Below are 67,378 nucleotides of genomic sequence, written 5' to 3' on the forward strand. Positions count from 1 at the left end.
AATCCTGAAAGATGATGCTGTGAAAGTGCTGCACTCAATATGTCAGCAAATTTGGAAAACTCAGCAGTGGCCACAGGACTGGAAAAGGTCAGTTTTCATTCCAATTCCAAAGAAAGGCAATGCCAAAGTATGCTTTAGACATATCTGAGATTAAATAGGAACAAAATAAAAATGAAAGAGGAAATTACAAAGGAAATAACTGACACTTACTAAATGTACAACTATGTTTAAGATCTAGCCATGCTGTTTCATGTGTATCTATTATGTATTTAATGGCTGTACAGGACCTGGTATCTCAACCAATGACTATTCCCCATATTACTTCCAAGTCCTGTCACCAGAAACAGAACAGTTAACAAGCATCCTCCTGTATGTTCCCTTTAATAATCAATATATGTTGTGTGTGTGTATATATATACATAGGACTCTATCCTCAGTTCCTGACAGTATTCCTAAAATCCTTCAACTCCAAAGTGATAAGAGCACTAAGAACATCTTCTGTTCTGTCAAGATAATTTTGAGTGGGCTCTTGGATTGTACTCATAACCAGAAAGACCAAGCCATGCTTAGAAGTGTAGAATTTTCAGTCCCACCTCCCCATCCTCCAGAGAAGAAAGAGGGCTAGAAACAGAGTTAACTATTGATCATGCCTATGTAAGGAACAGTAATCCCAAAAGTATGGTGTTTGGAGATCTTCCAGGTTGGCAAATACATCCACTCTGAGAGGGTGATGCACTCCAATTCCACAGCAACAGAAGCTTCTGTACCAGGACTTTTCCAGACCTCACTCTTCATCTAGCTGCTCATGTGTGCTCTTCATCATATCCTTTAGAAACTGATAAATGTTAAGTGTTTCCCTGAGTTCTGTTAGCTACTTCAGCAAAATTACTGAACCTGAGGAGACACACTTAATGTGACCACTTACTACCAGTTTCCTCTCTAAAATGGCTATTCCACAAAGAAAACCACCAACAAAAGATACAGCCTACTAAATGGGAGAAAATATTTGCAAATAATGTGACTGATAAGGGGTTAATATTCAACATAAATTAATAACCTATGCAACTCACCATCAAAAAAAAATCTAATTTAAAACTGCACAGAACTGAATAGACAATTTTTCGAGAGGAAAAGCAGATGGCCAAAAGGCACGTGAAAAAATGTAATATTATGTATCACTACCATAAAAGAGGCAAGGAAAAAAATGCACAAACAGCTCAAAGAAATCTGTAGTTTACTTAATAGTATTGTATCAACATTAATTTCTTAGTTTTGCTAAGTGTATCATGGTTATGCAAGATATTAACATTAGAGGAAACGAGGTGAAGGATGTACAGGACTTGAAATTCTTCTTAAAATATAAAATTATTTCCAAAAAAAAGTTAGAAAAGAAAAAAAAAACACTATCACCATTTACTACTACATATGCAAATCAGACATTTAAAAATGACATGAATATAAAAAATAAACTAGATATGAGGGCTTATAAGACTGTCGCACATAATCTGAATCCCAATTCTAAGTTCATCAACAACTTCACTGTTCATCAAACCAACCCCATTTTTCTTGAGTGCTAGAAACCTAAACTCATTAAATGACACATTTATACCATTAACATATCCATTGTTATTTTGGGGTTGTCATTTCCTTCTCCGGGGGTATTCCCCACTCCTGCACTGCGGGTAGATTCTTTACCAACTGAGCCACCAGGGAAACCCTATTTTATATACTAGGCATCCATACAAAGATTTCAATAGGAAAAAAAATTCTGAAACTAATAAGGTTTGACCAACAAAATCATTTATGCCACCTAGTGGTGACTGAAATAAATGACTATTAGCTTAAAATAAGATTTAAAATAATATTTGAGAAGATATATACTTACAATAAGAGAAAATGTTGACAGTATGATAATACCTATTATTACATATCATTTACATAGTCAGACACGACTGAAATGACTTAGCAAAGGTATTAAAAAAAGGATATTTCAGTAAAATCAGTGGAGTGCTTAGTTGCTCAGTCATATCTGACTCTTTGCGACCCCATGGACTGCAGCCCACCAGGCTCCTCTGTCCATGGGGATTCTCCAGGCAAGAATACTGGAGTGGGTTGGCATGCCCTCCTCCAGGGGATCCTTCCAACCCAGGGATAAAATCCAGGTCACCCACATTGCAAGCAGATTCTTTACCGTCTGAGCCACTAGGGAAGTCCAACATCAGCTGAAGATTAATTTAAATTAAAGAGTAACCTGGTGGCATACATGAGCAAGCAGGCTATTCAGTCATTATTTTCATTATGGAGATTTCCTTAAAACACAAAAACTGGGTTACAATTGGAAAAGGCAGAAAGATAAAGGGGCACTGAAGGTAGGGAGTATTCTTGAATGATGAGGATAAAAAAAAAAAAACCTAGAAACTAACTTTCCTTAAACGCAGTCAGCCACTCCTGGTATGTGCAGGGATGAAAAAAACAGGGACAAGGGCAATGAAGCAGTAACAAAGAGAATGTAAATGGAGTTCTCAAAGGACCTGGCTTCTACTCCTTGGCTCTGCGAGTGTTCTTGCACACTTACTCTTTCTGAACTCCCAAACCCAGATCTATAAACTATACAAACAAAGGGACTTCTTTAAACTTTAATATTAACTTCATTTTAATGTTAATTAAATTTAATTCAATTGAAATTTTAATATTCTATCCCCTGGAGAAGGAAATGACAACCCACTCCAGTATTCCTGCCTGGGAAATCCCATGGACAGAGGAACCTGGTGGGCTATAGTCCATGGAGTCACAAACAGTTGGATGGACACAACTAAGCGTGTATGTGAGCACACGCACACACAGGCAATCACAGTAAGAAAAATATTCTTGAATCCAGAATTACTCTGGAAGTATTAACTTAACAAAATAAGCAACACCACTCAATTTCCTGGTGCACAGTAAGTACTTCATCAATGTTAACTATTTGCTGATAGGAGACTTAGGGAGATAGAGGGAAAACAAAAGAACAAAGAGCAAGAGAAAAGAAGGGAGAGGGAGTCTATGCAGTATTTTCTAGTCCCAGCTCTCACACACATATACACATTTAAATACCTTCCTCATAAATGTGAACCAAAAATACTCTTATCATTCTGTATATTTCTATACTTAAAAAGAATTATTATTAAGAAAAATGCTATTACCACCTTTTTGATAAGAAGCAAGAAAAACAATCTCTTTACACTCACTTTTATTAAACAAATAAGGCTGGTAGTGGAACTTTTTTTATTTAATGCATAAACATAAGTCTCTTTATTAGAGAAATTATACATACTGGTGAATATGGTCAATGGTCACATCTATGGGTTAATTCCTTAAAAATCAGAACCAATAATTAGGATAGATTCTATGCTCTCTTTGTTACATCGTGAAGTGTCTTGTGTAGTCATATTCTATTGTTGGAATGACAGCTTGTACAAATTTCAAGAAAATTAGAAGATACCTAAAGGTTTTTAGCTAAGGAAAATAGATTGGTAAATAGTTCTCATTTAAGCTAACATTGTAATTACCCATTTTATTAAGAAAGTAACTCCTCAGAAAATATATAGAAGACAGAATCTTAAATCAAGTATATTAAAAAAACATTCATTCACGCAAGCTGGTGTCTATTCAACACAAGGCTCTCTACAATTTTAAGAATGCTTGACTTATCCCGATTTAATATTTGCATGTTAAGACTTCTTAAAGAGTACAAGTTCTTATTAGCCCAAATATTTTAATATATAAATAAGGACATTGCTGCACATATTTAAATGAGTGGGAAATGGCTTTTTTATTGCCTATAAGTTTTTGAGAGTATGTTAGAAAATGAGACTGTGAAGAATATAAAAATACTGAAGCAAAAGAACAAAAAATAGGTAAAAATCCTCCATAAGGACTGATTCTTGGTTAGTATATGTACCTGCCATAGAATCTGCTATACTGGACTGTCTTTTAACAAATTCCTGAATTTTTTTCCTATGTTCCACTGCACTTAGAAACATTAAGAGCTTAATTTTTATTGATGACTCAATTAGAATTACATAGAGTCTTCCAAGTTGCTATATAGCTTCAAAAATAGAGATGAATGCTCATATTATGCGTAACAGGCTTTCAACAGTAAATCTGGTTTGGACCAAAAACTCCTGGTTGTTTCAATATCACACCAGCTCAATGTTTCTCTAAGGCACACACATCCTATTGGCAATGCTCATGTTATCTATAGTTCCAAGACAGTGGCAACCCCTCAGTCTACATCTAACAGTGAGTGGCACGAACCACTCATTCAAGCTGTTTGGTATTATTGGCTGCTTTTCACAAATCCAGGCTATGGGCATGTGTATTTCAGGATCCAGTAGTTCACTTAATTCCTCTTGTCAACCCCAGAAAAATAAATGGGTGCTCTTATCTGGAGAAAAATGAGAATACTGTATTTGAAGACTACCTGAAATAGAATTCATGTGCTTTTTACTTGTCTTCACTTCAGAGATCTCAGACTGACAAAACCCAGCTTTACTTTTTACCTGATAGGAAACTACACTTTTGATAACATGCTAAATTAGGAATATATCTGAGGAAAAGATATTCATGTGTTATCCTCTAAATTCATAGATTACGCATCTTTCATCAACAGATTAAGCATTTTGAGTTTCTTTTCCATCAAGAGTTAACAGTTGAGAATTGTATACTCTCAGCCATTGCCTTCTGAACAAAGGCACTTGGCAAGCTGCCACCTGGAAGCACATATTGCTCTGAAGCACTGTAACAAAGTAGAGTGAACTGGTTCACAAAGGGATATGTGCTCAACAACTGAACAAGGCCAGAACTATCACAATGCAACATTTTCCAAATAAAGACTCCCACTAAGATTTCCACATCTGAGGGGCTAAATCTCTCAAAAAGGGGGGAAAAAAATCACAGAAGCACTTTGCCTCTAGTCACATACACAGACAGGTAAGGATACATATGAACACCAAGTTCTCCCCCTCCTTCTGCAACAGTTTCAATGATTTTCTTCATCACCTCTGCATGCCTAAATGCAAAAGAATAAATATTAGTATAGATCAACTGGATCAAAATAGGAAAAGCAAGTTTTTGTTTGTGAAAATTTGTAAAAATGTTTACTGTCAGTGATTTTACTATATAACAGTAATTACGTAAAATATTCTCCTCCATACTCTCCAACAAGCCAGACTGTTGAGTCATGCAGAATTTTACTGGGGGAGGGGTTAATTTTCAAAAGCTATGGTAGTCACAAAGGAACACAATGGAACTAGTTAGCTTTCCTATGATGGGGGTGGAAGTGGGATAGGGCAGAAAATCAGAGAAAGGGAATCATGCCAGGGCACAATTGCAGAGCAAGGGCTTTCTGCTCTGAGAAAAAAACAAGAATCCAACCAGACAAATTCAAAAAAGTTACATGAAAATGGTTGGTAAAAAACAACAACAACAAAGAGGTATTTATAATGCTGTGATTTTGACTGCTGAAATATTTAACTGAGAATAAGCCAAAACTGAGTTAAAGAAAAGCCAGTTGGTCAAACTTCATACATATATTTTTTTCAGATAAAAATTATCTGATTCTACTTAGAAAAAAATTTTTTGCCTTTATATAAAGGATATTTACCTAAAGTTTTCCACAAATCTTTTCAGGGCCAACTGGTCAATCTCCTATGCTACATAAAATGGTGATATCAGAGTAATTACCTGAGTAAATTAACTGAGTAAAGGGCATCATACAGAAGAAATGAACTTTTATATGTATCCTGGCTTAAATAAAGCTACTTCAACCTCTGAATACAACCTTCATAACAGAGGCAGTCAACTTAGAAGATGAGAGTAAATGTACTGGCCCTGAGAATATGAAGACATAATCTCAAGCAGCCAATGGCAAGCCTAAAATGCCTTGATTATGTATATAGACTCAGTTTCACTTTTTTAGCCCTGTGAAAACACACTGATACAAAAAAATACCAAATTAGAAAATGTACTTGATTTGGCAGGGTTGAGAAGTTAACTGAAAAGTAGAGGAAAATAGAAATTTTGCATACATCTCCCTTCACTAACCAATAAAAGGAGATTTATAGGTCATCTAGAAAAAGCACAAAGTTAACTTTATATTCCACATTCACAAAAAGATATCACAACAGAACAAACCATTAGTATTTTTTAATCTAAAAAGAATCTTCCAAAATATTCTTGGAGCTAATAACAGGAGTAAAAATCACAAAAATCTATACTGTAACACAATATACAAAAAAAACATTCTTAATGAATTGAAACTTAGAAGAAATTGATAAATTTTGGGGGGGTCTTATATATTACTTAAACACAAACATTTCTAAGGAAGACAACAGAATTTTATTTATGGAGTAAATTTTTTTCTGTTCAGACACTTTATACAGACTCTCAAGTGGTAAATCCATGAAATGTACACACACACACACACACACACACACCTGCATGGGTGAACTGAACACATAGGAGGTGGTGGGAGATGAGGGTGATTTTCAATGGTCACTGTTTTCTTCACATGATCTTGACTGATGTCTTCGTACATGTGCTCAACTGTTAAAGGCTGCCGTTGCTGAAACCATAAAAAATGCTTTGAAATTACTGTTTAAAAACTTTTAGGCCTAAACTTTAGTCTTTATAAATATACTTAGCCCCACCTTCCACATCACTTACAATTTCAAATTCTATACTATTTAGAATCACCAGATTATTTGGGGCAAAGTACCAAATAGGCATGGAGGAGAGTTTGTCCATCAAGGCTATGTGACATCAGCTATCATCTAATACAGAAAAAAGTCCACAAAAAGGCAAGTTCAGAGCTATCAAAACATTTTATAACTTTATAACATCTTTTAGGCCTATTTGTTTTCCTTTTATAGTCATTGGAATGACAGGTTAAACAAGTTAATTTTATTTTAGTTTTTCTTTAATTCAATTAAGTGAAAGTCTACAGGGCAAAAAACCTCACATGCAATATGATCATTCTGCACATGTCTATCTATAATCCCAAACAAAATTTAATATAACAAACCAACTTCAATTTTCTTCACATTTCGAAGGGGTAAGCTCTAGGGACCAAGGAATAAACGTTAACAGATTATTTCTGTTTAATCCTTAGCAATGTTGTTTCACATTAAATAATTCCTAGTTTCTTCAAAATAAGAATTGAATTCAACATGAATCACAAAATTGCAAAACAAATGATTCCTAAAACTTTAAAGGCCAAAATATATACCCATAGACTTAATGACAAAAGAATTCAACTCTCAAATTTTAAATATTTACACTAAAACAAATTTTTCTTTAGTTTTACCTCATCATAGCCAAACAACCATAGTCGTGGTGTCTGGTAATATTTATCATAAGTGATGTAAAGATCATATGTTCTGGTTTGCAAAATAGCATCTTCACCTCCAGCATCAGTTTTAGCTTTACAAGCTTCTACTATTTTCCTTGTATCTAGAGTAGCCTGGTAACAGTGGAGAAAAATTTACAACCATTAAAATCACTATGTGGCATTTTGGCAAATCCTCCCATCCTATGTATTTTTTATTCAACAGCAGATATAACAAAATTCAAGCTAAAATGTTATAATGCTATAAACAATGTACACATAAAAAACTCATTTGATAGATCAAGATATTAAGAACACTAATCCCCAAGTTTACTCGTTAAAAATTAACTAAAGAAAACTCGATTTACAAACCTCATCTGTTTCCAACAATCCACTCTCTTCATATTCTGTTATAAAAAGCAACAAAAGATTAATCAAGTTCAAAATAATTTCCTAAACCAAATTACATATTACTTCAGAGAATGCAAAACCTGGGTTTTTGCTTTAGTTTTGACTGAAGATATTGAATAAATGAGAGAGCTAATTCTATATTTCTAAAGAAGCAAATACTTTACCTAACAGTGCCAGAGAAAGTCGGCATACTTGAGGCTTGATCTATTACTAATACTAACTGGCACGATAATACTACAGAGTCCTTGGTGACTCCATAGGGTAGGCAAGGATATTCATATAACTGGATAAGACATGCTCATTAAGGTAATCAGTGATTTCTACTTGCTGAATCCAGTGGTAAATTCCCAGTTTTCATCTTCAGTTCAGTTCAGTTGCTCAGTCATGTCCGACCCTTTGCGAACCCATGAATTGCAGCACGCCAGGCCTCCCTGTCCGTCACCAACTCCCAGAGTTTACTCAAACTCATGTCCATCGAGTCAGTGATGCCATCCAGCCATCTCATCCTCTGTCGTCCCCTTCTCCTCCTGCCCCTAATCCCTCCCAGCATGAGCGTCTTTTCCAGTGAGTCAACTCTTCGCCTCTTAAGAACATCTGGCATGATTTATTTCTTCTTCCTTGCAACGTTTTCCTTCCTCAGCCTTTAAGATACTACATTTCCCTGGCTTTCCTCCCACCTCACTAACTTTTCCTTCACTATCTCCTATGCAGGTCCTGTTCAACATCTACAGTAACCAAAAGCTCAGTTTTGGGAACTTGCCTCTTCTTCATCCACACCGACTCCCTTGAAGATTTCATCTAGTCCCAATGACTTTAAATGCTGATGACTCTTGAATTTATTCCCTTACTGCAAACATGGATACCCAACTGTTTATTTATGACTCGCATGAATGACTAGGGGACAGCACAAGTATCACATGTCAAAAACTGAGCCCCTGACTTCCCCTCCAAAGCCATTAACTCCTCATCTGAATAACACCTTTCTACACACTCAGGTCAAAAACCCTGGAGTCACACGAGACCACTCATGTCACATTCAATTCAGCAACAAATAATCTTTTAGCCCTACCCTCAAAATATCTAGAATCTTCAGTTTCTCATCACCTCCAGTTACCACCTGAGCCCATGTCACAGCTGTTTCTTGCCTAGATTATCAAAATAGATGCCTGTTGTCCCAAACCCCTTCAGTCTTTATTCCCAACACTGCAGTCATAGCCATTCTTTTGAGATCTTAAAATCTCATTCTGTTGTTCCTTAAAAAAACCCCAACAGCCTCTCATCTCAGAGTTAAAGCCAGGGCCCTACACCATCTGGTTCCTAGGTTACCGCTCTAACTCCACGCCTTATTACCCTCTCCTCATGCCTCTCTAAACATAGGAGCCTCCTTGCAGTATTTATGTAAGTCGTACGTGTTCCCACTTCAGGGCCTTTGCACTCTTCCTCAGATAATCAAACAGCTTGTCCACTTACTTCTTGTCAGGCTATACTCAAAAGGCATATCCTCAGTGAGGTTTCTCTTAACCAACCTATTTAAAAATTACAACACTCATCCTATTACAAGCCTCCCTGTCTCTGCCTGCCTTTACTTTTCAGCCTACCACTTACAACCATCTGAGACAGTTTATGTTTTGCCTTATCTATTGTTTTTGTCTGTGTCCCCTAAATCAAATATTAGCCCTGTGAGATCATGTCTATTGGTTTATCTCCAGCACCAAATGTAGTCTCTGATATATAGATACTGTCTTGCTCAATAAATATTTGCTGAAAAATGGATGAAAATTAACTACTGTATTAGGTACCAATGACACGTTTTAAGCTAAATTCCATACACAGCAATTCTTTCTTTAATTCTATCCAAGGGAAATGTAACAAACATACTAGAAGGTGGTCAGATATTTAAGGCAATTCTATAGCTTAAAACTCTAAAAACTGTTCAGTTCAGTTCAATTGCTCAGTCGTGTCCGACTCTTTGCGACTGCACGGACTGCAGCACACCAGGCTTCCCTGTCCATCACCAACTCCCGAAGCCTGCTCAAGCTCATGTCCATCAAGTTAGTGACGCCATCCAACCATCTCATCCTCTGTCATCCCCTTCTCCTCCTGTCTTCAATCTTGCCTAGCATCAGGGTCTTTTCTTACAAGTCAATTCTTCACATCAGGTGGCCGAAGTACTGAAGAACTAAAACAGTACTTTATTCATAACGTTTCCTGCTCCAACTTAACAACTGCATACCATTCAGAGACAGAATCCAGAAATGAGCATTTGTGCAAGAAGGTGGTCTGACAACTATGAGACTTCCATGTGGAAATAAATCTAAACAAGTAGATCTGGGTTGGGGTTTAAATGCAGATGTCTTGAGCATAGACACGGTATATGAGGTTCCTGTAATCAATTTTGGTTACAAGTAAACTCATCTGGATTTCTTCAACGAATAGGAGTATACATGGAAATAAGGATAAAATTCTTAGTAGAATCCAGGAACAGATATACAGCTAGGTTTCATGGAAGCTTAAAAATAATTTAGGAAACAAAACTGAAAGGTACTTATTCTTTTTGAAAGGTACTTTTAAGTCAAAGGCTTCCCTGGTGGCTCAGATGGTAAAAGAATCTTCCTGCAATGTGGGAGACCTGAGTTTGATCCTTGGGTTGGGAAGATGCCCTGGAGGAGGGCATGGTAACCCACTCCAGTATTCTTGCCTGGAGAATCCCCATGGACAGAGGAGCCTGGCAGGCTACGGTCCAACCCATGAGGTCACAAAGAGTCAGACACAACTCAGCAACTAACACTTTCACTTTTTAAGTCAAGGCTACTCTGGTTGACTAGGCTAAGCTGCCACCGCCTCTTCAGCAAACACCACTTGCCATCTCTACAGATACCACCTTCTACTTCTGCATTCTATCTCACTAAATTCTAAGTACTGGGGGGATTTGGCCACCTTACAGCCTCCAAAATGCCTGCCCTGTTATTTTTCATAGTCTCTTCTTTTTTCCAACTGCTAACCCTCTCTATATATATACATATATTCATATTTAAACTCTCATAGAAAATCTAATGCAGTTTACACACCATTCTTCCTGCCAGACTACAGTCTCCAATTACAGAAATTACAAGAGTAGATAAAAATCTACCTGGGAGTGTAGGGAGTGAGCAGAAAAAGAGAGTGAAACACCATAAAACAGTAACATTTAACAGCTAAGCAGAAGTAAAAGAATCTGGGAAGCAGACTTAGAAGAAACAGTCGAGGAAGGAGGAAAATCCCACATCATAAAAACCAAGGGAGGAAAAGGTTAACAGAATCAAACAAATATAGAGAAGGTTAAGTATTATAAAGACAGATTGGGCTTAATAGAGAGGTTGTCCTGGTGACAGCAATTTCTTCCATCTACTTTTAAATATCTGAAATTTCATATTAAAGATTATCATGCTAATGAAATATGAAGTTTTGAATAGCCATATACTTTTAGACCTGTATTACTGTGTTCTGTTAGTACAATGGGTTTCAAATCTCTTGTAACAATGATTTACTAACACATGAAGTCTAAACTCTCAACTGGCAATCCTAGGAAGGCACTTCAGATTCTCAGGAAGCAGTGGGAGGATTCCATATAGTTTAAAAGGCTCCATTAAGAATAACTATCATAAGGTTTAAGTAGTAAGATGCTATCAAAAAGGAAAAAGAAAATACTAAATCCCTAAACAAATTTTCTTCTGTTCTGAAAGAATTTAGGAATTAGCTTAAGAATCTGTATCTTATGGCTGTCTCTGGCATTAAATATTTATGATCAATACTGATCCAGCAGAAATAATGCTATCAAGGCCATGCTCTGGGTAAAATCCAAGAGCAAGGTAAGTTCTGCACTGATTAAATTTAAACTAAACAAATCCTCTCTAGGCTGTTAAAATTCAGAACTCAATAAAGTAGAATTCTTAATCCACACCAATTAAATATATTCTATAATCAATACTCTATTGTGATTAAAACAAATCCATGACACAAATACCTTCCATATCTGCAGCTTCTCCTTCCTCTTCCTCTTCCTCCTCCTCACATAAAGCTGAGCAATCTTGGAGTTTTATACTGTCCTTTGAAATTAATTAAATTTAAAGTCATTTAAATATGTTCATGAGTTCAAATACTGAGCATCCACATGCCAGCACAGTGCTAACCACTGCAAAAGTAAGCATGATGAGATATTTCTTATACTCAAAAAACTCCTACTTCATATGAAAAACCCATAAACCAATCATTAAAAACCATGTGCTAACCTGGTTAGCACTGAAAAATATAGAAAGTATCATAGAAGCACCAGGAGTCATTTAAAAATTGTTGCCAGTTGCACTTCTGACAAAACAATATTTCTAGCTAACCAATTCACTAGTATTAGAAAGTCAGTTCAAAGTTAACTCATACACTTAGAGAAAAATAAGTGTATATATATATATTTATAAATCACAATACATTTACATGTTAATATTATAAATCAAATACTATCATATTCTCTAATTTAACATTCCTGGTTGAATTAAGCAATTACAATTATTATAACACATAAGATTTCAGTTCAATTTAACTATATCTGCATTAAAATGACATAATGCTAACCAAAGACAAGCCTAATATAATATACAATTACCACTTTCACAAAATTAATATTCTAAAAATCTGAAGTCAATGTAGTAGGTCAAAAAACTGGACATTCAGTTTCACCTAATTTATAATTTTATTTTAATAGTATGTATTCTAAGCCCTAAATTAAAAAATCATTTAAATTCTGTATTAAATAGGAAATAACAGGGAAGATAAATTCTAGTTGTAAATCATTCCAAGTACTCAACCATTAGTAAGACATGAGAATGCTAAGTGGGATACTAAGTACCATATTAACCATTATTAAATTTATTAAAAATTCCTGAGAGGGTTTATCATAAACCTATCAAAACAATGGATCCACACTCTGCCATTTGTTATTCCCAAAGTCTGATCCATACACATTAATCGCTGGAATAAACAAGAGCTTCTGAAGCAGCAATGCCATTTATGCAATTTCTCCTTAGTCAAATTCTCCAAAAAGCAGAACTTCAAAAGGATGAATTCTCAGACTAATGAACTGAACTGTAATCCCTAACAAGCATAAAATTGTACACTGGAAAAAAAAAAGAAAAAACCTTGTTTGGGTTTTTAACACCTTCTGTTAAGCCCCAGTAACAAATCCCAAAATATCCAGGTGACAAAAACACGTAAAGACAAGGATCTTAATCTAGGAACTGCTGCAGCTAACTGTTTCAGAAAGACAAAAAGAACAGTTACTCTGTCAAATATTCTATCCTCTAAGAGAATGGAGTATTTAACAAAATAGTTAAGAAAATATAAAGGTGAAAGTGTTTTGCATTATTTTATATTATTTCAAACTACTATACAAAAATATGAAGACAACTATAATCATTCTTTAGAAATGAAAAGCTAGTATAGATAGTCTAAATTATTGAAAAGTTTCAAGCAGAAAATTTCTACCCAATTGTATATTTTTACCCTTCCTTCAAATAAACTGTACAATATGACCCAACTGATTTAGCTTCCACTCATTCAAAACGTCATGATTTTGGACGCTATAAAGCTTCCTTTAAATTTTCAAAACAAAAAACAGAACAAAAAACAAGAACCCCTCAAATCAGCAGTAAATTAAGAAACTTCAGAAGAAATGAATAAACTGCTTAAGACAATGTTTAAACTACAAATTAAACACGATATTATCAGCAATCTATTACAGTAATCAGCAAGTAAGTAAACCCCCTCAAAAACCTCCACTTACAGAATGTGTGGGAGCTCTGTTTAAAAACAAAAAGCCATTTCTTGTAAACTGGCCTAGAAATCTTCCCAAATAGTAAAAATTTATAGATTTTAACCAGTTAGTCTCAAAAAATGTTTTTCTTAACCATTTGACAGAGTAAAGAAAAGAAAAGCTCTGGGAAACAGTGGTGTTTTGGTATGCTGATGCAGAAAAATGAGAGGAAATAAAATAACTGGAATTTAAAAGAGTTGATAATAAATACTGATAGTAAGAGTTTGTATATGAATGATATGAATAACCTCAAAACAAATATACAAGCAAATAACTAGGTCACTGAATTTAAATACATAACTAATAACCATTACCTTGCTTTCCAGTGTAATCTCCTTAACTGCTTCGGTTATTCCTGCAATACCTGTTTAAAATTCAGCAGAAAATAACTAAAATTAAGTTGTAAAGACCTTCAATTTACCTGATTTGAGCAATATAAAAACTTTGAACATTATCTAAATTCTCAAAGTTCTCTGAAATGAGAAAGCAATGTTAGCAGCACTTTTACAAATGAACTCTAATGGGAATAAATAATCACAAAGGTACTTCTCAAAATTAAATAACTTTTAAAATATCAGTTTAATATTTTTACCATAAATTATCCTAGCCTATCTTTCCTCATTTAGTATCCTTCATTTATTTTATTTACTTGCCTTGCATGAGCCTATCAGAATAAATATTCTCACAAAGTAAAGAGACTATAGGAGTCATATAACCTGCAATGAAATTTTCTCAATAAGATAATGGTTATGTTAAATATGCTATTTGCTTCAGAGATCTAGGACCTCCAAAGGAAGTAATATCACATCAGATTTATATGAGACTTTCTATTTTACTGCTTCTGTATTTTATATAGTCCTCACAAACACTGTTTTGTAAGGAGGTCACAGTAATGGTTTCTCCCTATAAAGAAATGAAGTCTCCAGAGAAAGAAACTTATATAAATCTCACAGTTACATGAAGAACCTGGGATTCAAATCCACATCTGCTCTTCGGTTCAATGCTCTATCCACTGTACCTCATTAAGCAGCTACCTTGGAAACCACTTATCTCAATGAAGGTGACATTAAGAAGATGGCAGGATCGTAAGTCAGCTAAATAATATTTCTAATTCAAAATATCCATCGGTGTTTTCAAATGATTCAACAAGGATGGGAAACAGTAAAGAAAAATAAAAACAAAAAACCTAAACACAAAATATGCTCTGCTCTTTTGTTTATCTTCTGAAGCTTTATCTGTTCAACATATCCAATCCAAAGAGTCATTTTCAAATAGACAATGTCAGTCACAATCCATAGCTTGAGCATAAACTTTTATATCAGAGTAGTTTTTCTAGAAATTATTTTATAATAGTATGATTATTAACATAATGGATATCTATTACAACTTACTGAGACTACTTCACAGAAACAAAGAAAATAAACCTCTTCAATCCATCTAAATATAATGCAGTAGCATCTCATTAAATCAGACTCTCCTAAAAGGAGGACATACTGGAAAAGAAAAAGAAAGCTGAAAGGATTCTAATGAAGGTAACACTGTACCAGTTGTGATGGTTAATCTCCTATGTCAACTTGGACATTGTATCCCATAGTCTGATCAAACAGCAGTCTAAATGTTACTTCTGAAGGTTATTTTTAAAATGTGCTTAACATTTAAATCAGTATACTTAAGAGTAAAGCAGATCACTCTCCATAATGTAGGTGAGCCTCATTCAATGAGCAGATGATTAAGAAAAAGAGACTTAGTCTCTTAATAGACTTTTTTTTTCTTAAGAAAAAAACAGTTTGTAGAGGAATTAATTCTGCTTCCAGACTGGCCTCAGACTCTAGCTGTATGAACTGACCATTACAAGTCTTCAGACTGCTGGCCAGCCTGCCCTTTACATTTCAGAACTGCTAGCTTCCACAATCATGTAAGGACTTCCCTAATGGCTTAGTGGGTGAAGAATCTGTCTGCAAAGCAGGACACCCCAGTTTGATTCCTGGGTCAGGAAGATCCCCTGGAGAAGGGATAGGCTACCCACTCTAGTATTCTTAGGCTACCCTGGTGGCTCAGACCATAAAGAATCCGCCTGCAATGTGGAGACCTGGTTCAGTCCCTGGGTTGCGAAGATCCTCTGGAGGAAGGGATATCTAGCAACCCACTCCACTATTCTGGCCTGGAGAATCCTCATGGACAGAGGAGAATGGCAGGCTACAGTCCATGAGGTCTTAAAGAACTGGACACAACTGAGTGACTAAGGATAGCACAGCACAATCATTCCAACACCTGCTTACCTCTGTGACGAATGCCTTTGTAAATATGCACCTGGATTCTGGGACAGGGATTAAGGAACACAACTAAACAACTGAGAGTCTCACTAACTTGACATCAGAAACAGAGTGCTATAACCAGTGGCTCTACTCTGTCAACAGGCAATTTCTTACAGACCTGCCATCCACATCTTCCATTAATGAAGACAAAAACAGAAAACTGGAAAGATTTTGGGAAGATGCAGGGGAAAAAACATACAAAAAGTCTAACAGCACTATTCAGCTGAGGACAGAGGATGATTCTGAAATTATTTTAAGAAGTTGTTAAAACTGCTATTTTTTCTAGGCCTTGACATAACAATATTCAACTCATTAAGGAACAAGAAAGCTTCAAGGAACTCGGGTCCTGAATCTGTTTCTGAATCATTTAAGGAAACAGATGGCAGTGTCCTTTAGTCAGAGCAGAGGAAAAACAAACTTAAAGAGGTACTTTTCCCTGTGCAGATTATTTAGCCCTCTGACTACTGCAGTGAATCTCAACTGAGAGCAATAATTTTGCCTTCATGGTGTATTTGGCAGTGTGTAGTGGCAAGCAGCACAGTACTATAAAATGTGGTACACTCCAAGGGCATTTTTTCCTAATTTGTTCTCCAGCTTCTTTTCAGGTAAAAATCTTCTGGTACAAAACTATGCCTGTGTTGCTTTATTTTTTAAATCAAGGCTGTTATAAAAGATTGCAAAAGAGTTAGAACAGATTAAACACATGCCATTCTATTCTCCTCTTACCTGTATTATGATAAGTATCTACCCATCCCCCATCACCATCATCTTCTTCAATGATAGCTTCCAATTCATCTGAATATTCCATCTGTTTACACCGCTTGTAGCACGGAACTATAAAGAAATGGCAAGGGCAGTTACTAGGATATATTTTGCTTCCTGTAAATCCATTTTAAAAAGAGTTTATTCCATAAAATATATTCCTACCACCAAAATATTAAGTGAATATTATTTTTATTTCTAGTAAGAGTATTTAAGAGTTACACTCAACCCACAGACATATAACTATTTGATGACACTTATTTTTCCCTAAATAGCTTTGTGAGAAGACAAGTAGAAAGGCTCTACTGAGAGTGTTCAAAGTACCCTCTACCTTTATGATCTGTGATCAGCAAACCTAAAGTCAGAGATGACATTGTTCAACCTCAGGCTAATGAATAACATATCAGTTTAGTGACTTTACTCTCAGAACATGGAGGCACTACTTGTCATACTCGGAGGTGGTAGAGGTGACCTCTGGTTTACAATGTTAAAGTAACTTTCAATATGAGCTTCATAATTTGTATTTAAGCTCCAGCGATTAATAACAGATAAACCAGTGTAAAGTTCACTAATCTGCTAAACTTTACTCTCTTACAAAAACTGGTGCCAAGTTCTTCATATAGCATATGCTTCGATCAACAAGTATTATTCATATAAGCCTAAAACTGAAAAATCATAAGGTAAAAACATTACAATGTGGGGTCAACAAAGTGCTATTAATCTCTTGATTTTTTTTTTTTTAAAAACAAGCAAGATAGACATGACCAATCCCATAAAAAACTATACTGTAGGAAATAAAAAACTGATGTTTTGTACGTATTTTCCCTTTCCTATAATGAGCAGAACACAAATCAATGCATTGTTATATGTCATTACACTGTGACTGTAACAACCTTTTGATGTTGTTTTCAAATTAGCTTTATAACAACCTCATTAATTTCATAAATATTTGTTTCAGAAACACATCTGTGCCTACAGGTAATCTTTCAATGACACAATGGATAATAAAACCTCTAGCTTTGAGATTTTAAATATCCAAGGTAGTATCAATTATATCTTCCATGAAAAACTTAGGTTTAAAAAAGACTGATATTAAGTAGCTGAAAAGATTATAATTACGAAGTCCACTTAAAAGGTCCAACAAGGGTATCTTTTCACCTTGCTTATAGTTTCCTTTGTTGTGCAGAAGCTTTTAATTTTAATTAGGTCCCATTTGTTTATTTTTGCTTTTATTTCCAATATTCTGGGAGGTGGGTCATAGAGGATCCTGCTGTGATTTATGTCAGAGAGTGTTTTGCCTATGTTCTCCTCTAGGAGTTTTATAGTTTCTGGTCTTACGTTTAGATCTTTAATCCATTTTTAGTTTATTTTTGTGTATGGTGAAAAGACAGCCTTCAGAATGGGAGAAAATAATAGCAAATGAAGCAACTGACAAACAAGTAATCTCAAAAAATACAAACAACTCCTGCAGCTCAATTCCAGAAAAATAAACGACCCAATCAAAAAATGGGCCAAAGAACCAAACAGACATTTCTCCAAAGAAGACATACAGATGGCTAACAAACACATGAAAAGATGCTCAACATCACTCATTATCAGAGAAATGCAAATCAAAACCACAATGAGGTACCATTTCATGCCAGTCAGAATGGCTGCAATCCAAAAGTCTACAAGCAATAAATGCTGGAAAGGGTGTGGAGAAAAGGGAACCCTCTTACACTGTTGGTGGGAATGCAGACTAGGACAGCCACTATGGAGAACAGTGTGGAGATTCCTTAAAAAACTGGAAATAGAACTGCCATACGACCCAGCAATCCCACTGCTGGGCACACACACAGACGAAACCAGAACTGAAAGAGACACGTGTACCCCAATGTTCATCGCAGCACTGTTTATAATAGCCAGGACATGGAAGCAACCTAGATATCCAGCAGTAGACAAATGGATGAGAAAGCTGTGGTACATATACACAATGCAATACTACTCAGCCATTAAAAAGAATACATTTGAATCAGTTCTAATGAGGTGGATGAAACTGGAGCCGATTATACAGAGTGAAGTAAGCCAGAAAGAAAAACACCAATACAGTATACTAACACATATATATGGAATTTAGAAAGATGGTAACGATAACCCTGTATGTGAGACAGCAAAAGAGACACAGATGTACAAAACAGTCTTTTGGACTCTGTGGGAGAGGGAGAGGGTGGGATGATTTGGGAGAACGGCATTGAAACATGTATAATATCATATGTGAAACGAATCGCCAGTCCAGGTTTGACGCATGATACAGGTTGCTTGGGGCTGGTGCACTGGGATGACCCAGAAGGATGGTATGGGAAGGGAGGTAGGAGGGGGGTTCAGGATGGGGAACACATGTACACCCGTGGCAGATTCGTGTCAATGTATGGCAAAACAAATACAATATTGTAAGGTAATTAACCGTCAATTAAAACAAATACATTTATTTTAAGGGAAAAAAAAGGTCCAACAAGGGGACTTCCTTGGCAGTTCTGCTGATACGACTCTGCACTTCCACTGGAGGCAGCACGGATTCAATCTCTGGCCAGGGAACTAAGATCCTGTATGCCACTGCAGTCAGTGCAGCAAAAACAACAACAACAAATAGCCCAGTAAGAAGTCCAATTTTGCTTAGAGCCATTCTCATCATAAATCTACACTTTTTGGCAAAAAAAGAAATAACAAAATGGAGATAAAATCAAGTATGGAAAAAATAGTCTAACATAGGAAAAAAAAAACTTTACCATAGGGAAAGGCTACCCACTCCAGTATTCTGGCCTGGAGAATTCCATGGACTGTCCATGAGGTCACAAAGAGATGGACATGACTGAATGACTTTCACTTTCATATAACATTCAGAATTTCATTAAATTCCCAATTTTCTGTCAGAGAGAAGCTAGAAGTACAGCTTTAAGTACAAATTACAATCAGTAAGGACGAGGAACAAGATGGCAGAGTGGTAGGTGGACATGGAATACATCTCTTTCCAAGGATACATCAGGAATATACCTTCAGACACAGAAATGCTTTTCTTCCAAGGAGCAAAGGCCTTTTAATTTCATGGCTGCAGGCATCATCTGCAGTGATTTTGGAGCCATTTAGGCTGTCACAAATCAGCTGTTTCCCTCTCGGCCTTAAATGTTTCTCCTGTGACTCGGATGCCCCAATGTGGGGATCAGACCCTTGCTTCAGTTCCCTCACTCACTGAGGGCAGAGGATGAGATGGTGGGATGGCATCACTGAGTCAATGGACATGAGTAAACTCCAGGAGTTGGTGATGGACAGGGAGGCCTGGCATGTTGCAGTCCTTTGGGTTGCAAAGAGTCGGACACGACCGAGCAACTGAACTGACTGACTGAAATGGAGTGAGAATCAGACAGTCCTTGCCGCAGCCATACATACCTTACACGGTGCAGTGGCTGGGAGCTGGAGTTTAGGGATTGTGGAGCAATCCCAGGATGAGGGCTGCTGTTGACTATGGAGAGACGGATTGAGGGGATGTGAAGGAGGAGACTGGTGGGAAATGCTGAGGGAGGAAAGCTGGGCAGCCAAGGAAGCAAGGCAATACGGCTGAGTCATGTGTAGGGGGTAGAGCCATAACCATAATCTCTCTCCCCTGACACGCCAGCATCAGCAGCTGAACAATAGAGAGACTGGCCCATCAAATGCCTGATGCACTGAATTACAGAGTAGGACCCCACCCAGAGTGCCCCTTTAAGTGTCTAACGTGCTGACCTACAGAATAGGATCCCAGGCAGGGGGCCCCTCTATGTGCCTGATGCGCCGAACAACAGAGAAGGACCCCACACAAGGGAGCCCTGTAAGTGCCTGTACGGGCAGAGCTACTACGGAGTGAGACTGGCCAAATAGGCCTTCTGATTGCCAGCTACAAGAGGCTCAAAAACACTGATAGGGCCATAACTCCTGTGGCAGAGGTAGTCCATGTCCTTGCACACTTAGCGCCGCGAGGGTACCTGCAAGCCAAGCAGCTGCGCTACCTTCATGCTCAACTCGCACTGGGGTAGAGCTGCCACAGGCAAAAAAACGTCTGTGTCTATGCACACAGGGTCTCTCAGGTTGTGTCGAACTCTCTGCGACCCCATGGACTGTGGCCTGCCAGCCTTCTCTGTCAGGCACGGGAGTTCTCCAGGCAAGAATACTGGAACATATTGGCCTATGCTGCTGCTGCTAAGTCGCTTCAGTCGTGTCCAACTCTGTGCAACCCCACAGATGACAGCCCACCAGGCTCCTCTGCCCCTGCGATTCTCCAGGCAAGAATACTGGAGTGGGATGCCATTTCCTTCTCCAATGTTGGCCAATACTAGTTGCCAAACCCTTCTAGAGCACCATATTTCCTGCTGCCTGAGCCCCCAACTCCTCTGAGTACCTGGTGCTGCCAGAACCCCTGCAACTCAAGCAGCTGCACCACCTCCACACCTGACCCTCACAGAGGCAAACCCAGGTCCTCCAGGGCAGCCTCAGGAGCAAACCCCAGTGGACAACCGATATCCAGAGGTGGAAATAAAACCATAATGGAAACCCAGGGGCAGTGTCACTAAGGGAAAAGACCCAAAACCCTCCTACCAGCTGTACAAGCTGCAGATTAAATTCACACAATCAACTAGGCAGATTTTGAGTGTGCAGAATATATAAAAGGTCATTGAGAGATCTCACAAAAGGAAACGCACTAGTTCTGAAAGCTGTGGACACTGGAGGCAAGAACACGTAGAAGGACCATATTAGCATCTGAGCTGCCCTCACAGCAGGTCCAGAGATCAGCACAGTGTTAGAGGGCATCCTAGGGCGGTGAGGTGGAAGTACTCTGACAGCAGTGACTCAAGAAAAACATTTAGCATTCTTATGTTTTGACTTGTTCTCTAGATTCTTCTGGATTTTTTTTTTTCCCTCCCTCTGTTGTAGTCACCAATTTTATTGGCACTATGAAATCTAACTAAGCTTTTGAGCTTTTTTTTCCCCTCAGTCACATTTTTTATTGCTGTTATAAACCTCTGCCTCTATATGGGACTTTTGCAGTTAGGGGAGTTCTTTTTTAATTTTGATTTTTTAAACCTATTATTATATTTCTACATTTATTCCTCCATTTGCTTTTCCCCTTGCAGTTAACCTTCAATATATATAAATCTTCTTTATCTCTATTTAGCTTTGCATATCTATTCTTTCTTTTCCTTCTTTACTTTAGTCTCAACATATTTGTTAGTTTTATTTTCATTGCTTTCTTCCCTAATTGGCACCTTGCTTTAGTTTTGTTTCCCAGTTTGTGTTTTATAAAGTTTTGTTCTGATAGATATAATTTTTGGTTCCCTTTGTTCACCAGGTCCATTTATTGTACTTTATTTTTGTTGGACTGTTTTGAATCTGCTTATGGGTGTATATGCATATGTGTACATCCAGTCAAGCTTTTAATAGTCATTATAAACCTCTGCCTCTACATTGGGCCTTTGAAGTTTTGTGAAGTTTTCCTTTTCCTCCTTTTCTCTTTCTTCTTCTGTGTTTTTTCTTTTCTCTATTTCATAAGTATAACTTTCTTAAACCTATTATACTTTTCTACTTTTCTTCCTTAGTTTGCCTTCCCTACTGTTCTTTTCTCCTTGCAGTTAATCTTCAATGTATATAAATCGTCTTCATCTACCTCTATTTAACACTGCATAGCTACTCTTTCTTTCCTCTCAACATACTTGTTACTATTATTTTCATTGCTTTATTCCCCAACTGGCACCTTGCTTCAGTTTTGTTTTCCAGTTTGTACTTTAGTTAGCGTTGTTCTTAACTGGTAACTATAACCTTTGATTCCCCATGTTCGCTGGGTCAATCTATTGTACTTTATTTTGTTGGACTGTTTGGACTTTGCTCGTGGGTATATATATGTGTGTATATACCATTATTTTAAGTAGTATTTGCCTGATTTTATAACTGCCATTTGTCTGAGGTTCATCTTTGGTTTCTCATTTTGGATATTTGTTCTAATCTCACTTAATGCCTTAACAAACCACTTGTGGAATCTTCGTTCCTGACCAGAGATCAAGTCCTGAGCCTTTGGAGTGGGAGCACTGACTCCAAGACCCTAGACTTCCAGAGAACTGACCCTAGGCAGTATCAAATAGTGAAAACGCCCACAAAGGAAATCACCTGAATACAAGACCCAGCATCACCCAACCACCAGGAACACCCTGTGCAAGACGCCTCATCTAAACAAACAAAACAAAAATACAGCCATCGGCAGACAGGATTATCACCTCACTCAGCCTTACACATCAGAGGAATAACAGACACTCAGCACAAATCTCACCCTATAAGAAGCTTACACAAACCACTAGACCAACCTTAGAGGGTAGAAACCAAAAGGAAAAAGGAATTCAACCTTGAGGAATGGGAAAGAGAGACCTCAAACACAGTAAGTTAAAAAAAAAAAAAAAAAACAGCAGAGAAATGCTACACAAATGAAGGAACAAACCAGAAACACAGAAGTCCAAATAAATGAAGAGATAAGAAGCAAACTACTTGGAAAAGAATTCAGAATAATGACAGTAAGATGATCAAAAACCTTGGAAACAAAATGGAAAAAACCAAGAATCAACTAAGACCTAGAATTAAAGAAGAAACATACAGAGACAAACAACACAATTACTGAAATTGAAAATACTCTAGACGGAATCAACGGCAGAATATCTGAAGCAGAAGAATGAATCAGTGAGCTGGAAGATAAAATGGTAGAAATAACTTTTGAAGGGCAAAATAAAATAGAAAGAATGAAAAGAACTGAGGACAGTCTCAGAGACCTCTGGGACCATAACACACGTACGAACATTCGAATTACAGGGGTGCCAGGAGAAGAGAAAAAGAAAGGGTATGAGAAAATTTTTGAAGAAATTATAGTTGAAAATTTTCCCAACATGGAAAAGGAAATAGTCAATCAAGTCCAGGAGGCATAAAGAATCCCATACAGGATAAACCCAAGGAGAAACATGCCAAGACACATACTAATCAAACTAACAAAGACTAAACACAAAGAAAGAATATTAAAAGCAGCAAGGGGGAAGCAACAAGTAATATACAAGGGAAACCCCATATGTTTAACAGCTCATCTTTCAGCAGAAACTGCAGGCCAGAAGGAATGGCAGGATATATTTAAAGTAATGAGAGGGGAAAATCTACAACCAAGATTACTGTACCTGGCAAGGATCTCATTTAAAATTGATGGAGAAATAAAAAGCTTTTCAGACAAGCAAAAGTTAAGAGAATTCAGTACCAACAACCAGCTTTACAAAAATGTTAAACGGATTTATATAGTCAAGGAACACAAGAGAAGAAAAAAGATCTACAAGATCAACCCCAAACAATTAAGAAAATGGCAATAGGAACATACATATCAGTAATTACTTTAAATGTAAATGGATTAAATGTTCCAAGCAAAAGACACAGACTGGGGAACGGATTCAAAAACAAGACTCATATGCAGGCTGTCTACAAGAAACCCATTTCAGACCGAGGGACATATATAGACTGAAAGTGAGAAAATGGAACAATAAATTCCATGCAAATGGGAAGTTAAAAAAAGCTGGAGTAGCAATCCTCATATCAGATAAAACAGACCTTAAAACAGAGATAAGGAAGGACACTACATAATGATCAAGGGATCAGTTAAGGGGAAGACATAGCAATTGTAAAAATCTATGCACCCAACACAGGAGAACCTCAATACGTAAGACAAATACTAACAAACATAAAAGGAGAAATTGACAGTAACACAGTAATAGTAGTAAACTTTATCACCCCACTCACATCAATGAAAAGATCATTAAACAGAAAATTAATAAGGAAACACAAGTCTTAAATGATACATTAGATGAGATGGACCTCATTGATATCTTCAGGACATTCCATTCAAATACAGAAGAATACACCTTCTTCTCAAGTGCACGTGGAACATTCTCCAGGATAGACCACATCTTGGGTCACAAATCACACCTCACTAAATTCAAGAAAACTGAAATCGTATCAAGCACCTTCTCCGACCAGAATGCTATGAAACTAGATATCAATTACTAGAAAAAAAGTGTAAGAAACACAAACACATGGAGACTAAACAACACATTTCTAAATAACCAACAGGTTCTTGAAGAAATCAAAATACTTCTAGCAACAAATGACAATGAAAACACAACTCAAAACCTAGGGGATGCAGCAAAAGCAGTTCTAAGAGGGAAGTTTATAGCAATACAATCCTACCTCAAGAAACAAGAAAAACCAGACAGACAACCTAACTTTACACCTAAAACAACTGAAAACAGAAGAACAAAAAACCCCCAAAATTAGTAGAAGGAAAGAAATCATAAAGATCCCAGCAGAAACAAATGACAAAGAAATGAAAGAAATAACAGTAAAGATTAATAAAACTAAAAGCTGGTTCTTTGAAAAGATAAACAAAACTGACAAACCTTTAGCCAGGCTCATCAAGAACAAAAGAGAGAAGAATCAAATCAGCAAAGTTAGAAATGAAAAAGAAGCGGTTACAGTAGACAATGCAGAAATACAAGGGATTATAAGAGGCTATTATGAACAACTCTATGGCAATAAAATGGATAACCTGGAAGAAATGGACAGGTTCTTAGAAAAGTTCAATCTTCCAAGACTGAACCAGCAGGAAATAGAAATTATGAACCCAATTGCAAGCACTGAAATTGAAGCTATAATCAAAAATCTCACAAAAAAACAAAAGCCCAGGACCAGATGGCTTCACAGGAGAATTCTATCAAACATTCAGAGACGAGCTAATGCCTATTCTTCTAAAACTCTTTCAAAAAATTGCAGAGGAAAACACTTCCAAACTCACTCTACAGGGCCACCATCATCCTGATCCCAAAACCAGGCAAAGACAACACGAAAAAAGAAAACTACAGGCTGATATCACTGATGAACAGAGATGCAAAAATCCTCAACAAAATTTTAGCAAACAATTCAGCAACAAACCAAAAAGCTAATACACCATGATCAAGTTGGGTTTATTCCAGGAATGCAAGGATTCTTCAATACATGCGAATCAGTCAACGTGATACACCATATTAACAAACTGAAAGATAAAAACTATATGATCATCTCAATAGATGCAGAAAAAGCCTTTGACAAAATTCAGCAGCCATCTATGATTAAAACTCTTCAAAAAATGGGCACAGAAGGAACCTACCTCAACACAGTAAAGGCCATATATGATAAGCCTACAACAAACATGCTCAATGGTGAGAAACTGAAAGCATTCCCCCTAAGATCAGGAACGAGATAAGTGTCTACTTTCATTACTACTATTCAACATGGTTCTGGAATTCCTAGCTAAAGCAGTCAGAGAAGGAAAAGAAATAAAAGGAATCCTGATCAGAAAAGAAGTACAGCTCTCACTGTTTGCAGATGACATTATACTATACATAGAAAACCCTAAAGATAGTATCAGAAAATTACTAGAGTTTATCAGTGAATTTAACAAAGTTGCAGGATATGAAATCAATACACAGAAATCACTTGCATTTCTATATATTAACGTGAAAAATTAGAAAGAGAAATTAAGGAGTCAATCCCATTCACCATCGCAACAAAAAGAATTAAATATTTAGGAATAAATTTACCTAAGGAGACAAAAGAAATGTACACAGAAAATTATAAGATGCTGATGAAAACAAAGAACCAATCAAAAAGTGGAAAAAGACCTAAACAGACATTTCTCCAAAGAAGACATACAGATGGCCAACAAGCACATGAAAAGATGCTCAACATCACTCATTATTAGAGAAATGCAAATCAAGACCACAATGACGTATCTCCTCACACCAGTCAGAACGGCCATCATCAAAAAGTCTACAAACAAATGCTGGAGAGGGTGTGGAGAAAAGGGAATGCTCTTGCACTGTTGGTGAGAATGTAAACTGATATAGCCACTATGGAAGACAGTATGGAGATTCCTTAAAAAACTAGGAATAAAACCACCATGACCCAGCAATCCCACTCCTGGGCATATACCGAGGAAACCAGGGTTGAAAAAGACACATGTATCCCGTTGTTCGCTGCAGCACTATTTACAATAGCTAGAACATGGAAGCAACCTAGATGCCCATTGACAGATGAATGGATAAAGTTGTGGTACGTATACACAATGGAATATTACTCAGCCATGAAAAGGAATGCATTTGAGTCAGTTCTGATGAGGTGGATGACCCTAGAAACTATTATACAGAGTGTAGTGAGTCAGAAAGGCAAAGATAAATATCATATTCTAAAACACATATACGGAATCTAGAAAAATTGTTCTGAAGAATTTATTTACAGGGCAACAATGCAGAAACAGACATAGAGAATAGACTTATGGACATGGGGAGAGGGGAGGAGAGGGTGAGATGTATGGAAAGAGTAACATGGAAACTTACATTACCATATGTAAAACAGACAGCCAATGGGAATTTGCTGTATGGCTCAGGAACTCAAACAGGGGCTCTGTATCAACCTAGAGGGGTGGGATGGGGAGGGAGATTCAAAAGGGAAGAGATATATGTATACCTATGGCTGATTCATGTTGTGGTTTAACAGAAAACAACAAAATTCTGTAAAGCAATTATCCTTCAATAAAAAAGTAAAAAAAAAAAGTTTAGTAAGTAGTAGGGTTTTTTTTTAATATATACGCAACAATTCTTACCATTTTTGGTGACCAAAAATTGTTTGCCTGATGGTAGGTAAGCCTTCACTTTCAATTCTTCCCCTGTGGCCCTTTAAAAAGAGTGAAAAGCACCAAAATACAAAAAACATTTTAAAAGGCAAAAACAGAATATATCACATGTTAATCCCAACACCACACAACCCACACCCCTGAGAAAACTATTTTAGGATTGCTTTGGGAAGGATCCAAAAAGTGATGTATGTTGGGGCAATGAAGAGCATAGCAATAATATAAGTGAAATGTATTTAAGTGAAATGTACTAAGAGACTGCAGACAGACTAAGAGAATTTAGATTAAATTAAAAAAAAAGAATAATATGGAACTATATTAAGCAACTATTATGTCTTCCTTGAAACAAAAATAATCTGAACCAGATTTTTAAAGTAGGGCTGATTAAAAGACCAAAAGGAGGCAGAAAAATAGCTGCATGATATTGCATAACAAAGTAGGCAGTTGACAAGATTCACATTCATACTGCTGCATTAAAACTGGAACTCAGAGATAAGATGCTTTGAATCACCAGGTAATGCTGAGAATAATAATGACAGAAATAAACTATAAAACCTTTTATTGAGTGCTTCCTGGTAGCTCAGTTGATAAAGAATTTGTCTTTTGCAGTGCAAAAGACCCAGGTTTGATCCCTGGGTAGGAAGATCCCCTGAAGAAGGAAATGGCAACCTACTCCACCATCCTTGCCTGGAAAACCCCATGGACAGAGGAGCCTGGTGGGCTGCAGTTCATGGGGTTGCAAATAGTCCGGCAGGACTGAGCGACTAACACTTTCACTTTATTTCTATTAAGTACAGGATCTAGAACTCCAACATGTATTATTTTCATATAATCCCCAGAAATCTAATTAGTAAATAATATTAATAGCCCCAGTTTATACGTTAAACAAAAGTTTAAAGAAGTCACATTGCCCACAATCACAAAACCAGAAGGTATAAACAAACAAGGATCAAGTCAAGTTACTCTGGGGCTCCTGCTCTTGAATACTGTGCCCTCTGTGGGTCAGAGCCAGGTATAACATCTCTGATTTGGGGGGCTACTCTGGAATATCTCACTAAGAAATTTCTTCAAAGATTATTCTGAGTTGACTCTTACTAGAACTGGTCAGAGCTGGGGTGGCATGTGGTATCTGTCACAAATATAAATGATTTGGAGTTCTGTTGCCTTAAGCTTCCATCTAAACTTCAAATCATAGATTTGAGCCTATGATAAAGAGGAAATGCCCCCAAACCATCTGTCAGGCTTCTAGGATTTTTTAGACCATTCCGAAGTGTCAAACTCAACAATGAAACGGTACTGCCTGAAGTTCTGAGGGAAGATGACATAATACAGTCATGACGGCACATGTAAACATGAACATACAGCACAGAAATGGTCTGCTTCTAGCACAGATTTAAAATTGTTCCTCTAGCCCCAACAGTTCAGCCAGAAGCATAAACACTGGAGTGTGATACAACTGAGTTCCAAGTTACAATAAAATTATTCCAACCATCATAATTCGTGAAGTGGGAACTATAAATACTATCTGCTAAACGATGATTCTGTCCACGGATATCAACCCTTAAAACAATACTATAAATCATATAATTAGACAACTAAGGACTACAACAATCAAATCTGAATAAAGAAAATGTCTATCTATCACATATGTATTGAAGAAAATCCTTTAGTTCTTTTCCTACAAAATGACTTATTTTAAATGTTATACACCTATTTGACTTGAAATATATATTGATATACTATAGATCAGAATGTAGCTAAATACAGTTTTAACAACTTAGAAGATGGGAAAAAGTCTAAATCTGAGAGCTTCTATGATATGAACTCAATTTAAAATATGGAACAGAAATACACACAAGACAGACAAGACATAAAAGTAAATGAACCTGACATTTCAGCCTTTCTTTGGTACACAGGAAACAATGTTCGAGAAGAACTATTTTGGATGTGTTAAAATATAAAAATTAAAGGTAACAGAATAGGCCACAGATGAAAGAGAGTTCCAACTGTGATTTTAAATTGTTTACTTAAGCTCTTTAGAAAACATTATCAATTAGAACCTTGTTAATCCTAAAATCCCTGCTCCCCAATCAAAACTCTACCTTTCAACTACAACTGAAAAAGTGTCACTGGGAAAAAAAAGGATGTAACAAGTTGAACCACTCATATCCAAACAAGATAATAATTCTAAATAATTCTAGCCTAAATAAAATAGTGTGCCAGTATTGGATCACTTTTTCAGCTACTGCCAGGTAGCTTTATCATAAGTACTCAAAGTAATGAAACTAAATTTATTATTATTCAGATATTTTAATGATATATTATGAGAACTGCTAAGTTGCTTAAATTACTTTATAATTAAAAGAAAAGTTAATGAGAAAAATAAAAATTAGAAAAGTCTGTTACAGATAGATTTCTAATCAAGCCTTTATTTGGCATCATGAATCTCTCAACTTTTGAGCTAAAATTCCTAAAATTGGGGAGAAACTTTTGAACCTCAAAGAAGTTCTTATGGTAAAGAAACAAGAGATTCTGAAAAATTCTGTATCTATTAATGCCATAAAAAATTCAATACTTTTTAATTTGAAAAATAAGCTAATCAAAATTATTAAATTTTTGAAAATATTTTTTAAAGACCTACCACAAGAACTGACAAATACTGTAAAGAAAGGGAATACTGGCAAAGGAAGGCACTGATCTCAAAAATATCCATCTTTTGTGTTAGCACAGCAAAACAAAACAGGTGTAACATTCAATTTTTCTTTATTTCACTGAGCAATACTGGGAAACATTTAAACAAGCAATCTATAAGAGGAAAATTAAACTGGTTATTCTAGTTTTCATGCACCAATCTATTTGTCTATTTGTAAACTGCCATAATCATGAAGTCATACCTTATATGAACTTTGTGTTCCTCAATCAAGAGTACTTACCATTGCCATGTTGGACAGTGGTGGACTAAGTGATCCCCAGCTGCCACAAACTATTCAAGATTTAGAAGAAATATGAAAAAAAGAGAAAAAGAAAAATTGAACATCACTGAATGTAAGGTGGCAGAATACCAAAGGGATCATCTTGTGTAATCTTGATACAAAATAGTCAATTAAAATGCAAACAGCACCAACTTGCTCTACAGCCTGAAGATTTATTTTTGAATATGTATTAAAACTACAAATTTTAACACTCAAAAAAGTCCAAATTGATTTTAGTAGAGTACTAATTTTTTATTCAATTTTGATCACTAGATGAGATAATGCCAAAAGCATCAGTATCATGAAATGAATAAAAGTAATATAACAGTATTTTAAAACACCAAAACCACTTTATGGGTGAATAAAATGAAGAGAGATTCTTGCTAACAGCTGAAAACTCAATGAAAATTTTTGAAAAAATTACTAAATAAACACAGTTCTATGATGTAAGAATAGTTTATTACTTCATAGTGTACAGTTTTTCTTCCTCATTTGTTAAAAAAATTTAAGTAACATAATTTTGAAAGCTTTTTCACACTGTTAAAGCAATCATTAATAAAAGAGAGAAATGTACTGCCAACCAATGGGGAAAAGTGAATTGGAAAAAAAAACTGAATTGGAAAACAATAAGAATTAAGAAATTGAATCCTCCTAACAAATCTTGGTACTTTCTGGTCAGGCTGAATATTGTACAAGTTTTTGTTTTTCTTCAAAAATTCAGAAGACACTTAGGAAGAAGTAGTTTAACCTTCTGAGAATTTCCATTATAAGTGAGCATGGACTGATCTTAATTGCAAGACAGAAATTCTGCTTATTCTTAAAAGCAGAAAATGAGTCTGTTAAGCATAACTGCAGTGTCCTGACTCAAGCAATACGCACACTTTCCCAATTCTATTTCACAACAACAGCTCTAACTTAAAATTATGTAGTGTTCATATGTTTATTACATAGCAAAAAAATTACATTATCTTTAATCTTCTAATGCCTTTCTGAGAAAAGTATTTATATATGTGATATCCTATTTTAATTTGAGAGTAAAACTCTTAAGAATTCTACAACTTCTAAGAAGATAGATTAACAAGATTTAACAGCATACTCCCAACAGCAACTTTACAAAATGTTTCTATTCTTGTATTTAAAGAATGTCTTGACTATTTAAAGTGATTAGGTAAAGACAAAAACCCAAATGAAAGCAATACTTTCTTCCCCAAGTTTTATGCATTTTGGGTCACTGCAATGCTACATAACAACTCTGTGGTTATCAGGAATTAATTCATCACTAACACAAAAGTATTAACAAAATGCAAGCAAAACAAAGAATTTAAAATTTTAAAATTCTTTAATGGTATTGCTTTGAGGTCACAAGACTCTAGTATTTATTCCCTAGCACCTCTGGTGACATCTACTGAAAAAATAAAAACACTGTAAGATACAGAAAACTATAAAACATAGCATCGCAATGATATTTAGTATATGTTATCTCTTGCTCTCATTAGCAGTGGCCATTATTTTTATTACATGCTTCCTATGTTCAAATGAAAGATTCAAATTTCTGAATTCTCAGTACTGCTTACTTTTAGTGATTAAACACTGGGTAACTCTAACAAGATGGAATTAATGTTAACATTCTGATAAGCAGCTTTATTCTTCAAGCCATTCTTTATTACTAGTACTCTACTTACTCAAGCCATATATATGTTGTACATTGAAGTATTTTTAGTCCAAAAATTTCCATATTAATGCTTGTCCCTTGTTTTAAACACAATACTTCCACATCTCTCAATGAAAACAAAAACACAGCTAAATGCTGTCAGCCAGAAGCCAAGAAACAGTAAGAGAAAAAAACTGAACAGACCAAATCAGTATAGTATTCCATCAAACCAGTCAATCCTAAATGAAATCAATCCTGAATATTCTTTGGAAGGACTGATGCTGAAACTCCAATATTCTGGCCACCTAAGCAAAGAGCTGACTCACTGAAAAAGACCCCAATGTTGGGAAAGATTGAAGGGAGGAAGAGAAGGGGGCAGCAGAGAATGAGATGGTTAGGTAACATCATTGACTCAATGGACATGAGTTTGAGCAAACTCTAGGAGACAGTAAAGGACAGGGAAGCCTGGAATGCTGCAGTTTATGGAGTCACAAAGAGTCGGACATGACTTAGTAACTGAACAACAACAAAGCATTTTATGTCTTCTGATCTTCTTCGTCTAGGCTCATTCTAAACTAAATCCTGTAATTGTGCTCTATTCTCAATCCAGGATTATGTGGTTGGTACCCAACTGAGCTCGTTTTTGCTGCGCATTTGTTTAAAAAGGGGGAAATTTATAACTCACTTCATGATACAACTAACTACATTGTAGGATTAGTAGCTGTTTTAAAACAGCTTAATTCTATTCAGTGACCACAGGCTTGCATCTCTAACTCCAGCTATCCATTCATCAATGTCACTTCCACACAGAGGAGATAAAGCCAAAAAATATAAGAAAAACAGCATACATTCATCTCTGCTCTTTATTTTAGATGGTGAGTTTTAAGCCAAACTCCTCATCTTAAAATAAGGAAACATGAGGCTTGTGCCTAGATAGCTTGATTTGTCCAGGTCAGAATAGGAGAAATAAGAGAAATGGGTCTAGAAGGCAAGTCTTCCAGGTTTTGTCAGCACCACTATGTGTCTTCCCTAAAAATAAAGACAATTTTAGATAAAACTGTCGGTTCAGCACACCATTCTTTGAACTTAAAAGGATTTGGAACTGAAGAGATTACATCACAATTGAAAACTGAAAAATCAGTTAATTCTTTGACTTCAGGTCTTAGAATTTACAACATGATCATGTAACACGGCTCATTTCAAAATGTTTCTTTCAAAACAGTGAGTTAAGTTCCATTGCCAATGACTGGTACTTTTAATGAGAGCTGAAAGTGAAGATTAAATTATTTGTCATTCATCAACAATAAAAAATAAATGTGATGTAACTGTAACTACTCATAAAACTGGAGTCCAAAAGGATTTTTAGACCAGAATTTATTTCTCTGAAGACAACAAAATAAATTATCTAAAGAAAAAGGCAACTTTTATTATATAGGCTTGATGAACAAGCAAAATGATTCCTCAAAAGTTCAATAAAACACAACTGGTCTATAAGAGAGCCATGAGTTTTAGCATTAAGCAGATATTGTTTGGCTAGTAGAAAAAGTGAAAAGAATGGTGAAAAAATCAGTGTTAAGTATGTAGCAATAAAATATGTAAGCTGAATACTGATAGAAAACTTAATATCCAAGCATCAAGCCAAAGTTTCCAAATGGAATGCCATGAATACTTATGTTTGGGGTAGAAAGAATCAAGACATAACAAATATCAGAGTCCAATGCACAGCTCAATATAATACAAATATGATTGAAGGATAAATGACTACAGGAATCTTTTCCATTTCTTCTCCCACCCTCATTTTTAAACAAAGAGGAACTACAGAAAAATATGAGAAATGACAAACTGGGAGGGAAGTTAGTTACATTTTCTTTTATGGGAAGTAGAAATCCTTACAAGATTGCTAATACAGTCAACAGCATCTAATTTTACTCAAGATTACATTTCAAGATGTTTTCTTATAAAGCAAAAAAGTCACCCAGTTTTCTGTAACTATAGAATATAACAGCTTTATAATATTTTCAATACTCACCTCTTCTGGGGTGATAACTCCTGTTTCCTTAAACTTTGATTCCTAAAGAGAGTAAAAAGAATAACAGTATTACACTATCTCTCACTTTCGACTGAACAAACATTTGTGGGCAACTATTTGCCTGCCACCAATCTAGGTAATGGAATGACAAAAAAAGAATCTGTCTCTGGTACCTGACCTCAGGATTATGTAGTAGGGGAAATGGACATGAAAATAATTAAAATACAATGTGATCAACGCTACATTAGAGCAAAGCTCTTTGGAAAAACATTCAAAGGTTTATACAAACACTAAATCTCAAAATAATTTTGTAAAATGACCAAATATCATTATTTTACAAGACAGTAAAAATATCTTAAGATGTTTAGACATCTTACAATTCAATGTCTCACTGAAATCAAGTAATATTAGAAACCCAATCTAGAAGTCCTAAACCATTTAATATTTTCCCATTATTCTCATCCCATCAAGATAGTATACACTATACTCTCCCTAAAGCAAGGATGTTACTTAACAAATTTTTCTAAAGTTTAAGTTTTACATAAGATTTTATGGTAGAAATCTACAAAAATGAAGATCCATTTATGAACATTACTGATTCAACAAATACCAAATAATTTATACTAAGCGCTATTTGAGTAATAGGGACATAGAGTGAATAAAATAGACCAAATGCATCCTTGTCTTCATAAGAAGTTTAAACTCTAGTGCAGGGAGAAAAGCCAAATGGTAATCAATACCAGGAAGAAAAATAAGGCAGAGAGCATACTAGTGGGGGTGGAAAGAGAGAGACGGTTATTTCAAATGGGATGGTGAGGGAACAAAGACTTCACGGCTGGGTGACTGTACAGTAGAGACCTTAAGAAAAGGAAACAGCCAAGTGTTGGAAGAGCATTTCAGAGCAAATGCAAAACCCAAGGCAAGAGAGATTTTTTTTTTTTTTTTGAGAATTCTTGATAGATAATATAGAGGTTAGACTGGCTTTTAAGCAAAAGTGACCAAGAGGTTTTGCTTAAAAACCAGTAGTAGGTGAGATAGGACCCTTTATCAAACCAGTATGGGCTTCCCTGGCAGCTCAGTGTTAAAAGAATCTGCCTGCCAATGCAGGAGACTCCAGTTCAAACCCTAGGTCAGCAAGATTGCCTGTAGTAGAAAATGGCAACCCATTCCAGTATTCCTGCCTGGGAAATCCCACAGACAGAAGAGCCTGGTGGGCTACATACAGGCCATGGGGTCCCAAACCGTCAGAAGCCACTTTGCGACTAAACAAAAACCACAAAACAAGTATAGGCTTGAAGATCCCTGTAAGGACTTTGGCTTCCACTACACATATGCCTTTCAAACCACGATTTTTCTTAACTTTTACTTCCTAAGAGAAATCATTCTTTCTTTCCCAGGAATTTAGTTTTTTCCCTCCTTGCCTTCCCATGTCTAGTAGGAAACTATCAATACAAGAATTAGTTTTGTAAACAGGGAAGTTTGCACAGGGAAAAACAAGAAGAGGGTCATTAATTCTTTTTTCCTTATTACTAAAACTACATACTGAGAAGCTAAGACATTTTTTCAGTTTGGTGAACAAGCAGAACACTTCCTAAAAACATAATCTTTTGTTAAATACAACTAGTCAATAAAAAAGCAGTTTCATATTTAAGAGTCTTTTTCTCTTGCTCCTCTCTCCCTGAAACTACAAAATTTTAATAAGCATGTATTATTTAAATGCTGTATGCCTAGTTAGACATGTTTCTGAAGAGATGGCATAATATGCATAAGAATCACTTGATTTAAATGTCAAAATCATTTTCAATTTCAATAGACTGAATAATCTTAATTAGGATGGTCTTCACACTAAACAAATATAGGCATAGCAAGTGTTGGAGTTCTCACTTATAAATTTTTTTTAAACTTGGCCCAACAAGGTATAATTTTAAGCAATTCTTAAAAATAAGTATTTAAAAAACACAGGATTAACATTTCCCATTGTCCTGAAAAGGGAGTAAAGTAAAATTTTAAAATACCAGAGTAACTACTTGAATAAAGAGGAATCATTTCCAAGGGTATTTCATCCCCACACTAAGAAATGTAAAATTTTAATTGAAAACTTACAGAAAAAAATACTTAAGCAAGAAATCCTATTCATTTATTTTTCATCATTGCTCACTTTTCAGAAAGGAAAAATAGTTACAATAACAACAAAAAAATTACCCTGAGTTATAAAAGAAAAACTCGAATGCACTTCGAGAAATTTATTTTTGAAAATAAGAAATCAGTCACCGGTTTAATAGGTAATATGTCACAATTTTTACTTTTAAAATGCTGTTATTGCCAATGTAAAATAAAATTATGTATTTAGAACGGTCAGGTTGCTCACGTCCAAGATGAACTAGTTTCAGCTACTTTAAAACCTGAAAAAGGGGGGCTTTGCCTGTAAACTGGGTTCAGTGGTACTGAAAAAAATGTTGCAAATTTCACCTTGTTCTTTTGAAATCTAACAAAGCTGCGACCTCATTCACAACTATTTCAAACCCCTAATTATAAGAGACTTACTATGAAATTTGAAAGAAAAAAGTGACATGTCATCTCAGTATCAAACACTGATTTTTTTTTAATATTTCTAAAACATAGAAAGTTTTATTACTTAGTTATTTTGTCGTAATAGGAAAAATAAAACTTTCTATGTTTTAGAATTATTCAAACACTGATTTATTTAAGATAAGCAAGAATCCTTCTTTTAAAAGTTCAAAAGATCTCCGATGTTAAAATTTAACGTTCTCAAACCCAGCTGGCTGCGGACCACCTTCCAACCCAAGGTACCTAGAGGAGCTGAGTTCCGACGGGAGTAGACAAGACTACAGACGCACACAGCGTCGCTCCGAGAACAGAATAACCGCGGTAGGGGGCTGCACCTTTTCCCGCGTACCACCCTCACCAGCTGGCTACACCGCTCCCCGCCCGACACCACAGTGACACCCCGGCGCCAGGTCCTCGGTCCCTGCAGAGCCAAGCGTGTGCCTGCCAGCCCCTCGCACGGCCGGCTTACCTTGAGGACCGGGGTCAGGTACTCAGCCACTTCCAGTGCCTTTCCCTTCACCGTGTTGATCACATTCTGCATCCTGGGGCCGGACGGGCGGCCGGCCCCGCGAAGGAGTGGAAAGGGCAGCAGGGGCAGGAACGAGAGTCAGAAAATGTCCCCGCTGCCGCCGACTCGCCTCAGCACCCGGCCGGCGGCACCCGAGGGGACGGGTCGCGACGGGACGGACGGGACGAGGGGGAGGGGCGGCCGGCGCGGCGCGCGAGGGCAGGGCGCGCGCTCCTCTCGCCCCAGGCAGCGCGCCACAGGCCCGGCCCGGCTATCACCTGGCCGCGAGGGAGGGCGACCGGGCCGAGTTGGCGGGGAGAAGCGGGCGCACGCACACCCCTCGCCCTCTGGGTAGATGTCTTCACCAAGCTTCACTCGCGCCCCTTCCGGCTTCCCCTTCTTCCTCTCACTCTCTCGCCGTAGCTCGGCCGCCACCTGGGCCTCACGTGACACAGGACTCTTCCCGACACGTGACGCGAGAAAGGCCGCGCTGGGGCGGGATCGGGTCGCTTCTCCCCTCCCTCCGGAAGCGTAACACTGAGCGCGCCTGCGCAATGGGCGGCAGGTCCGCTCATTCCCCGTCGGGTCGTTATTGTGCTTTTTGTTCCGGAGTAGGAGGGTCTTGTCCAGAGGCCTATTCGCCTTTCTTTTCCTCCCATAGCTCCCTCGCTTATGGACCCTAAAAGCTGCCGCTACTGCTGCTGTTGCCGAGCGAGACAGTTATTGTCTCAGCTCTAGGATGTGCGTTCTTCCACTAGAAGCTCTTCGAAGGGACCGAGGTAACCGCGCCCCCCGCGCCCAGGGCAAAGAAGTGCGCGTGCGTTTGAGCGGAGGGCGCAGACGACCAGATCCCCCTTGCGCATGTGTGACAAGAAGGCGTTCCTAGATGATGGAGAGAAACCTGTCCTCACCGAGGAGGGGAGATGTCTCTTTGGCCTCTGTAGGCTTAGGCCCGCTTGGGCTGTGGGTGTTGGCATTTTCAACCTGTCTCCCATCAGTTTCCCAGGTCCTGTGTGCTGTCTTTATACTAGGTTGATTTGGGCAAGTTAACTATCCGGCCTAGAGTTTAGTAGCCTTAATATATCGAAAGAAGGCCTTTTAGAGTCATTGATATTTAAGTTTTCTTCTACTTTCAACAGTAATTCAGTATAAATTAACAGTAGTGTTTCGGATATTTTCATTTGGTCTTTATGGCAACGAAATCTTATCCACCAAGGGCTTTTTCATCCTATGGAAAGACGCTACTGCGGAGAAAAATACAAATCTGAAATTATTTTCTAGAGCAAAGTTGCTCGTAAGAATGAAATTTAAAGCATTGTTTTTCTGCAGAATTCTGCAGTCCTAAAGTGTCGTTCTAAAGTGTCCAGGTTAGAGGACAGCACTTCTAACCTGGCTCTTGTCTTTACTGTCTAAGGAGTTCCCCTCTCCTATCAGAGATTTGATAAAATTGACTCTTTCATTTCTTTTCCCCTGGTTCTCTTGTACTCCTCAATTTTTGGTTTAGGTGTAGCCATAGCTAGACATTTAAAAAAAATTCCTTTTCTGTTCTTCACAAATAAGTGGTACTTGTATTATGCTTAATCTGCCAGCATGGTTGCTCACGAACTTATTATTCTCTTTAAGGGAATTAAAAAAGAGTGGAATGGAAAGCAGTTGTGGTCATCCCATGTTAAGCACCTCGTCAGCAATGTATACATTCCTGCTGGGGGCCATATTCATTACTTTAAGCTCAAGTCGCATCCTACTGGTAAAATATTCAGCTAATGAAGGTGAGTTAAGATTTGGAATATGTATGGAGCAGTTCCATCTAACCACATTTTCTTGTTTTTATTTTCTTTATATATAAAATGGGAATAATACCCTTAAAAGTTGGCCACCATCTGGTGGCTCAGATGGTAAAGAATCTGCCTGCAAAGTGGGATACCCCAGTTCAGTCCTTAGGTGGCAAAGATACCCTGGAGAGGAGAATGGCAACCCACTCCAGTGTTCTTGCCTGGAGAATTCCATAGACAAAGGAACCCGGTGGGCTACAATCCAGGGCTACAGTCCATGGGGGTCACAAAGAGTCTGACAGGACTGAGCAACTTTCATCTTTAAAAGCCCTCTGCTTCATGTAAATGATAAAACATGTTTAGATATGATTCTTTACTCTTACATTCCTACCAAGAAAAATTTTTGATGCTGAGTAAAATTTGGGTCAGTTAAGTACAGATCAAAACGTTTATAGAACAGATTATAACATCTGACTGTTGCTTCAGTCAGCAGGTGTTTCTGAGCATATAGCAATATATAACTCATTCTGAAACAGACAGGAGATATATTTGATCACCTGGCATTTGTAAGGTACTATTTTAATTATATTATCAGTGGAACAGTACAGGTTATTAGTTTTGGTAAATACATATTCAAGAAATCTTTTATTATTCCTGATGTAAAAATTTATATTTTAACAGCTTAATTCACACTGTGCTAAATGTTAGTATTAAGGTTCGAAATGCATAAGATGTAGACCTTATTCTCAAGAATCCACAGTTTATTAGTAGAGAAAATACATGTAAATGCGTCAAGAAAATACAGTATAATAAGTGCAGTTCTATACCAAAGATGCAGAGGTAGTTTAGAGTAGAAGGTGATATATTCTCTCTGCGAGAGCGTGATGTGGACTGCAGAGAAATCAGGGAACACTTCCCTGGTAAGGTGACAATTGACCTACAAGAAGACAAGATGGGCAAAGGTATTCAAAACAGAAGCAGCAGCCTGTGAAAATGGGCAGATGTATCAAGAAGTGGGATGGATTGTGAGAACATGTCATTCAGAATTACTGAGAAAAAATTTTCAGGACTTGGAGGAGGGGAGGAAGGAGTGCTTGGCTAGAGAGGGCAGTAATGATCACGTAGTTGAGGACTCCACGGGCCATGCTAAGGATCTGACACTTTATTCCCTAGGCTGTAGATTCTGGGGGACAGGGAGTACTTGAAGAACTGTAAACAGCTGGGTAAAATGAGAAAGACTGTTACAATAGCTGGGTGAAGACAAGACTAAAGGAAAAGAGAAGTAGCCAGTTGGGGAGTTATTACAAATTCGAGCCACAGATGATGAAAACTAATGAAAGATTTTAAAGTAGGAATAGAGAAAAGAGAATAGATTCAAGAAATATTCTAAACATAGAAAACATAGGACTTGAAAATTCCCTGGTGGTCTGGTGGTTAGGACTCTACCCTCTCACTGCAGAGGGCCCTAGTTCAATCCCTGGTCGAGGGAACTAAGATCCTACAAGCTGTGTGGTGTGCCCAAAAAAAAGACAGGACTTGGAGAGTGTATTGAATGTGGAGATTGAAGGAGATGAAGTATTGGATAGCTCACTCAGAGGTTTCTGGTTTAGATGCCCAGTAGCCTAGTGATGCTCCCAACTGAGATGGAGACCAAGGAGGAAGAGGAGACTGGACAGAACTCATAGAGATGAAAATTTTAGCTATTGTACCTCACATGAGGCCAGGAGCTGTGTCCTGCAATGTGTAGTACTTCACACATGTCAAGGAACTGCCAGTTTAGTGAATAAATAGAAGATAGTTATTCATGTGGATATATTTAGTGAGCATTAAATGTTCCAGAATACAGATTTGGAAACATTAATATTAAATTGACATTTAAAACTTGATGAGCAGAGGGCTCATTCAGGGTAAGCACACAGAATAAGAAAATAAGAGCCAAGGATAGAAATCTGAGGAATGCCAATGGTTTAACAGGTATGCAAACACTCAGAAGGACCTTAAGAAGGAATTAGAAAGATGAGAGAACTAAATGCACGTGACTTGTAGAAGGGAGTTTGAAGACTGGGAGAGAACTGCAATATCAGGATGAGATAAGGATTAAAACCTGCCCTTTGGAATTACTAATTAGAAGGTGTAATCTCAAGGACTAGATAGTTGGAGTAGTGAGGTGGGATCAGAAACCAGACTGTTTGGAGACAAGATCTGAGTGGAAAGTGGGTGTAATGGAGTTGTTGTTTTTTAGGTTGGTAATTTTGAGCATATATGTAGGAGAGAAGAAGACAGTTAATAGAAAGACAAAGAAGATACACTGAAGCCGGAGGAAATACTTACTGTTACAGAGCTCCTGAAGAGAAGGGAAGGTTTTAATGGGGAGAATGGATGAATAGTGAGGCCATGGCTGTCCTCTCTGGGACTGAAGAGAACCCAGTAAGAATGGATGTGGTGTAGATAAGACTGTGAGTATGGGCAGAAGGTGAGTGGAATGATACCGTGGCATGATTTGGAATCAGCCATGAGAAAAATGCAAGGAAAAAAACGAATAACGAGAATGAGTTAAAGAGCAGGGACAAGAATTTGAAAGTTGTGGTCTGAGGCCCTCCATTTTTGTGTGTGCACGTATGCTCATGTATATCATGCCAGAGAATAAAGCAAGTATTGATGGAGGATAATAGAATGTGATTTCAGTCTAGCTTTGAGCTCAGAAAAGGGAGGAAAAGATGTTCTTAGCTAAGCTTTTAATGATGGACGAAGTTTAAGAGGCAGTTAAGTACCTGTAGTACAGAACACTTAACTGCCAGGTATAGGAAGATGACTAGCATGGTCGCTGTCTTATTAGAAGCTTACATTTTAAGGGTAAGACATACAACATAAAAAATAAACATAATACAATGTTAGAAGCACTGTTAAAAGATTTATAGGTAGTTACCTGAAAACTGTGTTCATCTCTTGGTGGGTGTTGAACCAAAAGATACAACCAGGCCGAAGATCAGGAGAAGAAAGGATTTATTACTTGTAGCAAGTAAGGAGAGCACCTGAGAGCTTTCCCAAAGCAGTGTCTCCCCAAACAGCAAAATTGGGGAAGTTTTAAGTTAAGCTGCATTTTATGAAGGGGCTTGGGTTATTGACAGAATCCAGACTGTAGCTGACTGAAGTTGCGAGGGGCAGAAAAGATCAACATTGCCATCCCGTAGGTTCTGGTCGATCTGGCGGTTGAACACTGCAGTCTCATCTTTACCATTGAAACTGAACTGGGAGTCTTTATAACTGATATGGTCGAATATCTTACGAACTGATATCTTTACTTTTATTGACTATCTTATGAACTGGTATCTTTACTGATATCTTATGAACTGGTATCTTTACAACAGTAAAATTGTAACAGTAAAACTGACTGTTAGCAGTTACTTTTCTTGACTGATAACAGTTTATTCCTACATTCTTTTGTTTCCATAAGATTCTTAATTACTGAGACCTGTTCAGAGATAAGCATTGTGGCCAAGTTTAGGTCACAAGATGACTTAAGCTAAAAATGGCATCTCTTATGTCAAGAGAGCCATGCCTGTTCTCTTTCTCCAGGGACCCCCCACTTCATCTGCTTACAGTAGTGCTACAGGATTGGAGAAGAATAAAGGATTGATTATGCATGGGTTGAGAAGATCAGGGAAAACCACAGAATAGAGGAAAAAAGGATGTTCTGGGGAGAAAGAATGTTCAGTTGGCTTTTTTTCCTTTCTGCTTGGCCAGTTTGGTTTTTTCATATGACAACCAAGGGAAACAAAGCACATATTTTTTTAAAAATGCATTCCTCAAAATAGTACTGGATAAAATCTACTTTGTCCTCGGCAAAATTATAGAACAAGTTGTTTGTAAGCATTTGGAAAAAAGAAGTAACAGCTAAGTCAATATATACTAACCAAATCTCATTTCCTAATTAGATTGACTTGTAAGTTGGGACATCTCTTCCTAATGTGTCAGTGGGCTTGGATGTGTCTGAGAGCGTGTTTGTCCACCCCAGAGCCCTGGGCCAGTTGCCTCTTGCCTCAGGCTGCTTCCTTCTTGTTACCTCAACATCTGTTTGTCCCAAAGTGCCTATAAAATAATGTTTTCTATGTGGACCATGATATGAAACTGATAAGAAACCTCTGAGTTAGGGACTATCACAGAATGTATGTTGGTTTAAGCAAGGCACATAAGACACATAAGAGGAACCATGAGCTGGGTAATAATTCAGCTACATAAGTTGATAGCTGGTTGATGAGTCAGGCCCTGATTGTTAATTAATAGTCCATTTAAACGGTGGTCTCTAACGCCGTACCACAAAGCTTTCTTTGCTGGTAGCCCTAGCCCCCTCAGCACATTTTTTCAACAACTTGAATGAAAACATGAGAGATGTAGCTCTCAGTTTCAAGGATAATAAAATACTGACTGAGGTAGGGCTAACTAACACATTAGGTGCATTGATTCAAACATCGGAAAGAACAAAGCCAACTGGATGAAATTTAATGTAAACCAGTATTAAAATCTATTAAGTTTAGAAACAACTCTAAATTATTAACTGTTAGTATATATAAGCATTATATGTGTTTCCCTGGTGGATCAGTGGTAGAGAATCTGCCTGCCAGTACAGGAGATGCAGGTTCAATCCCTGGAAGATTCCCCTGGAGAAGAAAATGGCAACCCACTCCAGTATTCTTGCCTGGGAAATCCCATGGATAGAGGAACCTGGCAGGCTACAGTCCATGGAGTCACAAAAGGATCAGACACAACTGAGCAACTAAACAACAACAAACATTATGTAGACCAAAATTTATAATTAAAAAACATTTCTGTTTCATTTCAGAGAACAAATATGATTATCTTCCAACTACTGTGAATGTGTGCTCAGAACTGGTAAAGCTGGTTTTCTGTGCACTTGTGTCATTCTGGGTTTTAAAGAAAGGTGAGTCTTGACATGGTACTATATAACTGGTTAAAAATCAGAGGATCAAAAAATTTTAAAACTGAAAGGAACATTTTATGTCAGTTAGCCTAGCCCATTAATTGTATATATGAGGATGCGGAGATACAAATAGAAGTACGATTACCCATGTTTGGCAGGTAAGGAACAGGCTCAAACAGAAAGTGTGAGGTGGTGCTGGGTAGGAGGGGTCAGAGCTCCAGCTGTCCTAGCATCCTGTCCACTCTGTCTCTTGACTTGTTCCTGTGGTGTGTCCCATAGGGAGTAAGTTTGTATTCAAGTTCAGGATCATCTAAATCGCTGCTGTCTAACTTGATATGTAGCGTACTGGGCAGCAGTCTTCATTTCCTTTAGGGCAGGCGGCATACCACTTTGAAGTCAGAGAAACTATATTCTGGGGCAGATTATTTTACTTTTCTGAGTTCCAGTTTCATTAGCTATCAAATAAGGGTACTAATCCTTCCTCACATCTAAAGTAAGTAGCCTTTTGTGGCTATTAATTCTCCAGTTACTGAACCTTACCTCTCTTCTACTTTGGTCTGCCTTCCCACATCAGGTAAACAGAGAACTTTAGACTGCTAAAGGCTTGCCCCAAAAGATGTCTTTTCATTTTCTAAAGTTTCAGTCTGCGACGTTTCTAGTTGGTAAAATACATTTCTTATCTCATAAAATTTATGTGTTATTTACTAGGGCTTAAATTTAAATGGACTTCTGTCTTTTCATTTTATTTTACATTCTCTGTTATAGTACCTTGCTAAGTTTTTGGAAACCTAGAGATAGGATAATAACTCATACTAGGATGAGTAAAAGTTAATTTTATCTACTCCCCTCTATTTAAGTTTTAGTTCGTATCTCCCTTTTGTGATTCCCTCCCCCTCCTCCCCTCACATAGCCCCGCAGGGTAAAAAAAATTCCAGCACGAGTGATTGATTTTTCTTTCCACTTAAAAATTTTAACTTGTTGATCTCTTTTGGCTTTATGCTCAGAGTAGTAAGAGAAACTAAAGGTATCCTGAGTTGCATTCTTCAATGATACATCTATCTCAGGTTAGCAGAAATTAAGAAAATCATAATTCCTAAGGTGTTGCTGATACCAATGATGGGCACAGTGGTGGGGTGAAGAAAGACAGTAATGAAATCCTGTGTTGTCCTTGATTTCTCAAGACTAATAGTCACTTATGAAAGCAATTTGTTAAGCCTCTTTTAAAGAATTGTGTCAGGAGTCAATATAAGTTACTTCCTCTAAAAGTATGTGCATTCTTATCAAGGTCATATATTTATTGCTGTATTTCTTTCTCCAGAAGATCATCACAATAGAAAGTTGAGATGTGGTTCCTGGAAGGAATTCTTTAATTTCATGAAGTGGTCCATTCCTGCCTTTCTTTATTTCCTGGATAATTTGATTGTCTTCTATGTCCTTTCCTATCTTCAGCCTGTAAGTAAATAATGACAAAGAAAACAGCACTGAAAAGACAAGAGAAATGAATCCCAGAACTAACCTTTTTCTCTTTTTCAGTTGTTTTCCTTACCTTTGTTAGTTTCTCATTGCCTCACTGGCCTTCCTAAGGTTTTACCAGAATCATCTGAGCACAGCCAATCCACTTGCCAGACTCTCCCACTGTGAAAGATAACTGTATTACACTGTGCTGACTGATCTGAGGGAGCTGCTTCCTGATCCCTGAATCTAGAGCCATCTCTGTCTGTGTAATCTTAACCTATCTGCCTATTTTCTGAGCCATCCTGTGGTCACACACCTCTAATGCTAATCTCAATACCCAGGACCTCCAAGCTGACTCCAGTGTTCAACTCAGAAAATTATATTCTCAGTGTACCGCTCTTATACTTGTTTTAATGTGGCTGATGTGTGTTCTATTGGTATGATTGTCTTTCTGTGCTAGTCCTGTCATTTAACCAACAAGTTGTTTAAGGGTAGAGATTCTATCCTCCCAATCTAAATGCTGTCCATGACTGATAATACTAGAAATGCTTTTTATCTCTCCTGGCATTCCCTGTGCCAATTTAGAGAGCCACTAGTAATCAGAATTAAACTTTGGTCTTCTGCTTTTGGAGCAGGAAGTGGGAACCCACTCCAGTATTCTTTGCCTGGAGGATTTCATAGATAGAGGAACCTGACGGGCTACAGTCCATGGGGTCTCAAACAGTTAGACATGACTGAGCGATTAACATACACTTCTGCTTTTACTTATTATTCGTTTGGGATCACATGTATTTTTTCCTCTCTATAACTTTATCTTATAAAATGAAGGTTTCTGTTGCTGTACTTAACAAAATGTGTTTTATTTTCAAGAGCAAATTCATTCATTTTGATTATAAGTAGGATTTCTGTTGACACTAATCCTGTGTTTGAAGCCTCTTTGCTGCTGCTGCTGCTAAGTCGCTTCAGTCGTGTCTGACTCTGTGTGACCCCATAGACGGCAGTCCGCCAGGCTCCCCCGTCCCTGGGATTCTCCAGGCAAGAACACTGGAGTGGGGTGCCATTTCCTTCTCCGTTGAAGCCTCTTTAGGTATAGCCAAATCAGTTTGAGAGTGGGGTGAAAAGGGGCGTTCAAGAAGGCACTGAGGTAGAGAACAGGAGTTTGATTCTTTTGCACAGTTTAGAAGATTAGAACCAGGCAAAACCAAACTGCTTGATAAAAATAGAATATGTTACCATACTAGCCAAAAGGCAAGGACCTGGACCAGAGGAGCACCTGAAGTTCCTTCACCTGTGGTCCACTTTCTTAGTAAGGGTTCCTTGCATCTAAACTGTGTCCTTCTAAATTCTTTCACTTTTGTTTTTCAGATCTAAGAATTCCTGTACCCAACGACATAATTTTTCACATTCAACAAGTATATGTTTGTTGTGTTTCGTTGTTATCTAACAGACTAGATCTAAATTTATACCACTTTGCTAAACCCCCAGTACTGAAGCAAGATTGCAGCTTCCTGTTCTTACAACTTATTGCTTTGCTCTTCCTTCCTGATCGTTTACAACCACAGATACTACAAAATAAATCCCTTGGCACTCATAGTCTGTGTATTGCTGTGCCCAAGCCTAGTGGGAAAGAATTAGAGATGCATGGCAGTTTGGGGGCAAAGAGCTCTGATATTTTGTTTATTCTGTACTACTGCCTGGACAGAATGGATACATTGCCCCAGGCCAGCGGGCTGTTTCACTGTGGACCTTTGCACTGCTGTTACTGTGACTTATCAGAGCCACCACTTTCCAACTTACCAGCCACATACTTTTCTCATCTCCTCTTAACCAGGGGTTCGCAAGCATTCATCTACAGAGAAAACCTTAAAATAATGGTTCCCATAAAAATGGAGTGGAAAAAGAGCAATGTTGTATTCTTGGAGTTTTTGCTAGTTTTTATTGGATTTACTCATTTCTCTCATTCAGCTGTATGTTAGTCATGTTTACTGGTTGTATAGATTGTGGAAATTCTTTAGGGTTTAATCAATGTAAAGTGACAGGAGGAAGGCAGTAGGACTTGTTTTTAAAAATAATTAACATTGTCAGATCCAGTTATGAGGATAGTGATAAATTTCATACTTTCTGGGCCAAAATGTACATATATTCAGATTAATATTCTCATGTGCAATTTGACTAAATTCAGAGAAACAAACCTTTATAAAAATCTGGCTAGCACTTTTCTAATTTCTTCCCATTGTTCAGAACAATGGGAATAAATCCAAAGGACTGTCAAGTATGAGTTTGGTAATGAATCACTGATATTGAATCACTGTATTTCAACCAAGTAAATTGATTTCATTCTAGAACATTAAAAATGCTTAAAAACCTATACCTCTATCTTCCTAATGTATAAATGAGCCTAACAGTACTTGCCTTTTCTTTCTACCCACAGAATCAGCATTAAAAGACTATGTAAATCTCTTTGAGAGCTTGAAAAAATATGCTTTATAGTCATGATAACCATTATTTCTGGACTTAAACCTTTAGAGTTTATAAGTATTTCCAGATCTGCTCATACAGATTGTTACTCAGGCATTTGCTGAACTTCACATTTCAACAGCCTGTACGATGATTTGATCATATCTGCATAAATTCAACCAGCAATAAAAATAGAATTTAATCCTCTAGTGAAGTAGTTGCCCTAATAACCCCCCTGGGTTTTGACCAAAAAGCTCTTTTTGTCAGGTGAACTTGCACCCAGCTGGGAGATTTCTGAGGTCAGTGCTTTGTTTGGATTGTAACTCTATCTTCTCTTTCTTTCTAGGCCATGGCTGTTATCTTCTCAAATTTTAGCATTATAACAACAGCTCTCCTATTCAGGATAGTGCTGAAGTAAGTAACATGTTGTGAAAGCATATATCATAAAGTAGCACCGCCTTGTTTCAGATGATATACCCTCTGAATCCCAAGGCTGGGATTTTATTGCTAATTGGCATTGTGTATTGGGCAGGTTGTCTAACCCATCTGGAAAGCAGCTACAGTGGTAGCCTGCGATTCAGTGTTTGAAATGTTTTTCCTTAGCATCTTAAAAAAAGAGACGAATGACTAGATTTTAATTATTTTAATTTTTAGTGCCAAATTTTCAACAAAGAATTCACTAGCTTTTTTCTTTTTTTAAACAGAATCTATGTACGTTAATAGGGAACCAAGAAGTTCCTAAAATTAATATATTTGTTATTTGGAGTTTGGAGATGATAAAAAGTGACAAATTGTTTTTATTAAAGTCCTTGAGATAAGTATATTATTTAAGCTTTAACTGGCAGAGGATTTGCATCAAGTTTAAATTGGCTGTGCTGCAAAGCAAAGGGCAGAATGTCCTAAGGTGATAAAGGATCTGGGTACTTAACTCCGGTTTAATTTGTTATTTAATGATGGTGGTGATGATGGAAAATAAAGTAACTTTTTGTTATATTTGTTGTGATGGTTTTAATTTTACATTCACTTTCTGTTTTTAATTTCTTTCTTAGTGTACTGTGACAGAGTGTTTTCATAATTGATGTGCACAGAAGGGTGAAAGGCTTGGTACATAGGCACTCAGCAGTCATTTGTGGAATTCCTTGATGCATTCGGTTTAGAAATTATATGATATTCTTGAAAGATTTTCTTTTACCTTGAGGAAGCATTCAGTTTAATGCTTGATGTAAGATATGGGAGAAAAAATGAACATAGCATGTCAACCAGTTTAAATGTAGAGTAACTGAAATGTGCTTTTTGATCACTCTCTTCATTTATGAATTGTGAGAATAATTCAGTCCAACTAGTAAGTAAAGAATGCTAATCCAAAAACATTTTATAGTCTTTAAAGTCAGCATGAATGTCACTTAGTAGGATAAAAGTTGGCTTCTGAGGAGACATATGTAAGCAATTATATTTTTATATTGAGTACTGTGATAATATCGAGATTCATTTCCATAAAGGAAAAAATACTGGCTCTGACACACAAAAAGGCTCACTATTAGGGGAGCAGTGGTTTCAAAAACATGCACTTTTTGTTTTGTTTTGTTTTACTTTTAAGTTTAAAAAATGTTTTTTCCTATGATATGACAGTTTATGAGTATGCATGGTGTTACTATGTAATGCTTAAGTATTATACCAAAATTATATTAATTTAAAACTGATTTTATCAAAAAGAAGGGTAAAAGTATGTTATTGCCTGGCTTGAGATTGGCCAGTAGCTCTAGCTGTGCCCCAAGTTGGTTGGTTGCTTTTTTTTAGTGACTCCAGAACATGAACAGGGCCATAGGCTGAGATGAGGGCCACTTGGAAAAGCCCTGCCCAGGGTGCCCTGACTGCCATGTGGGCAGCCATGCGGGGAGGCTTTCCATCAGGCAGTGACCAGAAAACCCTAAGGCCTCCACAGGGCCTCTCCACCCGATTTTAACTTAATCCCATAAGGACCACTAATGGTAGGTGCAGTTAGACTGGGTCTGCCTGGAGCCTGGAGCCACTAAGCATTTTGCAGCCTTTGGGCAGCTCCCCTTGGCTGCAGAGGAGGGAGTCTAGGTGAATAGGCTGGGGGCGGTGGGGCAAACGACATTATGAACTATAGTTCAAACTTTTTTTTTTTTCATGTATTTTACCTTTTAATATTCAAAGCAGTAATGATTCTTAGGCATTTGTTTACTTTGTTGTTAGTATCTTTTTTTTTTTTAAGCTTTATATTTTGTATTGGGGTATAGCTGATTAACAGTGTTATGATAGTTTCGGGTGAACAGCGAAGGGACTCAGCCATGCATAGTATGTGTATCCATTCTTCCCCAAACATCTCTCCCATCCAGGCTATACAGTAGGTCCTTGTTGGTTATCCATTTTAAATATGGCAGTGTGTACATGTCCATCCCAAACTCCCTAGGATCCGTTCACTCCATTCTTTCCCTCTGCAACTGTAAGTTCATTCTCTAAGTTTGTGAATATCTCTTTGTTTTGAATACTTAGAAGTTACTTGGTAAAGAAACAATAAATCACTCCATTTTTATTATTTCCAGGAGCTTTAATTTAGTTCCCAGAGTAAGTCTTAGTTTGAGTAATTAACAAATCAGCCCTGAACTTACTTAAAATAATAGAGCTAAAATATAATAAATCTAATAATATATTTTACGGAAATACCTTTTAAGTATTACCTGTTAATTTTAAAGTCAACTTTGTTCTGTTTTGATCTTTTTATTGGTGGTAATGTATGTTGCTTGTTTTCCCCTATGTAACTTAATTTTTGTGACTTTTTGATGGTCTTTCGCAATAAAATTTTGACCTAAAAATAGTTTGAGTTTTATCACAAGTTCTTAATTTGTTTGCCATAAATAACTCATTTAGAATATTGAAGATCTTGTCTTATAGTTGACTCTGGCAAAGCCATCAAATACCTTTCCCATACAGGTAAAGAGTATAAGGCTATACAGGTAGAAAAAAAAAAAAAACAAGTCCGATGACTAATGCAGGAATATACTTGTAAGAATTTGAAAGTGAGAAAAAGAAAACTACCACTATCCAAATGTCTTATTCTAAACCCCATGTGAATGCATAGATTCCCTCTTTGAAGTATAATTAATGATTCAAAGTGGAAATATAATGAGCATGCCTCAAAGCCCCATTGGTTTGCTCTTAAGGCTTGGTAGAGTTGTATAATCTTGTTTGCTAGGCTTTAGGGAATAATATTTCAACCTGAACATTGAGATTTGGGAACAGAACCAGGAACAGCACTTACTTTTACCTAAAAAATGTATATGAATTTCTCTGATTTCTTCAAAGGGCAGGGGAAGAAATTATTTAAAAACACATTTTGAAACTTTGATGGGTATCTTGGAAGTTGTGGTAAACTTTACTTTCAGAAGTAGCAGGAAAAACAGAAGTGCCACTCAGTAATATAAGCATTTCCCCAAAACCATTCACTCACATGATAACTATTTTTTATAATTTCTCATGATAAGTATGTCACTGGTCATCCTCTGTGCTAATTAGAAAGGTATGATGTGTGGTTTCTTGAAAAAAAGTATTTTTCCACTTAAATGTTTTCTTGCTCTGCCTTGGTTTACCACCAAATATGGTATATATATGTATTGTGTATATGTGTGTGTGCATATATATACACACTTTAGAAAATATAACTTAAGATATGTGAGTTTCCATTCATCATTCCTTTGATGAAGAGCTAAGGCCTTTCCTTTGTGTATATCTGGGATTTGCTGATAGGAGTTCTTTGGCTTTCTTGCTTGAACCTACCTTCATTACACATCATCCATGGTTTCCAGTTCCAGTTTCTTTAAAGTCGAACAAGCCTTAAAAATATTTTTATAGTAGATTCTTTATTATTCATTCCTCAATCTTACAACTCACCTGCACCTAATTCAAAGGCAGTTTTTTTTTTAATCTTGTGATTTGCCTTTAATCTTCCTAAAGCTTTCAACTTAGTTTTCATAAAAGTAGCAATCCTTTTCTTTCACACATAATATATGGTTTCTATAATCATTAAAATATATGATTAGAATAATGAGCTCACCTGGCAAAAACAAGTTTTGAAATGGATACTTTTTGAGCAAAAAGTTCACTTGGGAGGAAAGGCCCTCGGGTTCAGCAGGCAGCCTTCCAGTCAGCAGCCTTCAGCTCCACACACCAATCTGAATGTTTCACAGAGCAGTGGAGAGGTCAGTTGAGTGTCTGCTGTTGTTCTGTTTCAAACTTGTGTCCGACTCTGCAACCGCATGGACTGCATCTCGCCAGTCTTCCCTGTCCTTCACTATCTCCCTGAGTTTGCTCAAACTCATGTCCATTGACTTGGTGATGCCATCCAACCGTCTTATCCTCTGTTGCCCTTTTCTCCTCTTGCCCTCAATCTTTCCCAGCATCAGGGTCTTTTCCAGTGAGTCGGCGTTTTGCTCAAGTGAGGTGACCAAAAGTATTAGAGCTTCAGCTTCTGCATGAGTCCATTCCCTAAACTGAGGAGGACTCTTCTGGGCATAATCAGTCATCATTTCTAAGAGCACAGATTGTTAGCTCACTTTACAGAATAACTTACTGTTATATTTTCTTTGCTGAAAATCTATTTTCAGCCTAGTCCTTAGTAATTTTTAACCTTCCCCAGAACATTTTTAATGAGTAATTACTTGTATTAGGTACCATTTAGCTTGTATAAGGCTTTACTTTCTTTGGTTCTTTTTCCTCATTGTCAATATTAGTGAAAATTCTGTAGCTTCTAAAGGACCTGTAGAGTATTATCATTGTCTCTTTTTATCTTGATGCATAGTAATTGCTTATATGATGATTCTTATAAATTAAGTGCTTATCTGTGTCTTTTCAGTTTCCATCACATTAGCTTTCTACCAGTGAAGGTGTGCCACTTGCACCTTCAGAAATGTGACTAGTTAACCGTTTTTGACCTCATGAAGTAAGACTATGCTAGTCCAATCACTAAGTGCTAGATCTGGTTATTTGAAAGTGTCTGCACAAGAATATATGATAATATGATCAGATAGTGCTGCCTTTAAGACTGTGTAGTTAGTTAGCAGTTTCACAGCATGAAACTCCATGGAAGCATTGGTGAGATCAAACATGTATTCTCATATAGGCATACTGGGTACTCAGAATTGTATTGATATCCGGGAGGAGGACTTAACAAAACCATGACTCGGACTGCTTCCTTGCTCTCATGAATATATGACCTTAGTGAAGTCAGTTAACCTCTGAGAACACCATTTCCTGCCCTAGAACAAACCGCCTGACCCATGGTAGATGCTCAACAAATGCTCCAGAATTCTTCTAGTTCTCACCTGTTGCTTTACACGTCTGCCTTTGTTTATGTTGCTCTATATTCTTGGTATCCCTCTTCTTCATCTGACTGACTGATCTTCAAACTTGAAGATGTTGTCACCTCCAGAAGCCTCCTTGGCTGTTCCCACCTGACTGCCATCCTCTTCTTTCCTTAGTCAATGTACATTCTTTTAGCCTTTACATAGACTCTTGCCTCTGCCCGGATATATCATCAAGTCTCTTTTCACATGACAAACTTCCATTTATTTTTCATCTTTCAGCTTAAGTGTCATCTCTTCAAAGCAATACCTGATTCTATTTACAGACTCAAGTGTTCCTTCCTAGTTGTACCCTAGTTGTTCTGTGTATCACATGTCAAACATTACATTGTCATCATTTAGGTATGACTCCCTATTAAAGTATAAACTGTTAGAGAATGGAGACCAAGTCTTTTTTCTCTTTGCAGAATGCCTGGCACATAGTTGCTACTCATTAAATGTCTGTTAAACTGAATTCAGAAGATGGAATAATAATCATTACATCCTCTTTTTCTCAAAATGTGTTGTTGGACAAAGTAAATGAATACTTTGTCAACTGAAACACTAAAATATATATATATATATATGTATGTTTTAACTTGTCTTATCCAACAGTAGTTTGGGGTATAATACCTTATGATGAGGCTGTGGATCAGGGAGCTAGCTTCCTCAAATCATTTCTGGATCATGGATACTTTCGAAAATTTGACAGAGCTTTTAAGGGTCTCCTGGAGAGGGTGGGGAAGGCCAGAAATTCACCTATGTATTATGGAACCTTTGGCACACACTGTAAGAATTCACAGAAAAGTTCATCACATTTTCTTCCAATTCATGGAAACTAGACTAAGAATTCCTGCTTTAATGTACTTTATTCCCAGGTAAAAAGTGATTGTACCAAACAACTAAGATCAGCTCTCAAGGTAGAAAGGAGACTTGGTTAAACATAAAAGTTAGAAGGAAATTTACAATGTGAAGATCCCCTGAAGGAGGAAATGGCAGTTCACTCCAGTAATCTTCCCTGGATGATTCCATGGACAGAGGAGCCTAGGGGAGGTTGCAAAGGAGTCAGATATGACTGAGCGACTAAGCAACACCTAGGAGAAATGACTGGATGGCCTTAAGGGACAATTACTCTAAAAAGTGAATAAAAATAAGTTCAGGAAGCAGACTCACCCAACAGGTTTCCTTTGAACTTGAATTGTATAGAATGCTAGCAAAAATGGTGTGGTTCAGGCAACCAAATACTCAAGTAATTGAGTTTTCAATAGAAACAGTTGATGTGGGAGGGGAGAAAATGAGTAATTAAAAATCTCCTTTTTCATCTTTGAACAGGAGACATCTAAATGGGATACAGTGGGCTTCCCTCCTGATTCTGTTTTTGTCTATTGTGGCCCTCACTTCTGGGACTGAGACCTCACAGCATAGCCTGGCAGGACATGGATTTCATCATGACGCCCTCTTCAGCCCATCCAATTCCTGTCTTCTCTTCAGAAGTGAGTGTCCCAGCAAAGACAATTGCACAGCAAAGGAGTGGACATTTTCTGAAGCTCGGTGGAACACGACGGCCAGAGTTTTCAGTCACATCCGTCTTGGCTTGGGCCATGTTCTTATTATAGTCCAGTGTTTTATTTCTTCGATGGCCAATATCTATAATGAAAAGATACTGAAGGAAGGGAACCAAATCACCGAAAGCATTTTCATACAGAACAGCAAACTCTATTTCTTTGGTGTTCTTTTTAATGGACTGACCCTGGGCCTTCAGAGCGGTAACCGTGATCAGATTAAGAATTGTGGGATTTTTTATGGCCACAATGCATTCTCAGTAGCCCTTATTTTTGTAACTGCATTCCAGGGCCTCTCAGTGGCCTTTATTCTGAAGTTCCTGGATAACATGTTCCATGTCTTGATGGCACAGGTCACCACTGTTGTCATCACAGCGGTGTCTGTCTTGGTCTTTAACTTCAGGCCCTCCCTGGAGTTTTTCTTAGAAGCCCCATCAGTTCTTCTTGCAATACTTATTTACAATGCCAGCAATCCTCAAGGTGTGGAATACGTACCTAGGAAAGAGAGGATTCGAGATCTAAGTGGCACTCTTTGGGAGCGCTCCAGTGGGGTAAGTTTGTGAAGATGCTGCTGCTTCCCAAATTCAAAGCATGGTTATGCAAGAAAAGAAATAGATCAGGGCTGTTTTATCACAGGACATATCTGATCTCTGTGAGTTTAAAAAATCATTCAACATTTGTTGGACTCCTTGTGTGTAAGGGCTCATGATAGTACTGTCAGGGGTTGAAAAAAATTATAAATCGGAGTGTCAAGGGCCTTACACATTAGCTGTATCATAGAATATTATAGAGTCATAGAGCCAGAGATGCTTCATAGGTTATCTTGTCTAGTCTCCATAGTTTTACAATGAAGAACCAGACTCTAAGAGGCTCACTGGGTGACAGATGGTAAACTTGTAACAACCCCATGAGGTCTGACTCCTTATCCAGTCATTACTCTTCTCACTTCACCATAGTTGAGGAAAAAAGCTTCTTTGATAAGAAAAGTTGATCTTCAACATTAGTAAGTCTTGTTAAATGTATCACCAAATTGAAAGCCTGGCTGCTTCCATTTCTTGATAGTTACTCATAAACCAGAGTGTTCCTGAAGGACTTGCCTTGTTTATCTCACTAAGAAGGTGGTCCCCAAAAGGATCTCTGCAGGTTGACCAAAACTGTTTTCTAGAAAAGTACATATGCAGTTATTCTGAATATTCTTCTAAGTGCTTATAATTGTTTTAGGAAGGTCTGCCAGTCATACTATTAGCAAATGAATAGTGATCTTTTGAAGGTTCAAGTTAGGAGTTAGATACATGTTTAAATAAAACATGAGATAGAGTCCTCTATCTAGGTTTAAATTTACAGTTCTCATGAACCCATGAGATAGTTCGCATAATAAACATACTTTGTGTGATAGTTCATACAATGAACATTTTACTCTGAGACAAAGTTAGCTTATTGCTTATTAGAGTTCCTGGCAAAACTTCCCTCATTAATGCCTCTGAAGTGATGATATGACAGATTCTTAAGATGGAAAAACAAGAAGCCTGCTTTGATCTTAGTCAGAGTATAGATTTATAAATTCTGTGTTCTTTTCCAAAGGTCTAATAACACCATTTGCCCTACTTTTTTAGGTAAAAGAAAATGAATTTAGGTAACAACACCTAGTTTATACCTATTTCTGCAACCTTTAGTCATTTCCCTTCAGGACCAGCAGAGGGCACGCTTTACTTTGCTCTTGTTAACTTTGAAATTCAAATACATTGAAGTGCATTCTAATTTTTATGATCTCATTATATATCTAAAATTAACTTTCCAAGAATAAGTATTTCATTTCATTTAGCCAGATTATAGTTTAATTAAATAAGATCCATGATTTGTTAGTAAAGGTTCTTGTTAGTAGTCATTGAAAATGGAGCATTTCTAGTTTTGTCCTAATTAATTACTTATTTCATATTTCCTTTTAGGATGGAGAAGAACTGGAAAGACTTACCAAACCCAAGAGTGATGTTGAATCAGATGAAGATACTTTCTAAGTGGTACCCAAATAGTTGGCAGCTCTCACAAACACTTTCACTCTGTGTGATAATTATCTTTTCACTTTGATAAACCAAGAACATTTCTAAAGCATAAAACTCTTTGCATATATCTAACCATTCCCAAAATAATTCCAACCAAAGCTTAGAGGACCTAAAGACTAAAAAGTTCTAAGGAACTTACAGAAGAGTAATAGTATGGAGACTGCATTAATGACGTGGTACTTAGTACATTGTGGGCTTACCAGGTGACACAGTGATAAAGAATCCATTACAGGAGATGTGGGTTCGATCCCAGGGTTGAGAAGATCCCCAGGAGTAGGAAATGGCAACCTGCTCCAGTACTCTTGCCTGGACAATTCTTTGGACAGAGGAGCCAGGTAGGCTGTAGTTCATGGGGTCTCAAAGAGTAAGTCAAGATATATTTGCAGATTATTTTCCTCTTCCTCCATTCCAAAAAAACCTTGTGATAATCATGTTAGCTTTACCCTATAAGCATACAAATACAGGTCAGTTTGCCAGATTTTCATAATTGTGTGGTTCTGCTCTGCATGCCATAGTCTTCCCTTTTTTATCATCATAAATGTCACTTAGGTAGTCCTTTGAATTTTGAGGTCATGGAGATAGTCATTTTGTAATTAAAAAGCAGTGTGACTCTTTGTAAAAATTTGATTGAAGGCCACAACATAGGTTTGAGAATAATGTAGTCTGTGCTAAATATTTTGCCAAAGAAACAAAATTTTGAACAAAAATCTCAGAATTTTAATTTTTAGGAATTTTCAGGGAATTTTAGTTTTAGTGATTTATCCTTTGATGTTTTTCTATACACAAAAAGCTTCAGTTTAGGTGAAAGTTGGTTTCCAGTCCTCAGTTATCTCTTGTATTTTATATCAGTTACAGCTGTGATGGGTTTTTTCTCCACAGTTTGAGCATGTCACTTTTGGATTATTCTATTTCAGAGAACTAATAAGCCACTTTTATTAGTTATTAAATAGAAGTTATGATTATTATATATATTTATAGCATATTCTGTTCCTAAAGGTTAAGCCACTGGCTTCAGATCCTGCCAGATTGTTGGTAAGACTAGGTGCCGAACACTTCCTTTTAAAAGGGTCACTCTGCAAACAAATGACTTTTACTGAACTATGAATAGTGTTACTCTAAAAAGAGGAAGGCTAGTCATAAATAAAGCACTTTATGGTAACTTATTTCACACTTAAACTGCATGGTATTTTTAGAGGTGTTTTTGCATGCATCCAATTGAGTCTATGAGTTAGAAAAGTCAGGTGATAGGTAATTTAAAAATGAGGAAACAAATGATTTGCCCAAGACTGTATAGCTGGATGGCGATAGGACAAGAGCTGACTTCAGCTAATAGGCCTGTGTGTTTACAGAGTACTGTAAATATGAGCTTTAAGGTGTCATTTTCATACAGTTTGTATGTCTTTTTTCCCCCTAATTTTCATGTAGATAAATATAATGCTATTAATCCATCTGTGATAGCCAGAATAATATGAATGGCAAGAATTGGTGGAAATTTATAAATAAAATAATTATTAAACCCTTACCTTGTGTTGCCACTTTATCATATGAGGTGGAATACAGAGTATTTTTAATTTCAAAAGTTTTAAAACTTTCAGGAGATCTTGACTTCTGAGAATAACAAAATTCTTACCTTAGTAATAGCTTTTCTATCAGAGTACTGTGAGCAGGAAGGTTACCTTATTATGGCAGTTCATTTTAAAGGCAAAGAAAATCAGCTCTAGGAAGACCTCACTTTGAAGAAATATAGCATACAAAACATACTTATGAGACAGATAAAATTGCAACAATATTATTTGTGAAGGTATTGCTTACAGAATATATTAAATAGCAGATTCCACTATTTCATAGAGATTGGTTTCCTCATTCACAGTTACTTTTTTTCACCGTCTTCAGGAAAGCATTGCTTGCCTAAAGTAAGGTTTACTTGTGCTAACTTACAAATTAGAAGGAAGGAGCGGGAACTGAATAAAATGTGAAGTTCTGATATGGATGCACTGGAGTATAGTTGACCCCTCAACATGGTTAACCTGCGTGGGTCAACTTACATGCAGATTTTTTTCCCCAATAAATACGGTACTATATGATCACTGGTTGGTTGAATCCTCAGATACATAACTGAAGAAATGAAGGGCAGTCTGTGGGACTTGAGCATCCTCAGCTTTTGGTATCCTCAGTAGGTCCTGGAACAAATCTCCTGCAGATCCCAAGGGACACCTGTACTTTGTGGGTGCTACTGTTTGAATAATAAGAGAATAATTCTCTTCATACCTTCGTAAAGTAAAAAGTCTAGAAACCACATCTTATCATCTTGGATGTTCCTGTATCAAGTGCATAATCTGAGAAGAACAAAGGTCATGTGGAAAAAAGTAGACTTCTGTTCTAAAGAACAAGTTATGAGGTAATGCTTATTCTCTCCTTCTAAGAAGGCTCTTCTAACAAATGGTACTTTCCAACAATGGAGAGGGCCCTCCTGAAGAGTAATAAAGAGGAGTAGTAAACTCTCCATCACTGAAGTGTTAAGGAGAGAGTCAATCAACTGGATGATTCAGAAGCGATTCTGTCATTGGTATAGAAGTTGGACTAAGTGATTTCCAAGGTCCCTTAGGAGATCAGCCCTGGGATTTCTTTGGAAGGAATGATGCTAAAGCTGAAACTCCAGTACTTTGGCCACCTCATGTGAAGAGTTGACTCATTGGAAAAGACTTTGATGCTGGGAGGGATTGGGGGCAGGAGAAGAAGGGGACGACTGAGGATGAGATGGCTGGATGGCATCACGGACTCGATGGATGCAAGTCTGAGTGAACTCTGGAAGTTGGTGATGGACAGGGAGGCCTGGCGTGCTGCGATTCATGGGGTCGCAAAGAGTCGGATACGACTGAGCTACTGAACTGAACTGAACTTCCTATTTTTAGATACTCTTCTAAGCAGTTATGACCTATAACTAATGCACTGAATCTGCTCTCTCCATAGTTTTTGAATAGCCTTCGGTTGGACCACAAGTTTGTCCTGCAGTGACCTGATTGCAGCTTTGTCACTGGTCCTAGGATCAAACTTCTATCCAGGAATGCACCTAATCCCGAAGGGAAGCAGGGTGTGGCCATTGGTTGTAGAGGGAAAGATGGCTTAGACCCAGGATCCCAAATCCTTAGCCTGCTGTGTCCTGCTGCAGAGGTTTTCAAGGTCCATATGCAGAGGAGGCGCTAAGGAAAGAGTTTTGTTTATAACTAAGGCTTTTTGTGTCTGAATCCTCATGGGGAAGCAACAGCTTGGAGCTGAGTTGGGCCATGTGTGGCTGCAGGGAATCCTGCTCTTGTACAGGCCCAGCCCTGACCCCAAACATACCAGGTCCTCCTTTTACTTAAGTCCTGATTTTTCTTACAAACTCTTACCATTCTAGTATGGAGCAGAGACAGAAAAAGCCAAACCCAAAAGGCTCTCTAAAGCCTAGAGCAAACTTTCTGTAATTGAGTAATATATTTGTTGCTGTTGTTTAGTCACTAAGCCATGTCTGACTCTGCAACCCGTGGACTGTAGCCCGCCAGGCTCCTCTTGTCCATGGAATTTTCCAGGCAAGAATACTGGAGTGGGTTGCCATTTCCTTCTCCAGTAGCTCTATCTGTCCCAGAGATGAAACCTGGGTCTCCTGCATTGGCAGGTGGATTCTTTACCACTGAGTCACCAGGGAAGCCCCTGATAATAAATATCCTCCTTTAAAGGAAAAAAAAAAAAATCCCAGATCTCAAGAGTTAGCCATTTTCTACTTTACTATAAATGCCTACAAACATAAAGTATAAGTGTCTTGCCTATAGCTTTTGTATGAAAACAGAACACTTACAATTAAAGAATAAAGCTATAAATTAACCAGTAAATTTTCAATTCAAATAGTTTAGTGAGAAGGTGCTATTTTGCTCAGATGGACTCAACGATAAGCTCCCTAACAGATCTGTGGAATTTCTGTCCTCACTTGCTGTTTTACTAGCTTCACACTCCATCCTGTCTCTGCCAAGATAACTGAAACCTGCTGACAGTGCTGGTAATACATTTAATCCTGCTGCGATTTATCAATCCATGTCCCCAGCAATCCCATACGGATGTGGTGTGGGTTGAGCTGCCAACTCCCATTGCCCGCAATGCCCTGGAAAGACTTTTAAAACGTCAGCTTTCTGTGTTCCCTGAAGCTTTGAAAGAGCGCACCAATAAAATCGCCTAGGCATGGCACTTTTTTGACAAGTACTTTTCCCCCCACAGTTTTCTTTGTTTCATCTCATCTCTTCTTGATTCACTCCATTTATGTTTTAACCATCTAGGTTTTCAAATTTATTTCCATAGGGATTTATGAATCATTCTCATAATTCTTTTCATTTCCTTTTTTACTCTAGTCTATATTCCTTCTCATTTTTGACTTTGTGTTTGAATAGTGTCTCTTGTCTTTTTAAAAAATAGATCAATGAGCAGTTTCTAAGTAATTTTTACTTTATTAAAGTTTATTATGCCCTGCTTTTCTGAGGTTTAATTTGTTGTTTTTCCATCTTATCTACTTCAAATGCATTTATTTTCTTTCTTGCTTGTTAATGAACATGTTTATAACTAGTAGAAAAATCCCCTGGAAGTAGAGTATATCCCAAACACTTTAAAATATAAAATTGTCATTATTTTTCTAATTCTGTTTTGAGTCAAGAGCAGTGTCATTGAGGATTTTATTCATACTTTTCTTAATTTCTAGTTTTTACATACTTGGTTGGAAGGTGAGATCTATACTCTTCCTGTTATCATTTGCATATTTTATTGAAATTTTTTATTGTTGTTTGACTCATCCTTTGTGTAAAAAGCTTTGAGAAAGTTGATACTGGTTTTATGCCAATTTGAAAGTTTCTTGTCATATTTTAGATTTATTCAACTTACATTTCTAGTCTGTTTCATTGCTAGTATTTACTTTTACATTTTAAAAAGCAAACTTCGAACTTTACATTTATAAAAATGTTTCAACCTCAAAATATGGTCATTGACTCCTTTCATTGAAAAATGTGGAACTTAGGTTATTGCATTTCCTTCCAACTCCCAATTTTTCTTAATAAGCTCTGAGAATTTTATCCAGGTCCACTATAGTGTATTTTATCTATTCTAGGACTCATATGTTTTCATATTACAATCTTTGAAGTTGGGATGTGTTAAGCAATGGCATGTTAATATAGCTGCTGCCTCCTGGCAGTAAGGATGAAATTGTCTTTGCTTACACAAACTGGCATTTGGCATGGGCATACAACTTCTTGATATTTCAGTCAACAAACCACTGAGAGACCATTTGAGGAGAGAATAGAGTCCTGGTTGTTGTATGAACACCTTTTGTGATACCTCCTGGTAAGATCAAGAACATGTCAGCATCAAATTTTACAGAATGAGTGTCAATATCTTGGAAGAAGATCTTGGAGACAGCAAAGAAACTCTCTTAAAATGCTTTAGCATCATCACATCTCTCAATGGTACAGGGAACTATCTGCCTGGAAAACCTCAGACATCTACAACTCTTGAGCGTTAAGAAGTGATTCAAGAGATTCAGGCTGGAAGATGTTTTAGAAATAGTTTAATTTATTTAGCTTGTATTTTCCTTTTTTATGCAATCAGAAAATGCTACATGAGAAATACAAAGTCTTTAAGACTCTTTAAACAAAATAAAAAAGGACAATTTTAAATGACTGGAAAGTAATATATTTAACTAACAGTGTTTCTTAGCATGACACAAAATGGTGGTGCCTCTTAGATTTGAGCTGTCCTGGATATGATGAAATTCAGAAGTTCTTTTTAAAATGATTTATTATGTACCTTTCCTTTCAAGAATTAATAGTTTGCCTTCTAGTTTATAGTTCCAATTATCATAGCTAATTAAACTATTTGTTCACGACATAACTTGCTCATTCATGGCTTTTGAATGCCAATTCATCCCAATAGCTGGGAGCTGTCTTAAAATAGAGTTTTCTCTTCTGAGACTGTCTTTGATAGACTTCCTGAGGTTTTTTTTATTTATTTTTTATTGTCTAATAACTATTAACTGAAATTTTTTTCTAGTCATATTACTGCTCAAAGAGGTTTTGCATTTTTATTACTTTCTAAAACTAATATAAATGATGGCCTATCTGAAAAATCATTCTTGGCACCTTTTTTTCATTAGAAATCTCTTTTTTTTTATCATTTAGTGTTGCTGAGAAGTTGTTTCCCTGCTGTATTATACATGTATGTATTTTTGTATGTATATAGTCTTCCCAGCTGGCTTAGTGGTAAAAAATTCTGCCTGTCAATTCAGGAGACGTGGGTTTGATCTCTGGATTGGGAAGATTTATACGATAAATGCAGTCTTTACGATTCTGGAGAAGTCTTAAAGAAGATCCTCTGGAGAAGGAAATGGCAACCCACTCCAGTATTCTTGCCTGGAAAATCCCATGGACAGAGAACCTAGTGGGCTACAGTCTATGAGTTGCAAAGAGTTGGACATGACTGAGAATACACGCATGGACATACTGTTTGTTTACAAACTTAACATTTGAGTGTCATTCCCCTGCTACAAAGATTTCCCATGTTCATGTATTTGAAAGGACCCACCAGACTCCAGAGAGCGCACTCAAGTAACACTTTTGTGTAAGGCAAAGATACAGGTGCAGCAAGAAGAGTGCAGAAAGGAGAGTGTAGACATTGGGATGCAAGAGAGAAGCCATGCCTAAACTCCCAGGGTCCTTATTATACCGAGACTGCACTGTCTCCAGCTGGAACTACCATGATTTATGGGAGGGATCCTGACTTTGGGAGAGCTCAAAGTAGAATTTCCCAGGATTTTTATGCCTCTCTAGCCATGCAATCAAGTTTGCATAATCTATTAGGCCAGTTGGAAAGCCATCATTAAAGAAATTAACCCTGAGAATCCCCAGGGTAAATTCAAACTTAACATTGTAAATGTCACTGCCCTTAACTTGGCCAAGAGTAAAAAAAACAGACACCATAATGTCCCCAGAGATAAAGAGAGCTTTTCTAGTCTAACTGTAAACTAACTCGGTCTTCCATATCTATACCCTTATCTCCAAACCTCCTTTTTCCAATTAGGAAGTTAAGGGAAGGGAAAGGCAGGACATAGCATGTCACTTATCTTTGACCTCTCAGCCACAGCTGATTCTTGCCTGGGCCATAGACCACAAGTTATTTCTTGCATTTCCTAGTGCTGTTTCCCTCAGGTGGGGATGGTAAGTAGACACTGCTGCTGCTGCTGCTAAGTCACTTCAGTCATGTCCGACTCTGTGTGGCCCCATAGACAGCAGCCCACCCGGCTCCCGCGTCCCTGGGATTCTCCAGACAAGAACACTGGGGTGAGCTGCCATTTCCTTCTCCAATGCATGTAAGTGAAAAGTGAAAGTGAAGTTGCTCAGTCATGTCCGACTCTTTGTGACCCCGTGGACTGTAGCCTACCAGCTCCTCCGTCCATGGGATTTTCCAGGCAAGGGTACTGGAGTAGGGTGCTATCGCCTTCTCCGGTAAGTAGGCACACATCACTCCAATTTCATGCTTTGAGATCAAAGCTATTCCCTGGTTCCAATCCTGAAGAAGTTTTTTTCTAATATAAATTCATACTTATTGTTCATTTGGGTTTATTTCAGGGAGGGGGTAGTGTTTATGAATGAATTAATATTAGTGCCACCATCTTTCCATGGACATCCAGACAACAACTTAAATCTGGGAGAGGTAAGAAGTTCCCAGGAGTATAAGTGCCTGCACTGTGAGTATCCAAAAGCCACTGAGCATGGTGACAATGAAGTCAATATGAGGTACTTGTTCAAATCATGTGGAACCTGACAGGAAGAGCAGTGGAATAATTCTAGCCGCCAAAAGACTGAAGAACTAACTGGAGAACTGTCATCACTTTTCTCTCCCCGGTCCTTTCCTCACACCTCTCCCCGCACCATTGATTCTATATTTCTCTATACTGTCTTATAATAGACTGGGTACATGGATGTTCTCTACTAATCTGTACTGAGAGATGTCCTTCAGTTCTGTATTCCTGGTTTCCAGCAGAAAACATAGAAGAATACCATAATAAATGTTAGATTCATCATGTAACTTGAGCATAACCTGAAAATAGTATCTTGGATTAAGAACTGGAATGACTAGATGGTTCTTTTTATACATCAAGGCTTTCAGCTATTTTTGATCAAGTCTTGTCAAATTTGGGTGTATTCCTGCCTCTGCCTAGTCAGGTAGTGCTAGTGGTAAAGAATCCACCTGCCAGTACAGGAGATGAAAGAGACACAAGTTTGATCCCTGAATCTGAAAGAGCCCTTGGAGTAGGAAATGGCAACCTACTCCAATATTCTTGCCTGAAAAATTCTATGGACAGAGAGCTTTGAGGGCTACAGTCCGTGGGGTCACAAAGAGTCTGACACAACTGAGTGACTGAGCACACTGCCTACCTTGTTCTAATATGGCTCTCTGAAGAGTGCTCACAGCAAGAAGCAAGCCAAAGCTAGAAAAGCTAGAAAAGAAAGCAAACAGAATAACGGTGAAATCTGCAGGACGAATTTACTCTTTCTCCAACATTTTTAGGAAGAAACGTGAGGCTTGCTTACAGAGATTAGCAGTCTTTCAGAAATGGCTTGCAAGATGTTCCCTACTGCCTGTCTTCAACGAACTTCCCCCGTGTTGTAGATATCCTTGGAAAGGGTGGGACTTTTAGCCTGTCAGTTACACCTAATCAGTTGTAGCCATCTGTTCATGAAAGCCAGAATGGTTCATGAAAGAAGAGGGAAGGAGAAAAGGGCCAGGAGAGAGGAAAGGAATGCTGATGGTGAAGGAGAAAAGCCAAAGAAAATTTTGCCCAAGGTCAGTTTTGGATGTTTAAAATCACCCCACCCCTTCACAAGCAGCCTCCTTGGCATATGTATTAACCCATGGATTGAGGATGGAGGACCATACTTTTGCTTTCTAGAAGGAAGCATTAATAGTTAAGAACTCTAGAGTCTACCCAAGGGCTGCGTAGTTTTCCAAGCTTCAGGTGATGTATGTGGTCCCCAAATTAGGAAATTAAGCATATGCCTGTTGAAGGGACTCCTTAAATGTTCAGGAAGCTCACAGTCCTTGCCAGCCTGAATTCCTTGGAAGCTCAAGCCTGAAGGCAATGATGAGGATGCCTGTGTGTTAGAGGTGACGACCCCTTTGGATCTCTGCTGCAGCAGTGCACTGTGCTGGGAAGAATGTAGTGAAGTTGCTTAATTCCTTCCCCATTCCCATAACAACTTAGAACTGGATTCTGAATTATGAAGTCTGAGTTATCTGAGAATTTAACATTGATTGGATGATAGGAAATCTCTGAACTTTGCATTCTATTACCTAAAAGCCTATCTTACTTGGAAATGAGAAACTAAGTCCTAGGGAAAGTTAACAGGTCAGGGCAAAGACCAGGAGTTGTCCCAAGTCCAGTGGCCTTTTTGAAGCACCTATCAAATTCTGTTACAATTGGCCCTTTGCCTCTCATCACTTTTAGCTTTTTTGATTGTAATGTAAATGCTTAACAGTAAATTTTTGATTGTCAAGGCATCCATTTTCAAAGAATCCATCTCGAATAAGCATGTTGCCAGCTACACAGCTACCTAACGATCCAGCAAACCCATGAAGTTCCCCTATTGGAGACCCCTGGGTCACCTACATAACTAACCCCCACTCTTATGTTTTAAATTCACTAATAAAGAGTAACCTGCAAACCTCACCTCAACCCCAATACAGGCAGAACCCCAGATCTTTGCTCTCCCTCCAGCCTTGTTGTGTATATATCCTCCAGGACCTGTGAGTAATAAACCTTTTTTTTTCTTACAAAGTTTCCTGATGTTTGATGAAATAAAACTCATATTTTATGGCAAGATGAGAAAAATTTAAACATAAAATCTTTCTTTGCCTATTTGGGCCTCCTCCCCTCACCCTACCCCCTGTAGGGTGTACTGTGTGTGCGTCTGGATTAATTAGGCCTCCCTAGAAGATAACCTTCCTTCTTAACCCCATCAGGGGCTACTATGACCCATGACCTGCTACTCGCTCTGTACATGTTGATCTGTAAACTGTCAAATGACACATAATCATGTTTCAAGAACTCACGTAACCCTACTTTGATCTCTGATGGGTGGAAAGACCATCTCTCAGCTTATAATCCTCAGGTTGGCTCAAAGAGAAACTACTATTTCTTTCTTAGATCAACTATTGATTAGCTTTTCATCAACACAGTTGTTGCTGAGGTGCGTTTTGTGATCATGATGCAGACCACAAAGGCCAGTCCACAACACTGGGTCCTGTTGGAAAATGTCTGTGGGGGCGACCTCAAATATGTAGGCCCAGGTGAGTGCCCCGGGCATTGCTAGCTGATAGCATCACCATTGACAGACTGAGATCAGAAGAAACACCACCCTGACTTTGATTCTTGAATTCTTAGTAGCTAGTAACATGTACAAAACTAAGGAAAATCTTGCACTGGGAGCTTTGCACCAACTCCGAGAGGACTGAAGAAAGGAGTTAGCGTTTTACCTGAGTTGGAAGTTAAGACTTTGCACTGACCACACCCTCTATTTGCATACCCCAAAC

General features: G+C 37.5%; 2 protein-coding genes across 6 annotated transcripts; one reads left to right on the forward strand and one right to left on the reverse strand.

Annotated features, from left to right (window-relative positions):
- Nucleotides 1-3,216: 3,216 nt before the first annotated feature.
- Nucleotides 3,217-37,944, reverse strand: ATG3 (autophagy related 3). The gene is made up of 12 exons (XM_069553228.1): nucleotides 37,133-37,944; nucleotides 34,096-34,137; nucleotides 30,377-30,426; nucleotides 27,414-27,484; nucleotides 16,661-16,768; nucleotides 13,934-13,983; nucleotides 11,781-11,862; nucleotides 7,739-7,773; nucleotides 7,346-7,501; nucleotides 6,477-6,604; nucleotides 4,982-5,050; nucleotides 3,217-3,481 (listed from the first exon to the last, which is right to left on the reverse strand). The coding sequence occupies exons 1-12, from the start codon at nucleotides 37,202-37,204 to the stop codon at nucleotides 3,400-3,402; spliced, it is 945 nt and encodes a 314-aa protein (XP_069409329.1). The 5' UTR covers nucleotides 37,205-37,944; the 3' UTR covers nucleotides 3,217-3,399.
- On the forward strand, nucleotides 37,626-58,298 carry SLC35A5 (solute carrier family 35 member A5). 5 transcript variants are annotated; one of them, XM_069553184.1, is made up of 8 exons: nucleotides 37,711-37,950; nucleotides 38,795-38,940; nucleotides 41,186-41,416; nucleotides 43,784-43,882; nucleotides 45,201-45,334; nucleotides 48,141-48,208; nucleotides 54,487-55,267; nucleotides 56,663-58,298. In XM_069553184.1, exons 5-8 carry the CDS (start codon nucleotides 45,257-45,259, stop codon nucleotides 56,729-56,731), a joined length of 996 nt encoding a protein of 331 aa, XP_069409285.1. In that variant the 5' UTR covers nucleotides 37,711-37,950; nucleotides 38,795-38,940; nucleotides 41,186-41,416; nucleotides 43,784-43,882; nucleotides 45,201-45,256; the 3' UTR covers nucleotides 56,732-58,298. The 5 variants fall into 5 exon arrangements, with proteins under 5 accessions (XP_069409267.1, XP_069409303.1, XP_069409275.1 ...); XM_069553192.1 differs by having other exon boundaries at nucleotides 37,728-37,950; nucleotides 45,204-45,334; XM_069553166.1 differs by lacking the exon at nucleotides 41,186-41,416 and having other exon boundaries at nucleotides 37,626-37,950.
- Nucleotides 58,299-67,378: the final 9,080 nt, after the last annotated feature.

The sequence above is a fragment of the Ovis canadensis genome, chromosome 1, assembly GCF_042477335.2.
Source record: "Ovis canadensis isolate MfBH-ARS-UI-01 breed Bighorn chromosome 1, ARS-UI_OviCan_v2, whole genome shotgun sequence".
NCBI lineage: Eukaryota > Metazoa > Chordata > Mammalia > Artiodactyla > Bovidae > Ovis > Ovis canadensis.

What these genes read in the sequence shown, in the direction of transcription:
- ATG3 (XM_069553228.1), bottom strand. Translation starts at nt 37,204, where the DNA reads ATGCAGAATGTGATCAACACGGTGAAGGGAAAGGCACTGGAAGTGGCT. An exon ending in ACCTGACCCCGGTCCTCAAG is followed by an intron (nt 34,138 to 37,132) that starts GTAAGCCGGCCG and finishes TACTCTCTTTAG; the next exon opens with GAATCAAAGTTTAAGGAAAC. An exon ending in GGTTGTTTGGCTATGATGAG is followed by an intron (nt 6,605 to 7,345) that starts GTAAAACTAAAG and finishes TTATGGTTTCAG; the next exon opens with CAACGGCAGCCTTTAACAGT.
- SLC35A5 (XM_069553166.1), top strand. Translation starts at nt 38,814, where the DNA reads ATGGAAAGCAGTTGTGGTCATCCCATGTTAAGCACCTCGTCAGCAATG. An exon ending in ATTCTGGGTTTTAAAGAAAG is followed by an intron (nt 43,883 to 45,200) that starts GTGAGTCTTGAC and finishes TTCTTTCTCCAG; the next exon opens with AAGATCATCACAATAGAAAG. An exon ending in CTATTCAGGATAGTGCTGAA is followed by an intron (nt 48,209 to 54,486) that starts GTAAGTAACATG and finishes ATCTTTGAACAG; the next exon opens with GAGACATCTAAATGGGATAC.